Below are 72,089 nucleotides of genomic sequence, written 5' to 3'. Positions count from 1 at the left end.
TTGAACCGATATAAAATGATCGTCGACGATATTGTTAACATAATGTAGCGCTCAATATTATTAATATTGACGAGGATCTTGAGCTCAAATCTGTCATGAAATTTGGATAGATAAACGATTGGCCAAATGAAAAATACGCAATAAAAATTGACTTCACTTGAAAAAATGTGAAGTTGGGCGGATAGTCCCAACACCTGAAAGTATAAAGCCAATGGAGGTATAAATGTGTTCTTGTGCAAAAAGTTCATGTCGATAGACATAAAGACGACTTGTGATACAAGAAAATTAGTAAATATCCTCACATTGATTATATGGAGACATGTTCTCTTATGGTGGATATAATTATTTCAAGTTTTAATCTGGCAATACATGAAAACTTGATATGCGTATAATGGAAATCATTGAAGGATTAAAATTGTTCTGAAGCATATTAATGTTTCCAAGAAATCTATTAAATAAAGCTTCAAAAATCCTTATACGGATTGAAACAATCAAGGCGCATGTGGTATAATCGCCTATGTGAGTACCTATTGAATGAAGGGTACAAGAATGATTCAATTTGTCCTTGTATCTTTATAAAAAAGATCTGGATTTGAATTTGTTATAATCTTTGTGTATGTTGATTCAAATATCATTACAACTCCCAGGCAGCTTCCTAAAGCAGTAAACTGTTTAAAGAAAGAATTTGAAATGAAAGATCTTGGAAAGACAAAATTTTGTCTTGGTCTACAAATTGAGTATATGAAAGATGAAATTTTTATCAATCAATCAGCATACACTGAAAAAATTTTAAAACCGATTTTATATGGATAAAACACATCCATTTAGTACCCTGATGGTTGTGAGATCACTCGATATAAATAAAGATCCATTCCGATCTCATAAAAATAATGAAGAACTTGTTGGTCCTGAAGTACCATATTTGAGTGCAATTGATGCACTAATGTATCTTGCTAACACTAAAAGGCGTGACATAACATTTTCAGTTAATGTCTTAACAAGATATATCTCTGCTCCTACAAGGAGACATTGGAGTGAAATCAAACACATATTGTGTTATCTAAAAGGGACTATCAATGTGGGCTTATTTATGGCAATGATTGCAATCCCGATCTTGTTGGTTATGCCAATATAGAGTATTTATCTGACACACACAAGGCTTGATCTGAAACATGCTATGTGTTTACATGTGGAGGCACTGTCATATCTTGGCGATCGACTAAGTAATCAATCGTGGCTACTTCTTCTAATCATGCTGAGATAATTTCTATTCATGAAGCAAGTCGAGAATGTATTTGGTTGAGGTCTATAATATATCTTATCCGAGACAAATATGGTTTGAAGTGTGACAAACTACCCATAATTTTGTATGAAGACAATGCAGCATGCATAGTCCAATTGAAGGGATAATTCATAAAAGGAGATAAGACAAAGCATATTTTACCAAAGTTATTTTTCACACATGATCTTCAAAAGAATGGTGATATCAATGTGCAACAGATTCGTTCAAGTGATAATATGGTTGATTTGTTCACCAAATCTCTATTGACGTCAACCTTCAAGAAACTGGTGTACAAGATTGGGATGCGAAGGCTGAAGGATGTGAACTGATGCTCTCATCAGGGGGAGTTAATATGCAGTGTACTCTTTTTTCCTTATAAGATTTTGTCCCACCGGGTTTTCCTTGCAAGGTTTTTAACGAGGCAGCCAAAAGGTATATATGTGTACTCTTTTTCCTTCATTAAATTTTTTTTCCCATAGGGTTTTTTCCTAATAAGGTTTTAACGAGGCACATTATTTATGGACATCCAAGGGGGAGTGTTATGATAAATATCATATTATGGTGGATGTCTACTCTTCCTCCATGATCTTCATGTCAAATGCTTAATGACATATTCAATGACATATTTTCTATGTTCAATGACATATTCCATGACATATTTTCTTCACTTTTCATGCCTATATAAAGGCCTTGTAATAGATAGGAAAATACACACAATTGAAGAAGAAAATCTCTTCCTTCTCTCTATCTCTATTTCTTGTTCATGTTTTACTAAATTGCTTTTATTTCTTGTTCATGTTTTACTAAATTGCTTTTATTTCATATCAATAATCAAATTTATATTTTAAAAATTGTTCTTTCAACTCAAATTTTATTGACTTACAAATTTTAGATCCAGCACTGTATGCTTTCATCTGCTTAACTTGAAATTTTGGAGTTACAGGGGAAATATAATCTTATTTGGAAATCGCATGCCAAGCAGATTTATTTATTTATTTATTTATTATTATTATTATTATTATAATGAAGCCCTACTATGCCACGTAATTGCTGTATTCAAATTAGAGTACCCTTTCTTCCACTTCCGAAGGATGGAGGGGGTATACAGCGAAAAAAGCGTCGAAGGGGTCGGATCACCCTGGGTTACTGAAGAGTCGTCCGACTTCTCGGTGACCGAATAAGAGAGGTTTTTACCGCTTTCTCTTCTCTCCAGCACTCTCGGACTGATCATCTTGCTGCAACAAAGCAAGCTTAGGAATGAATCTAATGGAAATTTTTGTCTCTGTCCGCTTGGAAGATTATTCTTTCCTCCTCGGTGAAAGAGGGCAAAAAAGGTGTGTGGGAGAAAGAATTCTAAAAGGAGAGAAGATTTCGTCCACCAAGCGGGACAGAGTGCGACCCCTAAGCAATTGGGGGTGTGTTTATCCATAACGGAGTACTGAAAGGATAAGCTTATTATACCCGATATGGATAATCTTCTACCGGGGGTAATGTTTATCCATAACTGGGTACTGAAAGGATAAGCTTATTATACCCGATATGGATAATCTTCTACCGGGGGTAATGTTTATCCATAACTGGGTACTGAAAGGATAAGCTTATTATACCCGGTATGGATAATCTTCTACCGGAGGTAATGTTTATCCATAACTGGGTACTGAAAGGATAAGCTTATTATACCCGGTATGGATAATCTTCAACCGGGGGTAATATTTATCCATAACCGGGTACCGAAGTGATAAACTTCTTTAGGAAGCTTATTTCCAATAGAGTACTAAATAGATAAACATATTTACGGTAGAGTCCCATATGGATAAGCTTCTTCAAGAAGCTTATTGACAACGGAGTACTAAATGAACATCCATAATATAATATATTTATAACACTCCCCCTTAGATGTTCATTAAAAGATAATGTGCCTCATTAAAACCTTACTAGGAAAAACCACGTGGGAAAAAATCTCAGTGAAGGAAAAAGAGTACACATATTTAGTAAGACGCATTGCTAGGTGCCTCATTAAAAACCTTATAAGGAAAACCCCATGGGAAAAAACCTTAGTAAGGGAAAAAGAGTGCATCGCGTATTTTACTCCCCCTGATGAAAACCTTGTTTCAAATATTTGAGTCTCCGCATTCCAATCTTGTATACCATCTTCTCAAAAGTTGAAGTTGGCAAAGATTTAGTGAATAAATCTGCTGGATTATCACTTGAACGGATTTGTTGCACATCAATGTCACCACTTTTCTGAAGATCGTGTGTGTAGAATAATTTTGGTGAAATGTGCTTCGTTCTATCTCCTTTTATAAATCCTCCCTTCAATTGGGCTATGCATGCAACATTGTCTTCGTATAAAATTGTGGGTCTTTTCTCACATTCCAAACCATATTTTTCTCGAATAAAATGAATTATTGATCTCAACCATACGCATTCCCTACTTGCTTCATGAATAGCTATTATCTCGGCGTGATTTGAAGAAGTAGCAACAATAGATTGCTTTGTGGAGCGCTAAGATATGACAGTACCTCCATATGTAAATACGTAGCCGGTTTGAGATCGAGCTTTATGGGGATCAGATAAATAACATGCATCTGCATAACCAACAAGGTCTGCACTATCTTTATTAGCATAAAACAAACCCATATCAAGAGTTCCCTTTAAATATCGCAATATATGCTTAATCCCGTTCCAATGTCTCCGTGTAGGAGAATAACTATATCTTGCTAGTAAATTAACAGAAAATGCTATGTCAAGCCTTGTAGCATTAGCAAGATACTAGTGCACCAATTGCACTGAGATAGGGTATTTCGGGACCAAGGAGTTCCTTGTCCTCTTCTGGAGGTCGGAACAAATCCTTATTTACTTCAAGTGATCGAACAACCATTGGTGTACTCAATGGGTGCGCTTTGTCCATATAAAAGCGTTTTAAGACCCTTTCTGTATAGGCAGATTGATGGATAAAGATCCCGTCTACTAAATGTTCAATTTGCAGACCAAGACAAAGTTTTGTCTTTCCAAGATCTTTCATCTCAAATTCTTTCTTAAGATATTCAATTGCCTTTTGGAGCTCTTCTGGAGTTCCAACAAGATTTATGTCATCAACATAAACAGCAAGTATAACAAATTCTGATGTCATTTTCTTTATAAAAATACATGGACAAATAACATCATTTATGTAACCTTCTTTCAGCAAATATTCACTAAGGCGATTATACCACATGCGCCCAGATTGCTTTAAACCGTACAAAGATCTTTGTAATCTGATTGAATACATTTCCTGAGATTTTGCTTCAGGCATTTTAAATCCTTCAGGGATTTTCATATAAATTTCATTATCAAGTGAACCGTACAGATAAGCTGTAACTACATCCATTAGATGTATTTCAAGCTTTTCATGTAGTGCTAAACTGATGAGATATCGAAATGTTATGGCATCCATAACAGGTGAATATGTTTCATCAAAATCGACTCCAGGTCGTTGTGAGAATCCTTGTGCAACAAGGCGAGCTTTGTATCTTTCAACTTCATTTTTATCATTCCTTTTTCGCACAAAAACCCATTTATGACCAACTGGTTTTATACCAGCAGGTGTTTGGACTACTGGTCCAAAGACCTCTCTTTTAGCAAGTGACTTCAATTCCGATTGAATTGCCTCTTGCCATTTTGGCCAATCAGATCTTTGTCGACATTCTTCGACAGATCGAGGTTCAAGATCCTCACTATCTTGCATAATATTAAGTGCAACATTATATGCAAAAATATTATCCACCACTATTTCAAATCGATTTAAATTAATCCCATCACCGTTCGAACTTATTAAAAGTTCCTCACTCACATGAGCTTCAGGTTCATTGATTTCTTCAGGAATCTCAGAACTAATCAGATTTTGGGTCTCTTCAGGGGATCCCTTCATAGTATCGTTTTGATCATTTGTCGATTTTCTTTTTCGAGGATTTCGATCCTTAGAACCCAAAGGCCTACCACGCTTCAGGCGTGCTTTAGGTTCACTAGCTCTCATGCTAGTAGATGGTCCTACTGGGACATCAATTCGGATAGGCACATTCTCTGCTGGAATATGTGACTTAGTTATCCTTTTCAAATCAGTAAATGCGTTTGGCATTTGATTTGCTATATTCTGTAAATGGATGATCTTCTGGACCTCTTGATTACATATAGGAGTACGGGGATCAAAGTGAGATAATGATGAAATTGTCCACACAATTTCTCTTTTGATTTCCTTTTTCTTTCCCTCTAATTGTGGAAAATTTGTTTCATCAAACCGACAATCTGCAAATCGAGCAGTAAATAAATCTCCTATCAATGGTTCAAGATAGCGAATAATAGAGGGTGATTCAAACCCAACATATATTCCTATCCTTCTTTGTGGTCCCATATTACTACGTTGTGGTGATGCTACTGACACATATACAGGACATCCGAAAATTCGTAGATGGGCAATATTTGGTTCATGACCAAAAACTAATTGTGACGGAGAATATTTATTATAATGTGTCGGTCTGAGACGGATAAGTGATGTTGCATGCAAGATAGCATGGCCCCAAGCAGTAGTGGACAATTTTGTTTTCATAAGTAGTGGTCTTGCTATCAATTGCAGGCGTTTAATAAATGACTCTGCAAGACCATTTTGAGTATGAACATAAGCTACAGGATGTTCAACTTTTATCCCAACGGATAGACAATAATCATCAAAAACTTGAGATGAGAATTCTCCAGCATTATCAAGGCGAATAGCCTTTATAGGATAATCTGGGAATTGTGCCCTTAATCGAATTATTTGGGCTAATAGCTTTGCAAACGCCAGGTTGCGAGATGATAGTAGGCACACATGAGACCATCTTGAAGATGCATCTATTAGGACCATAAAATATCTAAACAACCCACTTGGTGGGTGAATAGGTCCACATATATCCCCATGTATACGCTCTAAAAAGGCAGGGGATTCAATACCAACCTTCATTGGTGATGGTCTAGTGATCATTTTTCCTTGATAACAAGCATCACAAGAAAATTCGTCATTTGTAAGAATCTTCAAGTTCTTTAATGGATGCCCACTCGAATTTTCAGTAATTCGTCTCATCATTATTGATCCGGGATGGCCCAAACGGCCATGCCAAAGCACAAAAGTATTTGAATCCGTAAACTTCTGGTTTACGATAGAGTGTGCTTCAATTGTACTAATTTTTGAATAGTATAAGCCAGAAGATAAAGTTGGTAACTTTTCTACAATGCATTTCTGGCCAGAAATATTCTTTGTAATACAAAGATATTCCCTGTTCATTTCATCTATTGTCTCAACATGATACCCATTTCGGCGGATATCTATAAAACTCAACAAGTTTCTTCGGGACTTGGAGGAGAACAATGCATTGTCTATAATAAGTTTTGTTCCCTTAGACAGAAATATTATGGCTCTTCCGGAGCCTTCAATCAAACTTATATTACCAGAAATTGTTGAAACATTTGCTTTTTCCTTATGCAAATAAGAAAAGTATTTCTGATCGTTGAATATGGCATGAGTTGTTCCACTATCAATAACACAAATATCTTCATGATTTGTCTTTGATCCAAACATAATTTGAGGGTTATCCATATTCTTCAAAATAACATAAATAAAATATATTATAGTAAACATCATTATCAAAGCATAACTTTTATTTATGTACAACAATTACATAACCATACTATCTATTACAAACAACAAAAATTAAAATATTTACATTTCTACAGATTCACTACCGATTACATGACTTGTTTCTCCTTCTGGGAGTGCAAAGTAATCAGCTACATCCAAATGCATGAAGTCTAAATTATCTTCAGAAATAAAATTTGCTTCAGCATTTTTCTCTGTCTTCTTCAGGGAGGCTTGATAAAGCTCAACCAGGTGCTTTGGCGTACGACAAGTACGTGACCAGTGCCCTTTTCCTCCACATCTATAGCATGCATTTTCTGCATTTGGCGCTTGCACCGCTTCATGCTTTTGTTCCTTCCTTTTCCACTGCTGGTGGTGAGGAGGCTTCTTTGGTGCATTATTATTACCATGATTGGGGTTTCTTCCCCGACCACGGCCATGACCACGACTGGGGCCACGACCTCTTCCACGTTTAGCTTGGTGGAAGTTCGTCTCATTCACTTCAGGGAATGGACAAGAACCAATAGGTCGGCTTTCATGATTTTTCATTAATAGCCCATTATGTTGCTCTGCTATAAGAAGATGTGAGATAAGTTCAGAATACTTTTTAAATCTCATCTCTCGATATTGCTGCTGCAGGAGCATATTCGAGGCATGAAAAGTGGTGAAAGTTTTCTCCAACATATCATGATCAGTAATATTATCACCACATAATTTTAATTGGGAAATAATTCTGAACATAGCAGAATTATACTCACTGATAGATTTAAAATCTTGTAGCCTTAGATGAGTCCAATCATAACGTGCCTGTGGAAGAACGACCATCTTCAGGTGGTCATATCTATCTTTCAAATTATTCCACAGTATGACTGGATCTTTAATAGTGAGATATTCCATTTTCAGGCCCTCATCAAGGTGATGGCGTAGGAATATCATTGCTTTGGCACGGTCTTGGTTTGATGCCTGATTTTTATCCTTGATGGTGTCTGCCAGACCCATCGCATCAAGATGAATTTCAGCATCAAGCACCCAAGACATGTAGCTTTTGCCCGATATATCCAGGGCTACAAATTCAAGTTTAGAAAGATTTGACATTATTTAGGAAAAGAAAGTTCTTACCTCTAATACTTTCAAAGTATTTGCTCGAGATGTCAGAGTCTCGTGCTGATAACGTGTTATAAAATAAAGACTGTAAAGTAAAGACAAGTATAGAGAGAAACTGTTATATTATTCGAATTCAAACTGATGTACATAATGAACTGAAATCTCTTCTATTTATAGAAGAAAGGAAGCTGTTGTGTAAGCTGCTACTATACCAGATATGGATAATCTTCTACTGAGAGCAATGTTTATCCATAACGGAGTACTGAAAGGATAAGCTTATTATACCCGATATGGATAATCTTCTACCGGGGGTAATGTTTATCCATAACTGGGTACTGAAAGGATAAGCTTATTATACCCGGTATGGATAATCTTCTACCGGGGGTAATGTTTATCCATAACTGGGTACTGAAAGGATAAGCTTATTATACCCGGTATGGATAATCTTCTACCGGGGATAATATTTATCCATAACTGGGTACTGAAAGGATAAGCTTATTATACCCGGTATGGATAATCTTCTACCGGGGGTAATGTTTATCCATAACTGGGTACTGAAAGGATAAGCTTATTATACCCGGTATGGATAATCTTCTACCGGGGATAATATTTATCCATAACTGGGTACTGAAAGGATAAGCTTATTATACCCGGTATGGATAATCTTCTACCGGGGGTAATGTTTATCCATAACTGGGTACTGAAAGGATAAGCTTATTATACCCGGTATGGATAATCTTCTACCGGGGATAATATTTATCCATAACTGGGTACTGAAAGGATAAGCTTATTATACCCGGTATGGATAATCTTCTACCGGGGGTAATGTTTATCCATAACTGGGTACTGAAAGGATAAGCTTATTATACCCGGTATGGATAATCTTCTACCGGGGATAATATTTATCCATAACTGGGTACTGAAAGGATAAGCTTATTATACCCGGTATGGATAATCTTCTACCGGGGGTAATGTTTATCCATAACTGGGTACTGAAAGGATAAGCTTATTATACCCGGTATGGATAATCTTCTACCGGGGATAATATTTATCCATAACTGGGTACTGAAAGGATAAGCTTATTATACCCGGTATGGATAATCTTCTACCGGGGGTAATGTTTATCCATAACTGGGTACTGAAAGGATAAGCTTATTATACCCGGTATGGATAATCTTCTACCGGGGATAATATTTATCCATAACGTCAATAATTTTTTTTTTCCAATTCTCAACCAAATCTCTCGAAATGCCAACCATAGACAATTTAATCCTATCCTTGTTAGACAAATTAGTGCAAGTTTTCATTTGTGAGTTGTTTTAACTCATTTTAGGACATTGTTTTTCCGCAATACAATTTAATCCTATCATTGTTTGACAAATGTCACCTTGTATATGTCATAGGAAGTTATATATAGTAGGCAGTAGGCACTAAAGAATATCCAATATCTGACCTGATTCAATATATAAATGAGTGGGTATGGCCTTTTGGCGATCCAAATCAACCACACCGCAGAGTATGCCAATTTGAAATAAGTGTATCACCTCTATTTCCAACTCTAATAAATATGGAAGTCAACTACACATAAAAGAAAAATTAATGTGTAGGCATATAAAATTTATTGAATTCAAATTCAATAAATAATTTAGATTATATTTTAAATATATTAGTCCAAATAAATATTTTGGGCTAATATAATTGGATTAATTATATAAGACCAATATTATTGGGCTAGCCCATTTAATTGGGCTATAGTGATGAGCCCACTTAATTAAGCCCAAGATGTCATCTTCTTAGAGGCCCAGTTTGGTGCCACGTGTCAAATGATGTGGCGCGCCAAGTCAAACGAAAGAGCCAATAGGATCGTGCCATGTGTCAAAATGACAAGGCATGCCCAGTCACACTAAAAGGCCAACGAAATCGCGCCACGTGTGCAAGTGACATGTTCTGGCCAATCAAATGCGGTCATGTCACACTTCAATTTGATTGGTCGGAAAGAGTTTGTTCTTATCATAACTCTTCCCTTCCACAACTATAAATAAGGGTCTTCATAACTCAGAAAGGAGACCAGAAGTTATAACAAGAAGCAAGAAAGAGCTCGTGGATCAAACGCTGCAAATTCCCCCACAAGTTTCAGGCTTTAAGTTCAAGTTCAAGAAATCAAGTGCAAGTTCAAGAACGAAGAACAAATCAAGGTCAATTTCAAGCAATCAAGCTCAAGCTCAAGCTCAAGAACAAAATCATCATTCGAAGTTACAAATACATATTCAAGATCAAGCTCAAAGGCCCTTGAATTTATTTACTATTGAAAAGTAGAATCAGAGGATTCATAGAGATTGTACACTCATATTATTTGAAATCAAATACTACGATTGTTGCGATATTTTTCGGTCTTGATTTTATTTTCTCAAACCAAATTTATTGTCTACAAATTCTGGCACGCCCAGTGGGACAATCTCTACCTCTCATCTCAACTTTTCAATCACCAAAGTTCAAGAACATTGAAATGGCTTCGAAGAAAATCAACTCCAGATCAACATCCACCAAGGCTGCTAACTCCAGGTTCTATGCTGATGTGGAAAGCATTCTCGATGTCACCTTTGGAAGCTTCGGACCAGTTACGAGGAGCAAAGCAATCTCTTTAGGACAACAAGCACCCCAAGTGTCGTCCGCATCAACCCCTATTTTCGGATCTTCATCCCCACAAGGAGCAAGATCTTCCACAAACGCATCTGAAGGAGGAAGCGATGTTGCTGAAAAGATCTAGAAAACTCTTGCTCTGCTTGACCTCTCCGGCTCCAAGCACTCTACTGTGAAGGAAGATGATGATGCTTCAAGTGATGGATCCTCCCCACTTACACCATATAGCGTGAGCTAGTCAAGGATCAATCTGTGTGAAAATCCATGCTACTCTCCGTCATCCACGACAATCATGCAAGCCATGGTGACAAACACTTCATCTATGGAGGAGCAGTTGGCAAACTTGACGGAAGCAATCGTTGGCTTGACCAAATGCACGCAAAATCAAGAGGCTAGAATTGACAAGCTAACAGATAGGGTGGGAATCTTGATGAAAGAAGAATCTACCCATACACCAGCAAGCTCCCAGAAGTTCTAGAGAGTGACTTTCCCCCAAGACAAGCAGCATCCACTAAGGCTATCCCTGTCTCATCTGAAGGGATGATTCCAATCGATCAACTGAAGGAGTTCATCGAAGGAACCATTAAGAACAAATATGAAGTTGCTGCCAAATTCTCCCTTACATATGCAAAGTCGTACACTGCAATGGTCGATATGTTGAAGATGCCTGATGGCTATCAACCTCCGAAGTTTCAATAGTTTGATGGTAAAGGTAACCTAAAGCAACATATTGCGCACTTCGTGGTGACGTGCAATAATGCTGGAACTTATGGAGATTACCTCATCAAGCAGTTTGTCCGCTCGCTAAAAGGAAATGCTTTTGACTGGTACACGGACCTCGAGGCTGGATCTATTGACAACTGGGATCAACTAGAGCAAGAGTTCCTCAATCGCTTTTATAGCACAAGACGCACGGTGAGTATGATAGAGCTTACAAATACTCGTCAACGAAAAGGGGAACCAGTTATCAACTTTATCAATCGTTAGAGGAATGCAAGCCTCAACTGCAAAGACAGGCTTAGTGAAGCTTCAGGCATAGAGATGTGCATCCAAGGCATGCATTGGGTATTGCGCTACATCTTGCAAAGTATCAAGCCTAGCACATTTGAAGAACTTGCAACTCGTGCACATGACATGGAATTGAGCATGGCCTCCGCTGGAAATGAAAGGCTACCCATCTATGAACCTCGCAAAGTGAATGACAAGCAAGAAGTCAGGAAGTGGGGAAAGTTCATACCCAAGTCTGAAAGCAAAGAAGCTATGAATGTCAATACGTCACCTATGAAGTTCACGACGAAGGTGAGCAAGAAGCAGAGTATGAAATCCACTTCTTTTCAAGACAAGCCAAGTGGAAAGTTGACTCTAAAAGAAATGCAGGAAAAAGAGTACCCATTCCTGGATTCTAATGTGCCAGCCATTTTCGAAGAACTCCTCGAGTAAAATCTCATTGAGTTTCCGGAGATGAAGCGACCAAATGAAGCTGGGAAAACAAATAACCTGAACTACTGCAAATATCACCGACTTGTAAGCCACCCTCTGGAGAAGTGCTTTGTCTTCAAGGATAAAGTCATGGATTTGGCTCGCGAAAAGAAGATCGTGCTTGAAGATGAGAAAGCAAGCGCAAACCAAGTCTCTATCACCTTTGGCTCATTCAGTCCGGATGACTTATGTGGTTTTAAAGAAAGTAAAGATGAAGAATTACTGGAGAGCAACAAAGCTGAAGTCAATCAACCTGATGACGATGAAGGTTGGACATTGGTGACTCGTCGTAGGCACCACAAAAGGATCCCACGAAAAGAATCAATAGAACAACCAACAAGGAAGATGATGGTAAAAAAACCAACGAAAAAGAATTCAGTTAGGCATTTAAAGAAAGCAAAAGTGGAGATGCACCATTCTTAAAATCCAATGACCTTGGAGGAGTTTTTACCAAGTTGGTTCCGCACGAAGATTTCCCATGAGGGCATTGATGCCTCTTGTTGCCATGCTGACAAAGGGGAAGAAAAGAGTGATGACCTACCATTGGCACCATCTTCGGAAAAGCCCATCGAGTCCACTCCTCAAGAAGTTAATGCTTGTGAGGAAAAGGTCACGTTCACAAATGACGATCTTTTGCTAGGTGACACTCCTCATAACCGCCCATTGTACATGGTTGGCTATATGCGCGATGAAAGGATAAATCGGATTTTGGTTGATGGAGGATCCTCAGTGAACATTTTGCCAATCCACGCTATGAAAGAACTTGGTATTCCCATGAAGGAACTCTCAAAAAGTCGTGTGATAATCCAAGGATTCAACCAAGGGGGGCAAAGAGCCATAGGCGCGATCAGGCTGGGAATCACTAATGAAGATATGCAATCAAGTGCATGGCTGCATGTGATCGACGCGAAGACTTCATACAATGTTTTGCTTGGGAGGCCTTGGATACATGAAAATAAAGTAGTTTCATCTACCTACCATCAATGTTTAAAATACTATGAGGGTAAAGTCGAGAAGACGGTAGTTGCTGATGATGAGCCATTCACCGAGGCTGAGTCACACTTTGCCGATCCAAAGTTCTACTTTAAGAACCGCATTGTGAAGGAGCTGAAAGTTGATGATGGTAAGAAAAGCAAGAATGACGAACCCATAACTAAAAGAGTTGATGTGACTATTGGTAAAGCCAAAACTGTTACTGAGGAGGTACCCGCCAACGTGAATAAATCTCATAAAGGGGGTATTGCATCTTATGGAAAGAAAGTAAGTCCCGCGCTCCAATATGTCCCTAAAAGGTAAAAAGACGAGGGCGGATCACATAATCTCCAAACCAAGACGCTAAGGGAGTTAACTCTTCCGGTAAAACAAATTGAGGCAGTAAAGTTGTCCTCAAAGCCGCTTGCAGGGTTTATAGCCCAAAATCGTTTGCAGAATGTGGCACTCCCTACAAAGCGAACAGGTGAAGGTTTTGATCCTAACGCTTACAAGCTATTTGCAAAAGCTGGATACAATCCCAATGAGCCGTCAAAGTTAGGGAAGCTCCCATCAGAAGCTGCAACGAGGCAACCACATGAAGGTCTGGGATACAAGCAACTGTCACCAGTGCACATCTCAATAAGAAGGGCGAGTAGCAATTATATCAGTGTAGAAGAGGAATTTGCCACTTCTAACAGGCCTTCTGTCTTTGATCAGCTTGGAAAATCAACTGTGAGAACTTCTGTATTTGAGAGATTGGGTCCATTAAATAAGGGGAATAAGTTCCAGATAAATCATCGAAATACAAGAACACCCGCTTCACCCGAAATTCAGGAGATCTCTAAGGATTTCCAAAGTTTGGTTCCTTCCAGAATGAGGTGACAAACAAAATTGGTGGTTTCATGTAAAGAAGTATTGAAGGTAAAGCCATACACTGTGGTCTACACTAAGGAATGTGACGAAGATGAAGAAAGTGTAGGTTCTTCGTATCATGTCATTGTACAAGGCGAGAATGGTGTTTCGTCTTCGATGGGAGATAATGCGGAATTGGAGGATGTTTCGTCGTGTTATCACATATCCTTCAATGACGGGGACCCTCAAGAAGATGAATATGTGAAAGATGCTCCACCTGAACTTGAAGAAGGAGTGAAGACGACAGTTGATGCCTTAAAAGAAGTTAACCTTGGCACCGATGAGGAACCAAGACCCACCTATCTAAGTGTTTTACTAGAAGCTGATAAAGAGAGCACTTATATTGAGTTACTCAAAGAATTCAGGGATGTCTTTGCTTGGAGTTACAAAGAGATGCCTGGCTTGGACCCAAAAGTAGCAGTCCATCACCTTGTAGTCAAAAATGGTGCTCGCCCTGTTAAACAAGCTCAAAGGCGTTTTAGGCCGGACTTGGTTCCCCTAATTGAAACTGAAGTTAACAAACTCATTAAAGCTGGATTTATTCGGGAAGTTAAATACCCAACATGGGTTTCAAGTATTGTCCCTGTAAGGAAGAAGAATGGCCAGATTCGAGTATGCGTTGACTTCAGGGACCTCAATAATGCATGTCCCAAAGACAAATTCCCGCTTCCTATTCCAGAGCTGATGATCGATGCTACTACTGGTTACGAGGCAATATCTTTCATGGATGGTTCGTCGGGCTATAACCAAATTTGCATGGCACCAAAAGATGAAGAGCTTACTGTGTTTCGCACCCCAAGGGTATTTATTGCTACAAGGTAATGCCTTTTGGCTTGAAGAATGCTGGTGCTACTTACCAAAGGGCTATGCAGAATATTTTCGACGATCTTCTCCACAAGAATGTCGAATGCTGTGTTGATGACTTGGTGGTGAAATCAAGAGAGAAGGGCAACCACATGAAAGACTTGAGGATGATATTTGAATTGCTCCGGAGGTACCAACTTAGGATGAATCCATTGAAATGTGCCTTTGAAGTTACTTCTGTAAAGTTCCTTGGTTTCATTGTCCGACATCGAGGGATCGAAATTGATCAAGCCAAAGTGGATGCCATTTTGAAAATGCCTGAGCCTCAAGATATCCATGAATTGAAAAGTCTACAAGGAAAGCTAGCATACCTTAGAAGATTCATATCAAACCCGGCTGGAAGGTACCAACCATTTAGTCACCTCATAAAGAAAGGCGTTCCTTTCAAGTGGAATCAAGCTTGTAGCAATGCCTTCGAAAGTATCAAAACCTACTTGATAAAGCCTCCAGTTTTAGCAGCTCCTATACTATGAAAGCCATTGATACTATACATTGCGGCGCAGGAAAGGTCTGTTGGAGCACTGTTGGCCCAAGAAAATAGTGAGGGGAAAGAAAACTCTCTTTACTACTTGAGCAGGATGATGACACCTAATGAGTTGAACTATTCGCCAATTGAAAAGTTGTGCTTGGCGCTAGTCTTCTCAATTCAAAAGTTGAAGCACTACTTTCAAGTTCATGTTGTCCGTCTTGTTTTTAAAGCAAATCCCATCAAGTTCGTGATGTCAAAACCTGTTCTTAGTGATCGACTAGCGAGATGGTACCTCCAATTTCAACAATTTGAGATTTTGTGCATCCCTCAAAAGGCTGTAAAAGGACAAGCATTGACAGACTTCTTGGCAGATCATCCAATACCTGATGACTGGGAGCTAATTGATGAACTACCTGATGAGGACGCAATGGTCGTTGAAGTTCAACCTCCATGGAAGATGTACTTTGATGGTGCTGCGCATCGTGGGGGAGCCGGGGCTGGCGTAGTATTTGTCACTCCTCAAGGTGAAGTCTTGCCCTACTCCTTCACCTTGACACAACTCTATTCCAACAATGTTGTTGAATATCAAGCATTAATACTTGGGCTTGAAATAGCCGTTGATATGAAACAATCGCAATTGCAAGTCTTTGGTGACTCTCAGTTAGTGGTCAATCAGCTTTTGGGTAGTTACGAGGTCAAGAAGCCTGAACTACGCCCATGTCATGATTACGCAAAAAAGTTGATAGGGTGGCTCAGCGATGTGACTATTTAGTATGTACCAAGGAAAGAAAATAAGAAGACTAATGCTTTAGCTTCTCTAGCTTCATCATTAGTCGTGCCTAACCAAGTGCAAGTTACCGTCTGCCAAAAATGGGTAGTACCGCCGCCAAATGAGGTCGATGGTGAAGATAACGAACTTAAGCATTTTGTTGCTGTTTCTGAAGTTGAGAAAGAAGAATGGCGAACCCATTATCGACTACTTATGCTATGGTATACTTCTAGAAAATCCGAGGCGAAGGACTGAAATCCGTCGTCGTGCACCTCGCTTCCTTTACTATAAGTATCCAGAAGGTCGTTCGAGGGAGTACTCTTGCGATGCCTAGAAGAAGAAGAAGCTCTCCAAGCTTTGCAAGAGGGACATTCTGGGGTATGTGGGTCACACCAGTCCGGACCAAAGCTCCACTTCCATATAAAAAGGATGGGATATTATTGGCCAACGATGGTAAAAGATTGCTTGGACTATGCTCGAAGATGCAAGGCTTGTCAATTCCATGCAAATTTTATTCATCAACCTCCTGAAGTGTTGCACCCGACTGTATCCTGGTCATTTGACGCTTGGGGATTGGATGTTGTTGGACCACTGCCAAAGTCCTCTTGTGGGCACCTATACATCTTGGCTGCAACTGACTACTTCTCAAAATGGGCTGAAACTATTGCTCCTAAGGAAGTAAAAAAGGAAAATGTTGCAAGTTTCATCCGAGTAAACATTATTTATCGCTTTGGCATTCCTCGTTACATAATAACGGATAATGGAAAGCCATTCGATAATAGGTTGATGAACAGGATTTGTGATCTCTTTGGCTTCAAGCAACGTAACTCTTCGATGTACAATGATGCTGCCAATGGTCTAGCTGAGGCATTCAACAAGACTCTATGCAACTTGTTAAAGAAAGTTGTCTCCAAATCCAAACGAGATTGGAATGACCGTATGGAAGAAGCTCTATGGGCATATAGAACGACTCATCGCACGCCAACACAGACGACTCCTTATTCACTCATTTATGGAGTCGAAGTCGTCTTGCCACTTGAGCGTCAAATACCTTCGTTACGACTGGCTATTCAAGAAGGGATCACTGATGAAGAAAATGCTCGACTTCGATTAGCAGAGTTGGAAGCTCTTGATGAAAAGAGATTGGAAGCTCAATAGAGTCTTGAATGTTATCAAGCTCGATAGTCTCGCGCCTTCAATAAAAGAGTTCGTCCGAGATCCTTTCAAGTAGGAGATTATGTCCTTGCCATACGAAGACCCATAATTACTTCCCATAAACCTGTAGGGAAGTTCACTTCAAAATGGGATGGGTCATATGTCATACAAGAAGCTTATTCAAGTGGGGCTTACAAGCTGGTTGATGCAGATGGTATGAGAATCGGCCCTATCAATGACAAGCTTTTGAAGAAGTATTATCCATGAAGTTGCAAGTCATAATGCTCCTCGATGTACGAGCCTAAACTGCAAGTCATGATGCTCCTCGACGTACGAGCCTAAATTGCAAATCATGATGCTCCTCGACGTACGAGCCTAAACTTCAAGTCATGATGCTCCTCGACGTACGAGCCTAAACTGCAAGTCATGATGCTCCTCGATGTACGAGCCTAAACTGCAAGTCATGATGCTCCTCGACGTACGAGCCTAAATTGCAAATCATGATGCTCCTCGACGTACGAGCCTAAACTTCAAGTCATGATGCTCCTCGACGTACGAGCCTAAACTGCAAGTCATGATGCTCCTCTATGTACGAGCCTAAACTGCAAGTCATGATGCTCCTCGACGTACGAGCCTAAACTGCAAGTCATAATGCTCCTCGACGTACGAGCCTAAACTGCAAGTCAAGATGCTCCTCGACGTACGAGCCTAAACTGGAAGTCATGAGGCTCCTCGACGTACGAGCCTAATCTGCAAGTCATGACGCTCCTCGACGTATGAGCCTAAACTGCAAGTCATGATGCTCCTTGATGCACGAGGCTAAACTGCATGTTGCTACACTCCTGGCCCGCATGAGTCTAAACTGTGTATGCTCCCCTAAAAAAATCCGCTAGGTTGAAAACCTCGAAAGAGGCGGCCTAGTCAAAAGTTAAGACGTAAAAAAAAAATCTACCCAGTCTGAACTACGATATGACTTGATCCTCTTTACCGAGGTACGTAGGCATCTTAGAGTTTCATTCTAAGTTCAGTCGCATAAGTTCAAAAGATACATATTGCCCAATTGTTGTTCGAATGAAGTATAAAGGAATGTAAGATCAAGCTGAAATGCCATCCTCCTACTGAACTTTGACCTCATTTGATTTAAAGGGGGCAACCCTCCATGGTAAATTGATATCTTTGATGGGCCGATTTTAGGAGGATGCCAAGTATTTGCATTGAAGTCCAGGGATTCTCTATGTCTTCAAGTCCACCAAATCTTCAAGGTTTTCCAAGTATTCAAGTCGATATCGTCTTCGAGTTGAAGCTTTATAACTTTCCAATCTTAAGGTGGACATATAATGTCTCTTAAATTTTGATTGATGGCAAGTAAGACATCTTCTAATTTCGATGTTCCTACACCAAAATATTAATTTTTTTTGGTGAGACTGCGCAAATCTAGAATTGATAGCGTGGTGCAATGTAAAGTTGACTTCAAAATATTATCTGGGACGATTCATAAGTTGTTTGATTGAGAATTTTGGATATATTCTAGGTCTTGAAGTCTAGTTTTCTCTAAAGCAAATGGTTTGCAATTTCGATATTTCTACACCGAGATATGAATTTTTTGGTGAGACTGCGCAAATCTGGAATTGATAGCGTGGTGCAATATAAAGTTGATTTCAAAATATTATCTGGGACGATTCTGAAGTTGTTTGATTGAGAATTTTGGATATGCTAAATCTTGAAGTCTAGTTTTCTTGAAATCAAACGGTTTGCAATTTCGATATTTCTACACCGAGATATGAATTTTTTGGTGAGACTACGCAAATCTGAAATTTTTAACATGGTGAAATCTAAAGTTGGTTTCAAGATATTATCCGGCGTGATTCTGAAGGTTTTTGATTCTGAGTATTGGATATATTTTAGATATTAAAGTCATCAAATAGTTCATTATCTGGACTCTCCCACGGCAAGACATGAATCATTTGTTACAAGCACGTAAAGCTGAAAATTATGCGACTAAGATAAAAGTCGAACAATGTAAAGCAAAAGAGAAACTGAAATATTTAAGCCCTCGAAGTCTCCAAGTTGAAGTTTTCAAGTGTATTCAAGTTGAAGTCCCCAAGTTGAAACCTTCAACCACGTCGGTCTTCAAGTTGAAGTCTTCAAATCCGCTGATCTTCAAGTTGAAATATTTAGGCCCTCCAAGTCTCAAAGTTGAAGTCTTCAACGACGTCGGTCTTCAAGTTGAAGTCTTCAAATCCGCTGATCTTCAAGTTGAAATATTTAGGCCCTCCAAGTCTCAAAGTTGAAGTCTTCGAGTTCGTCGGTTTTAAAGTTGAAATATTTAAGCCCCCAAGATGAAGTCTTCAAGTCTTTCGGTCTTCAAGTTTCAGTCTTCAAATTCGCCGATCTTAAAGTTGAATTGTTTAAGCCCTCCGAATCTTCGAGTTGAAGTCTGCAAAGTCCGCCAAATCTTCAAGGTTTTCCAAGTATTCAAGTTGATGTCGTCTTCGAGTTGAAGCTTTATAATTTTCCAATCTTAAGGTGGACATATAAGTCCCTTTGCACCTTAAGTTGGCCTCTTCGCGGGTTTGCCCTTAAAAGGAACTATAACTTTCCAATCTTAAGGTGGACATATAAGTCCCTTTGCACCCTAAGTTGGCCTTTTCGCTGGTTTGTCCTTAAAAGGAACTATAACTTTCCAATCTTAAGGTGGACATATGAGTCCCTTTGCACCTTAAGTTGGTCTCTCCAGTAGTCGAGCCACTTTGAGAGTAATCTCTCCAAGAATCGGGCCACATTGAGAGTAATCTCTCCAAGAATCGGGCCACATTGAGAGTCATCTCTCCAAGAATTGGGCCACATTGAGAGTAATCTCTCCAAGAATCGGACCATTTTGAGAGTAATCTCTCCAAGAATTAGGCCACATTGAGAGTAATCTCTCCAAGAATCGGGTCATTTTGAGAGTAATCTCTCCGGTAGTCGGGCCATGAGAGTAATCTCTCCGATATTCGGGCAAGGATGAATACTTATCCCCTCACACCCCACGATTATCTTCTTCATGTGTGGATCATCTTATTGAAGAAGAACATATCTTTCTCGCTTGACCTACAAAAAAAGACAACAAAGAAGAAAGTACAAGAAAAGAAGAAGAAATTACATTCGCGTTAATGCTTCCGAGTCCACAAAAAATAGACTCAAGTGGCTTGCAAATACTGCGAATTGATGCTAACAAATACGAGCATATGAGTTTATATAGGCATGGCAGAGACGACTTAAAAGAATAACTTCCGATGTGGGATCACTTGTTGAGGCGGCTCCAAGAAGTAGTTTCCAACTTGAACTGGAATGTATTAATTTGACTACTGCTCGAATAGTAATATGCGTATTTCATAATTCAAGTAGGGGTCTAACTAAGCATTTGAATGAAGTTGGATTCTAAATGGAGATTGCACTATTTTTGAGAAACAATTCAAGACCAACGTGACTTGGTCTTGGACTCAAGTCCATGATAAGCAAAAAGTTATGTTTACGTAAATTTTGCCTAAGGGAATCCATCTGGTATTTGGATTCAAGATTTGTTTACTTAATCTTGAAAGCTGCATATTGAGATGTAAACAAAAATATGACTTTCCTTGGAAAAAGAAAACAAAGGAGTGTTAGTTGTAATACTTCAATCCTTGTCTTTCAATATTTGACAAATATATCCGACAAGACTTGAAGCAGGAGGCATTTGTAGGCATATAAAATTTATTGAATTCAAATTCAATAAATAATTTGGATTATATTTTAAATATATTAGTCCAAATAAATATTTTGGGCTAATATAATTGGATTAATTATATAAGACCAATATTATTGGGATAATCCATTTAATTGGGCTAAAGTGATAAGCCCACTTAATTAAGCCCAAAATGTCATCTTTTTAGAGGCCCAGTTTGGTACCACGTGTCAAATGATGTGGCGCACCAAGTCAAATGAAAGAGCAAATAGGATCGTGCCATGTGTCAAAATGACAAGGCATGCTCAGTCACACTAAAAGGCCAATAAAATCGCGCCACGTGTGCAAGTGACATGTTCTGGCCAATCAAATGCGGTCATGTCATACTTTAATTTGATTGGTCGGAAAGAGTTTGTTCTTATCACAACTCTTCCCTTCCACAACTATAAATAAGGGTCTTCATAACTCAGAAAGGAGACCAGAAGTTATATCAAGAAGCAAGAAAGAGCTCGTGGATCAAACGCTGCAAATTTCCCCACAAGTTTCAGGCTTCAAGTTCAAGAAATCAAGTGCAAGTTCAAGAACGAAGAACAAATCAAGGTCAAGTTCAAGCAATCAAACTCAAGAACAAGATCATCGTTCGAGGCAACAAATACATATTCAAGATCAAGCTCAAAGACCCTTGAATTTATTTACTATTGAAAAGTAGAATCAGAGGATTCATAGAGATTGTACACTCATATTATTTGAAATCAAATATTACGATTGTTGCGATATTTTTCGATCTTGATTTTATTTTCTCAAACCAAATTTATTATCTACATAATGTAGGAAGTTAATTAACATATCTCAATTAAATTGATTCTTAAATTGAAAGTACTTGATTTAATACAGGAATTAAGTGCATGTAATTAAGTTTTCTCTCAAAAGGATAAAAGCGAATGATCTAAGGTTCAAATAACGAAGCGACTCATGTACCACTTCATTTCTTCCTCTCAATCTATAATCCTCCCTCAAAGTTAACTTTGTATTTTCTGCGATCCACTTTAATTAAATTTTTAGTTATTTTCACATATATTAAGAAATTTATCTTTTAATATTAATTAACAATAAAATTGATCATATTAACTTTAGTTTGTTCATTAAAAAATATTTATATTTTTAGGATTTTTATTCCAAAGACAACTTTAAAAAAAATTAATTCATTTTTAATATTTAAAAAATCAGATATTATGAATCACAAAAAAAGGGCCAAAAAATAAATTAAAGTGGATGAGAGAAGTACGTTCGCCAGTCTTGAAGGCTAATTTGTGCACTAATGTTATAAGTTCAAACGTGAAGTCGTCGGCATCATTATCCTTTCCTCATCCATGATGTAGATGGTGCACACAGGGACCATTAGATGATGTCCACGTATTCATTGAGGAGCTTTGTCTTTTTTTGTTGTAAAGTTCTGTTACATCAGAAATTAGGGAAAGAGACGAAAAGGAGAAAATAAAAATTGACCACATATACTATGTTAGGAACATTAACATGTATGACGTGTATAACTAGACGGTAAGTTTTAGTGATCCAATTGTAAAACTATATTTATTGTGGTGTTCAGAATCTATTATCTTAACCTTTTGAGTTATGTTAGAACAATAATACTCCTATCTTATTCACCAATTCGAATGAGATCGATAAACGTCAGAAGCCAAATCAGGTTTTAAATCTTCAAAAGTTCAAAAAATGACCCTTGGTTAGTATGAATTGCAACAAATAATTTTTTTTCTTCCAATAATCAATAATTTAAACAATAGAATCGCAGTATAGAAATTAGAATTCTACAGCTCTCTTTTTTTCTCCTTTAGTTTTCTTTTGATTTGCAAAACCTCATTTCGGCTTAGGGGAGTTGTTGTTTATTTGAGAAAAAATTGTAATCGAAGGTCATTTTATCATTTTAAAAATATATGAAATGGACCTACTTATTTTTGGCTGTTGAATTAAGACGAAAGAGGTTCACTGTCTTATTAAATGAAAGTGAAAGAGATAGTATTCTTGAATCTGATAATTATGTTTTGCATATTCGCCACGTACTAGTTATAAGACGTAAGACTATATGATTGATTAGTGTTGACTACGTAAACCGAATATTTCCCCAAGATATTCCTGTCCTTTGGTTCGGAAGTCTTTCTGGGTCTTCAAAAGATAGACAAAGGTATCATTTCTGATTCTTTTTTTTTTCCCGCAAGCTTGTGTGAATGGTTGTTACATGTTCCATCGTATCGTATTGTTACTTTAAATATTATATTTGTTTTGATTGTTACTTAAATTTTATTGTATCGCATCGTTAAATTTGTTTACGTAACGACAAAATGTATTACTTTATTTAACAACTAATTTGGTGTGGTCGTATCGTTACCTTGCCTTTTTCTCTCAATCTCACTCTTCATTATAATTAAATTGTTTTATTTTATCATTTATCCTATATTTTTATAATATCATTTTATCCCGTGTCATGATTTTTATTTATAATATTACAAATTTATTTTTTATATTGCTGGTGCGTGATATCCCGAAACGACGTCAAATTATATAATTTATCCAAACATTATATTTATCAAATAATATAATATAGTATAATACTATTATGAAATGATATATAACAACCATCCAAACAAGCTGTAAATTATTAATGATTTTAAAGAAAGACCATTTACATGCTTTACGTTTCCGCCAAAGCTGAAATTAAAAAATTAGAGATGAAAAATTAAGTGGCAGTGTTGCTCCCTATATTAATATTTAATACCGCTAGTCCAAAACCAAATAACTGAGCAATTATCCATTAACTGGTGCATATTGCGATAGATAGCTCATCATTGGATACCTTTTTGCATATTTTATTATTTAAGCATAAATCATGTGATATTTGTAATCCATTGCTATATTAATCTGAATTCGTGTCGCCTCCGTTGCATATTGACCGATTAAAGATAAAACATTTCTTACCAGAAGTTTTTTCATTTTTAAGATTCGAATTTAAAACCTCACTCTTAAAGAGTGGATGAGATCTCATTTATCGTATTATACATGTTAGTGGTCCTTTTCGAATGTTTGTTAATAATTGTGCATAAGATTGCTCCATATATCGACACTTGAATTGAAAGTGACTCAAGAATTCGTATAAACCATGGATTTGATTCACACACGAAGTTTCATAAGGACCCGTTATGGTCATAGATTTTGTCAAAATATATTTATTTTTTTGGCAAATATATGTTTGGCCATAGATTTTATTTATATTTTTGGCAAATTCCCAAAACACAAAATCCAAATACCAAAATCAGCTTTGGCCCAAAATATCACTATTACGTTTTATAAAAATTGATTCAAACTTTGTATTTTATAAAAAAAAACCACTATTTATTATTTTGTAACAATGCTGGTTCGTCTTCTCGATCACCTGATAGTGTATTATGTAATTCATTATAAAAATGATAATTTTATACCAAATTTATTTATGTTCAGGATTATGGTTTGCGATAATATAATGAATGTTATTGATAAAAATTCTAACTTTTCGTTATAAATAGACTTTTAGTACTTGTAAAACTCATGTTCAAACTGATAGAGGGACAACTTTGACGACATCAATTTTTACCGGCCCAAATCAACCACAAAAATAGAAGAATAAGAATTTGAATTTTCTTTAATCTTTGCTAACTCACTGATTTTACTTCTTATAAGTCTGAGAAAAACATACGCAGTGAATTATTAATTTAATTGCTTTGATTCTTTCTTTTTTTTTTTGGTTTGTTTTGAAATTAAGCACTCGAGCTTGGCATTTTCCTGCAACCTTATATTTTTTCGAGAAGAATATCAATCAACTAACAATATGGTTTCCACAAAAATTGGAAAATTCTTAGAATCACTTAGTAACTGTCCAGGTAACACTCAAGAAAAAAGCCAGAACATTAGTTTTTGTCGGTCCCATCCATATATATCTACTATCTAGTTCTTGAAACTTGATACGCCACAAGTTGTATCTGACATTTTAACCTCTTAATGGTATACTAAGTAGTAAGTAATAAATATTTATGTATATTCTTAGACCACAACAAGAGACAGATTCATAATTTGTACTGTACTTTATATATTCAGATTCACAATTTTATCACATTTCATATAATTCAATGAATTTAAAATTTACTATTTACATATATTTAATTATTTTTTGGGACAAAAATATAGGATATGAGCGAAAACTATGGGTTCAGATGAACCCATAGTTTATACACGGGATACGCCCCTGACAAAACCCATGAAGACTACATCATGTCTTTGTGCAAAAAATTGAAAAATAACATATTTATAGCATGAGGCCTTGCAAATTTTAAGGAAAATTGTAAAGCTACTAAATACATTCACCAAAATATTCAAGAAAGAATGAAAATAATATATATACATAATCTAGAAAAAGATAACATGTCGGGCAACGGAGTTATAACAAGTTTCATCTTTTGGAAAGAAGTTACGTTGGGACAAAAACTTGCACAAAATCTAGAAAAGGAATCACATGTAATGTTTGAGCATAGTTATTATAATCTGATAAAAACCAAATCACATTTTGCAGAAATTTGGCTGCAGGAAATGAAAAGGGAAAAGAAAGGAGAAATACCGAAATTCGGTGGTGCATTTGTTGATTTCCGACATGTGTAAAAAAAAATTCCAATAAACTTTGTTAATTTTGCGAAATTGTTTTAACCAAACACCATTTGACTCTGAGAATTGATTGGTTGGGAAAAAAATTTGAAAGTATCTTTTACAACATTTTAACTCTTGCAGAATCCGACATTAAAAAGTCACTTATTTTTAAAACAAACCTCACCAGTACTTTTAAGGGGTTGTTTGGTACGGTGTATAAGAATAATGCTGAATAAAGTATATTAATAATACAAAAATTAGTAATGCATGAATTAGTAATGCAAGTATTATGTATAAATTATTTCTTATCCACTGCTTGGCGTGGTGTATTAAAAATTAAAATACATTGCATAAATTTTAAGAAAATTAGCTATTTACAAAAATATCCTTCATATTCTTTAGCTTTAAGGAATTTCAAGGATATTTTTTTCTTTAACTATGCTAATGCATGCATTAATAACATTGATATTGCTAGTACCATGGTTTGCTATGTACTAGTTATACATAAGATAATATCAAATATGTTGTATAACTAATATTTGCATTAGCAATACATAGGTTGAAAAAAAATGCCATTGAATTAATAATGTCAAAAACTAATGCATGGCTATTTTCTCTAATGCATCCCACCAAACGACCCTATTAGTTGTTTAACAGTAAGGAATAGTTGACTAATTGAATAAAGAGGACAGACAAAAATGATGGCGAGATTTAAATAGTATTGGATTGAATATCTAAACTATGAGTTTAAGCAAACACAATATTTTTAATATGAAATATAGAGATATATATGAAAAATTACAAATATTTCAACAAATATTTTAATTTGAGTCCATAATTCAAAAGTATAATGAATTTAGTGCTAAAAATCTAAAGTATCAACTATCCAATTAAAATATTGGAGAAATTTTTACCAGATATTTAAGTGACGAACCAACAAATATTCGATTAATAGAGGAGATTTTTACCTCCTACAGCAAAAGTTAACACCTTATTTATTTTAAATAAATACCATTTTAAAAAATTATATTCTATAGATACCTTTTAATGTTTATAGCAAAATATCTAATTTTGGTTACCTCCTACACCTAAACCATTAAATAAGCTATTCAGTTACACTATTTCCTTTCCCTCTCTACTTTAATACATGTCATTCTCCTCCCCACGCTCTCTCCTCTCTCTTTATTCTCTTCTCCTCCCCGCCGGCGCAATTATGCTTACCGCCACACCACCATCTTCTGCTTCTAAAATCAGAAGAACAAACAACGTTGATGGTTCAACGACTAAACTCTTTGTAAAGTTAAGTCTTTCGAGGCTTCTACCCCTCGGGCCAAATATATTACAAGCAGGATGATCCCTATCTTCCCCTTCTGGTAGATAAGCTCTCCAGTACCAATCCCTATCTTGAACTGTTACAAAGTATTTACCATCCAATCTCTTCTCGGATTCGGTCCTCTTTTGGCCACCAAACATTGGATGAGGTAGAATATTACCCAATACCTTAATATCGGCTTCACCAAGCCTCACAACAGCATGATTAGATAATGCCTCTTAATTTCAAATATACCTTGACCAAATTGTTTCTGATTTGATCGGATTGGTTCTGAGGCGGCAATTGGTAATTTATTGGATCCGATTCAGGGACCCATTGGGGCTGAGCAGCTTGATTTTCTATTAATATATTTCAATATATTTTCAATGTATCACACTGTATTTTTATGTATTTCATTGTATTCATTGTCTATTTTTTCATTATAATTCAATGTATTCCATGTATTTTATTGTATTCACTATTTTTTTCATTGCATTTCAATGTATCCCGCTATATTCTATGTATTTATTGTATTTACTGTCTCGCTATATGCCATAACTGTATTCATATATTTTTTAATTAATATAATTTATGTATTCAAATGTATTATATAATTTCTCTGAAGATGACTATGTTTCTGGGGTATTTTTCGGTTGGGAATCTTTTTTATAACTGGAAATACAAAATTTGTGTGTTGTAATTGAGTTTATTGAGTTATATTAGGAGTCTATTATGTTAATTGATTCACTTTCCGTTTAAAAACAGTGTAATCCCCTGTTTCACGTCGTGAATACAGTCGAATACAATAATCTATCCAGTTGTAATATCATGTTTCACGCTATGAATATAGTCGAATACATTCGAATACAACATCTGATTAGCTGGACTTTCCTGATTCACGCCTATTTTTGCTATTGTATTCATGCATACAGTAGCTTAAATACATCTAATACATCTTATAACAACAGAAAACGTATCTACAATTCGTAATATAGCAAATGATATTTATAGATAGCTAATTACCACTAAAAAATAGTGCTTTATGAAAATTTCTGTTAATAGAGTAGTTAGCAACTCCCAATCTCGAACCACATGAAGTGTTTTTTGTTTGTTTTCCTTTCCTTTTCACATGCACTTTGTAATTTTGTATATATTGTTGTCCTTGGCATGAAATAAGAATTAAAAAAAATAAAACAAATTCGCGAAAACTCGTGAGGAAGAGACAAGTTACTGACCTATTTTGTCCTGACTTGGTTCTGATTGAAGCAGCGGTAAATAAGGCCTCAACGTGCGAGAGTCCATGTATCTCTGCTGAGTTGTTCCCTTCAAATTTACAGAATTACCCTCAGACGTGGCATACCGCAATTGCTCTATTGACAATGCCACACAAAAAAGAAGTGATATAAATAAAGAAAGAAAAAAAAAAGTAGACGACAACACTCCTACGGTTTCTCCAACCCCTCAATCTACCTCAAGGGTCAATTCGTGTTATATATAAGTGTGGAAGCTATCATCCATCTCTAATCTAATCTACAACAAAACAAAGCACAAGTAACTCTGCATACAAGAAAAAAAGAAGCAAAAAAAATAGATAGGACTAAGGAGGATTTGAAGTTGTATCTTTTTGTTGTTGCTTTGGTGGAGTTGCGGGAGTTGAGGACTCTCCGCATTAAGGGATACCCAGGGCTAGGAGAGGAGCCGTTTCTCCTTTGTTTGGTTATATCGTGTGACTATGGATTCGGCTGATCCTGCTCGGGCATTTGTTAAGGACGTCAAACGAATTATTATCAAGGTATATTCTTTATTTTTTTCAGTTTCTTTTTTGTTTCACTTTCTTTAGTGTATACCTTATATTTGCATGTCTAGTTTGATGGTTGATTTTCCTTTTTTTTTTTCTTCTTCCTGTTGTCCTCCTTTTGTTGGTTGATGTCCAAATGCCTCTATAAGTAATTTCTTTTTCTTTTGATTTGGTATAGCGGTGGTGTTTGAGTTATGCAATAAGGTAGTTCGGCATGAAGTATCTGATTCATTTTTTTTTTTTGGGTTGAATTTGAATGTTAGATTTCAGTAATAGTGGCCATTCTGCTTCGTTTTTGTTGATGTTTTTTTTTGCTAGATTGGAAAAGGTCCTAATTAGTTTTACTCTTTTTTCAGCTATGTTGCATGTTATCTTTTTTGTTTTGGTTGAATAATCGTGGTTTCTGGTCCAACTTGCATCGTAATTACTACTTTCCATCATCAAAGGTATCGAGTAAAGTCTTAGGCAGTATTTTTGTAATTTTTTTTTTGAACCCTGGTTTTCCACGATTTTTTCCCGTTAGAGAACGACCAACTTGCAAATAACTGGGGTTCTAGATGTAAAAGTCGTACATATTTAATGAATTTATGAAAACAAATACACTCTTGGAGCATAGACTAGTGGGTTCGAGCGAACCCACATCCAAGCTTCTAGCTCCGCCTCTGATTACACGTCTGGTGTGTGGGTGGCTCTAGCATAAAGCCGCTAAAGCTTCTGCTTTAGGCGCCCAAGAGTCAAAGGCCTCCCAAAACTTTTTCTAATGATTATAATTATTTATATTAGTAAAGTTTTTTCAAGTTAACAAAACATTAACATTTCCTTCTTTAGCCAGGGTGTATCGGAAACAATTTCAATACATTATAGTGGTTCTAGTTATTAGATATTTTATTAGTAGATATGAATATTTGAATAATTTAAGTCAAAATTTTAAAATATTTGACAATGTTATACTGTGAAATATTTAAAAGAAAACTTAAAAGTTTGTTAAGACCACGATTTTTTTCTTTGTTATCTAAATTAATCGTGTCTATTTATCTAAACGTTGTCACATTAGTAATGCTATTTCCTCACATCTAAATTTTGGCTTTAGGCCTCCGGTTTCATTGAGCCGCCCCTAGTTTGGTGTACCATCTTTTGTAGTTATCTTTTTCTTAATCTCTAGTTCTAGTACATTTGGTTTTCCTTTTAACAAATTGTTATGTCTTTTCCAAAGGTTGGAACTGCAGTCGTGACTCGAGGTGATGGAAGATTAGCACTTGGAAGAATGGGCTCACTGTGTGAGCAGGTGAATCTTATGCTTACTCAATTTCCACTATATTGATTAGATAGTTTCTTTTAATTGTATATTATTATGTTTGCTTACAAACTACTTACAGATACGGGAACTTACCACCCAAGGCTTTGAAGTTATTTTGGTGACCTCAGGTGCTGTTGGTGTTGGCCGTCAGCGGCTTCGATATAGGAAGCTCATTAATAGCAGGTTTCTGCTTTGCTCTTTCTGTATAAACGATGTTCTCTTTGTATTCTAAAATTGCAATTCAAATAGCTTAATAACCCGTTTGAGTTAAATGCAACTTTTGGTATCATTGAAAAGTAAGTGTGTGGCTTATGTTAAGTGATACAGGTGAATGAGAACCTCTTACTAAAATGTCAGTAACATGTATAGAGTAGTTTATCTCATGGATGACATCTTTGCCTATTGTATAATTTTTTGAATTGTATTCTGCTAGCCAATGTTGTCAAAGGCGCGCTTAAGCCCTGAAGCGAGGCTCAAAACATGTTGAGCGCTTCGCCTCGCTTTGGGGGCGCTTCAGTGTCATAATTTTTTTTTTTTAATGTAGATTTGTTATTCATGCTTATTATTATTGGTCTTGGACTACATATACATATTTTTACTTTTTTCCTGTTGCGCTTTTTTTCATTAAAGCCCACGCTTTATTTGCACTTTGCGCTTAAAGCCCCAACGGGCCTTAGGGCTTTTTTGCGCTTTACGCCTTTGATAACACTGCTGCTAGCTGCCTGAATTATTGATACAACGTTACAAGTGCAGACACCTGTAACCTTTACATCTGATTTCGTGTATTATTAGATATTAGAATACACTCAATCTATTATCCTCGTCGACGAGAAGCAAAAGATAATATTTTACATTTCAGCATTAACAAGATACTTTAAAATTTCAAGTATGTGTGTTTCATTATTCACATTTCAAATGCAGTTTTCAATGTACTAAATAGCTAATTGGGCCCTGTAACAGCCTAGAGACCTTTAGCGGTTGAACTCGAAAGAGATCATTGTGAAACTTGCCTTGGGTAAATTCGACATGGGAATGGGAGGGTATAGTTAGGAGCCGGCCATAAAAAGGCGAGTTTAGGATTCAACTGTTGAGGCACCTTTTGGGATAAAGCCGAAGGAGACAAAACCATGAGGCCCAAAAGCCTTGAGGAAGTCAGGCCAAAGCAGATGATATAGCTGCCAAGGCCGTGACATGCCTTACTCTTATTAGGTTAAGTATATCTAATAAACTGGAAGCCTGCTAATTTGAAAAGTCTAGTCTATTGAGGTCTAGGTTGGCTCAAAAGTATATTTACTAATCCTTGGAAAGTCTCCATATTTGCAGCTTTGCGGACCTTCAAAAGCCTCAAGGTGATCTTGATGGCAAGGCTTGTGCTGCTGTGGGTCAGAATGGCCTGATGGCTCTGTATGATACGTTATTCAGTCAGGTAAAAGCTTGTTTTTTGGAACTTCTGTGTATATTTGTATGGTGTAATACCTTATTTTGTTTGGCGGAACCATTCCTTCTTTGCTCAAAGGATTGTATAGTGACCTTCCCGCTTTGTGCCTTACCTTCATACAGTTGGACGTAACCTCAGCTCAGCTTATGGTGACTGATAATGACTTTAGAGATCCGGACTTTAGGAGACAACTCAATGAAACTGTAAACTCATTGCTCTGTCTGAAAGTTGTACCTATATTTAACGAGAATGATGCTATCAGCACGCGGAAAGCTCCTTATGAGGTACCATTTCTCTTGTTTTACTACTGTACTTGCTGTATCTGGTGCTTCTGTTACAGTCCCTTCGCTAATGATGTTTTATGAGAATAAAACTGATGACTCTAACTTGTGTCGAGAGTCAAGACCAACCAAGAGTGCAACTCTTAAAATTTTTGAAATGTTTGTTCAGCTGTTTCAAGTTTTGATCCTTTGGAACCTGCTTGATTGTTGATATGTCTGAGACCCTGAGTTACATGCATTTTCTTTATCTCTGTTGTTTTTTACTTTATTGTCACATCACATGAACCCTTTTATTAAATTGGGTTCTCTTAAATTTTGGTCCAAAATATCATCTTGATTTTGTTTGGTCTTCAGCCTTTGACATGATATGGTTTTCAATTTTTAGCTAGTATCCATTAGATAACAAGTTTCAATTTTTTCATTTTTGTTCTAGGTTCATGTTTTTGTCTTAATAGTGACAGTTTTTAGCTCTCTTTGCAGGACTCCTCTGGAATCTTTTGGGATAATGACAGTTTGGCAGCTCTACTGGCTCTGGAGCTAAAAGCTGATCTTCTTGTTTTGTTGAGCGACGTAGACGGTCTTTACACTGGCCCTCCAAGTGATCCGCAATCAGAGCTAATTCATACTTATGTTAAAGAGAAGCACGAGGGGTTGATTACTTTTGGAGACAAGTCTAGAGTGGGAAGAGGGGGCATGACTGCCAAGGTAAAAGCTGCTGTGTATGCAGCTTATGCTGGCATTCCTGTTGTGATAACCAGGTATGATGTTAATACTAACAGAATTCTGACATTTTTGAACTTTGTGTTCATAAATTGTTTGCGTGTCCTATTAAGATATTTAAGAGAGTAGAAAATGCAGCAAAAACAGTTTGTGTCAAAGTTGAACTTTTAGCTTTCAATCAAGGTAGAGAAGCTTGAGGATTTGAGTGAAAGCTGTTATGATGTTTTCCAGATATGCATTGATAGAACCTATGTTGCGCGGACTCTTCAAAATACTGCCGCACCCGTGTCGGATTCTCCAAAAATACACTGCTTTTGGAGAATCCAACACGCACCCGGCAATATTTTCGAAGAGTCCGAGCAACATAGGATAGACCCCAATATTCATGTTCCTAAAGTTGTAGTTTGATGGTCTAAAAGCTTTAAGATTTCTCTTCTGATCAAGCAGAGATGTTTAAGAAGTTCTAGAGCATTGGAAGCTTCTGCTTGATGCATTGACATCTATTCCACACACACAAAAAGAAAAAGAAAAAGTGTTGCATTAATTTCATAATAAGGTGGCTCATCCATCCTTGCATTTTTACCATGGAAAAGGTGATGCTTCCATCAAAATAGAGATGGATCCAGGATTTAAATTTTTTGGGTTCAAATTTTTGAGTTTATTGAAAACTTAGGTTAAAAACTGAATATTCATACTGCTGGTTTTCTGGATTTTTCACATATATTTCTGTTGTCTATTCCAAACATGATGAGCTCAGATGAACCCACACGCATCAAACATGACAAAGCTTAGCTAGTAAAGTTAACCATGTTGTGAAGAGCTTTATCTTGTTACATTAAGAGGCCTAATGAATCTTTAAAGGTGAGATTAGAACAGATGCTTGTAATCACATGAGTCATTCAGGTGATAAGTAGAACAATTCAGTAACTGGTGGAAGCATATTGCAATTAGCAAAGCATTGTTCTTGAGCCTATTAGATGTAATGTTTTGGTAGCTCACTACTTGTTGCTCCCAATATTTGAACTCCTGCTGATTGTGTGTGTCTCACTCTCTCTCTGTGGAACAAGTGGCTTCGCCAACAACAATATTATTAAAGCACTAGACGGAGAACGTGTTGGCACTCTGTTTCATCGTGAAGCCATTAAATGGGCGTCAACAGGGGATATCGATGCTCGCGAGATGGCAGTTTCTGCTAGAGAATGTGCCAGGCGGCTTCAGGTATTGTACATAGAGGCACACATAAATATAAATTGTAGTAGAGCTGCATGGATGCGGCTGCTGACTATTTCTTCCTTTTACTTCAGGCACTCTCTTCTCAAGAAAGGAGTAAAATTTTGCTAGATGTAGCTGATGCACTGGAAGCAAATGAAGAGGAAATCCTGGCTGAAAATGAAGCTGATGTGGCTGCTGCTCAACAAGCTGGATACGAGAAGGCTTTGATATCTCGGTTGGCTTTGAAGCCAGGAAAAGTAAGACATTGCTCACTTATGGTAGATCTAGTCTTGTGTAAATTACACTAAATGTTCATTTACTTATTTTAGTGTTTTTGCTGAATTTAATTATAGATTTCAAGTCTTGCAAACTCTGTCCGTGTGCTTGCTAACATGGATGAGCCTATTGGCCGCATTTTAAAGAGGACGGAGGTAAGTAAATCTTGTTTTTCGGGCACTACCTCGTGCCTTTGAACATTATGATTTGACTTGTAAAAAGATGAGGTGAATAAACTAGATGCCAATATTTGTACAGTAAATGCTTTTATTGAGATGCGGAACAAAGATCAGTTTGGAGAGTAATCTTGTGAAATAGCTTCTGATGAAATATCTTTCTGCAGTCCTGGGCAGTGTAGTGGATCAGACAATATAGTGAATGGTGCTAATACATGTGTCAAAGAGAGGGTTAAAAGAGTGTATCTTCCCCTAAGAGCAGAAATTCCACATCCAACAGAGACTAGCAGCATATTCATAGCAAATAGTATTTGTCCCATTACTTTCATCTATCGCATTGTCCTTATTGAACACTTCTTGAATCGAATCCAGGCAGTGGCTTTCCTGCTAGTTGAAGCTCTCTTTTGGTTGCTTAAAGGCAGCCTAGAAGAAGCTACAAATATTATTAGTGAAAAACTAAAGTTTCATTGGTCCTCTGGGTCTTCGTCACTAGTTGCATACCTGAAAATGCTAACAATGTTGCTTTATGGCAATCGAATGGTATAGACAAACCTATCTTTTACTCTGTTGTGTCTTTAACCAAGAAAAAGCTGGGCCAACTCGTTGAAGTTTTTGGGAATACTGATAAAGAACAACCATTTATGACTAGAGAACTTGATCACTGATTTGTCTTTGAATTCATTTTGGGATGTAATCTTGATTTCTGGAATGTTATCGCCTTATCCAGCTTGCTGATGGAATCATATTGGAGAAGACGTCATCTCCATTGGGCGTTCTCCTGATTATTTTTGAGTCACGACCTGATGCACTTGTACAGGTAAGCAGGGATGGAAAATATTTTAAATTCTTTTTATTTTCCAGAAGTTCTACTTCATTCCAGTTACTTGTTCGCTTAAGAGTATTTTTTAAAATTACGAAAACCTATCAGAAAGGAAAAAAAGAACAGAGTGGTTGGGTTTTCATGGTACTTGTGCAGCAGCTTGTCTTTTCTTAATTTGGCACCCCAGGAGGTGAGGGTGGTCCACTAAAAATATGTTGGAGTCGATGCATACTTGAATTGCCTATTCTTGGATTATTATTTCAAAAGCTCACAAACCCTTTTTACACTTTTTTGCTTTGTGGAGCAGATAGCTTCTCTAGCAGTCCGAAGTGGGAATGGCCTCTTGTTGAAAGGAGGAAAGGAGGCCAAAAGATCAAATGCAATTTTACACAAGGTTTAATTGAGAATTTGTCCTCTCAGACCATTTTTCCATGGTGTTTCAACTTCCACTTGGTAATGTACAGCTTTTCACCTGTTCTTCTTTCCTTTTTTTGGTTTCCTCCTTTTATTCCAGGTGATTACCTCAGCCGTTCCTCCAAGCGTTGGTGAAAAACTTATTGGGTTAGTTACTTCTAGAGAAGAGATCCCTGAGTTGCTTAAGGTACCTTTTTATAAATTGAATGCAAGTGTACATTAGATATGAGTTTGGTTCTGAGTTTTTTCCTTCCCTGCTCCAGCTTGATGATGTGATTGATCTTGTTATACCAAGAGGTAGCAATAAACTTGTTTCTCAAATTAAGGCCGCAACAAAAATTCCTGTTCTTGGTCATGCTGGTAACTATATCTTGTCTCAACTATTGATAACTTCTATGTATGCTATGTGCGCAATTTGCTTCTTTGGTAGCAAGACTGCAAAAATGGTGAAGATGCTCTATTTTCTTCCAGATGGTATTTGCCATATTTTCATTGACAAGTCTGCTGACTTGGATATGGCCAAACGTATTGTTTCGGATGCGAAAACAGATTATCCAGCAGCCTGCAATGCAATGGTAACTTGTAATTCTTTGTCCTAATACAATGCACAGTATCAGACTTGTAAGGCATCCATGTTTAACATCTTTTAATTACTTTTCTTTACAGGAAACTCTTCTCGTTCATAAGGATTTGGTGCAAACCGGAGGTCTTAATGACCTGATTCTGGAACTTCAAGAAAAAGGTGAGGCTTCTTTGGTAAACTCTTTGTACAATTAAGCTCCTAAATGAACGCCGTTAGACCACTTAGCTTTAAGCAAGTAATAAGAATCTGATGCCAAGTTTGGCAATAACATTTTTCTTGATGGTTATTCTATAATAAATTACTTCTTAGTTTTTCTTTTTTTGCTTTAAGTGGCTCTTATTATTAAAAATTCTCATCTAAATAGAGCAGTCTGCAGAACATGCATTGTCTCATCTCATTTGTTGTTCAGTATGATTTAAGAATTCTTCTAATTTCCTTGTTTAACTTGCTATTATATGGATGCAAAACAAATCCTTCCTTTGTCATGTCGGTCTTCTCAAAGCTCATTGTTAGCGGAAACGTAAAAGAAAGAACACAAGATTTAACGTGGTTCGGATCAAAATAATCCTACGTCCACCAAAGAACAGTTGCCTTTTTATTATTAACAAAGGAAGGGGAGATTTCCCAATTACACTTAAGAGAATTTCTCTCTTAACTCTCTACTCACTACAATGTATTGTACTCCCTCTGTTTCAATTTATGTGAACCTATTTCCTTTTTAGTCCGTGCCAAAAAGAATGACCCCTTTCCCTATTTGGAAACAATTTACCTTTATGCAATGATTTATAGCCACACAAAATATATGTGCCTCATTTTACACCACAAGTTCAAAAGTCTTAAATCTTTTCTTAAACTCCGTGCCCAATCAAATGGGTTCACATAAATTGAAACGGAGGGAGTATTATTTTTGGGATGGTTTCTACAAATGAAGGAGTGCATCTATTTATAGAGGTAAAGACCTCCTCTTGATGTCATTGGTGACATCAAACTACCTCATCTTGATGTCATGGGTGAAATCAAAGGAGTAAGCTTCCTCCTAGCATCCACACCAACTCTTTCCACCAACTCTTCCAATTGGCATGCCATTGTTGACTAAACATAAACCAACATTTTCAATCTCCACCTTGGTTTGCGTTTCGAGCGTGTGAACAACTCTGGCCAAAACTTCTAAGCTTACTGGGCAACCCCGTTGTAAGAAACAAGAAGAATCAAACCATTGTTGAACATACCACCTCCACCTAGCAACTGTTCTCTTCGGAGTTGCATCAGTTGATGCACACCCCCGCCAAGTCCTTGCAGTGTGCAAACTTAGCGAGCGGGACTATCTTGGTCAACATGTCTGCAGCATTATCGTCTGTGATAACCTTCACGACCTTGATAGTTCCCTCATCAATAACATCTCGAATAAAATGAAATCTGACATCAATGTGTTTAGTGCGCTCATGAAATCTCTGATTTTTCATTAGATGAATAGCACTCTGACTATCACATCTAAGAGTTGATTCCAGCTGAACCAAACTCAATTCCGCTACTAAACCTTTCAACCAGATAGCTTCCTTCACTGCCTCCGCTGCTGCCATGTATTATGCTTCTGTCGTAGACAAAGCGACAATCGACTGCAGAGTCGACTTCCAACTAACGGCACTGCCAACGAGGGTAAAGATGTATCCAGTTGTGAACCTTCTTTTGTCAAGATATCCTGCATAGTCAAAATCCACATAACCGAGAATTGAAATACCTCCACCACTTTTTCGAAAAGTCAAACCAACACCAGAAGCTCCTTTGAGATATCTCAATATCCACTTGACAACTTCCCAATGCCTCTTTCACTGCAATGGCATAAGGAATCTTTGACATATGCTTCACTTCATCCTCGGACTGAGGCATTTGTGACTCTGAAAGTTTAAAATGAGGAGCTAATGGTGTACTTACAGGCTTGCACGTTTGCATATTGAATCTCTCGAGAACCCTTTCAATATACCTCTTCTGAGAAAGATGTACAACATCGTCTTCTCTTGAAATCTCCATACCAAGGATTTTCTTTGCAGCTCCTAAATCCTTCATGTCAAATTCCTTACTCAATAGTTTCTTCAAAGCATTTATCTCTGTAATGTTGTTAGCAGCAATAAGCATATCATCAACATACAACAGTAAATAAATCATTGAGTTACCAGACATCTTCTTGTGATACACACAACTATCAAATGCACTCCTTGAGAATTCATGTGTAGTCATGAATGCATCAAACCTCTTGTACCACTGTCTAGGGGATTGCTTCAAACCATACAAAGACTTCTTTAGTTGGCATACGTGATCTTCTTTTCCCTCAGCTAGGAAACCTTCAGGCTGATCCATATAGATTGTCTCTTCTAGATCACCGTGTAAGAAAGCAGTTTTGACATCAAGCTGTTGAAGCTCCAAGTCAAATTGGGCAACCAATGCTAGTAGCACGCGAATTGAGCTATGCTTCACGACTGGAGAGAAAATCTCATTGTAGTCAATTCCCTCCTTCTGACTGAATCCTTTTGCAACCAATCTCGCCTTGAACCTAGCATCTTCCACTTCAGGAATTCCCTCTTTCTTTCGGTAGACCCACTTGCATCCAACTGTCCTCTTCCCCTTTTGTCTTTTCACTAAGACCCATGTCTGATTCTTGTGAAGAGACTCCATCTCTTCAGTCATGGCTAACCGCCATTGTACAACATCCTTGCAAGAAGTTGCTTCAATATACGAGGAGGGCTCCAGATCCTTAATCTCTTCTTGTGCAGCTACGAACGCATATGCAATCAAGTTTGCTTGATCTATAAGGCGTTCCGGTTCTCGTGTCTGCCTCCTCTTCCTCCCCTTCGCAGTTGTGTATGGTTCATTGACAACAAGTTCTTCAAGGTCTACATCTTCTGACTCATCTTTAACCTGAGTCTCTTGATCCTTTTCCTTGGCAAGCTCCACCGGAAGCTCCACCTGCTCGTCGTTCTTGTTTCCTGAAAACTCCACGGAAACTTTACGGGGATCAAGTATAGAGGATTCATCAAAGGTGACATCTCTACTAACTATAAATTTGAGTAAAGACAAACACCAAAGTTTGTACCCTTTTACTCCATCCACATACCCTACGAATATGGCCTTCTTAGCCCTTGGTTCAAGCTTTCCTTCATTAACGTGATAATAAGCTGGACACCCAAATACTCGTAAGTATGAATAGTTAGAGGGTTCACCTGACCATACCTCATTCGGAGTCTTAAAGTCAATTGCCGATGCTGGAGATCGATTGACAATATGAGCAGCAGTGTGAACTGCTTCAGCCCAAAATACTTTGGACATTTTGGCTTGTAGGAGCATACAACGAGCCTTTTCAAGAAGAGTTCTGTTCATTCTCTCGGCAACTCCATTCTGCTGTGGGGTATGCCTGACAGTCCTATGTCTTGAGATCCCATGAACCTTGCAGAATTCATTAAACTCTTCATTGCAAAACTCCAAGCCATTGTCTGTGCGAAGATACTTGATTTTCCGCTCCATTTGATTTTCAACCAAAATCTTCCACTCTTTAAATGCTTCAAAAGCATCACTTTTTGCCTTCAAAAAATGCACCCAAACCTTTCGTGAGAAATCATCAAAGTGAGAACATACCTCTTTCTGCCCTTCGATGGAAGTTTAGAGGGACCCCATAAATCTGAATGGATGTAGTCTAGCACTCCTCTTGTCTTGTGTTTGCCAGTGCTGAAGCTGACCTTCTTCTGCTTCCCTAGAACGCAGTGCTCATAGAAGTCAAGTATGCTGATCTTCTCACCTTCCAAAAGGTTACGATATCTCAACATCTCCAGTCCACGTGCGCTCATATGACCCAGTCTCATGTGCCATAGTCTTGCCTTGTCATCATTAGATAACTGCACTGTAGATGTATTTGCAGAGCCAACAATGGTGCTTCCGGCCAATGTGTAAAGGCTGTTCTCCAGCTTGCCTTTCAGCATGACTAAAGAACCTTTAGTCACCTTCATAGTTCCTGCTTCGCTCATGTACCTGTAGCCTTGTTCATCCAGAGTACCCAAGGAGATCAAATTCTTCTTCAGATCAGGAACATGACGGACTTGTGTAATAGTCCTCACGATTCCATCATGGCAGCGAACCCGAACTGAGCCAATGCCAACTATTGCACAAGTTGCATTATTGCCCATTACTACGGTTCCTCCACTTTTCTCGTAGCTGCTAAACCAGTCTTTTCGGAACGTCATATGCAGAGTACAAGCAGAGTCTAACACCCATTTGTTTTCATAACTACTATTATTATTACACGATGTTGTTAGTACATAATCATTATCAAAATTATGTACCTGTTCAACTGTAGATGCACTCGCCTTTTCCTTGGACTTTGACATTGGGCAATCTCGTTCAAAGTGCCCCTTCTTGCCACAACCCCAACACTCTGTATTCTTCTTGTTCACACGAGACTTTGATCTGTGCTTTGATTTGGTCTTTCCCTGTTGGCTAGTCCGGCCTCTTACAAAGAGGCCACTTGCCTGGTCATCTCTATCTCCTTCAATGTGCCTCCGCACATCACTAGAGTTAAGTGCCTGCCGCACTTGCTCAAGCTTGATAGGCTCCTTGCTATACATCATTGAATTCTCAATATCACGATATCCTGAAGTCAATGAAAATAGCAAAGCACATGCAAGCGTCTCCTCCTCCCTTTTAATTCCTGCAATCTGTAAGTCCATGACAAGTTTATTAAACGCATCTAAATGATCTTGTAACGAAGTACCTGACCCCATCTTAAATGTGTGAAGACGCCGTTGTAACAACATTCTTGTTGTCACTGATCGGTCTTGGTATAGCCCTTCTAGCTTTTCCCACAACTGTTTGGCCGTCTCTTCGGTACCCGTACTCACTTCACAAAGCACGTTAGGTGCAAGGGATAGTTGGATTGCACTCAATGCATCCCCTTCAATCTTCTCCTTGTCGGGAGCTGATATATCCTTAGGATACTTTCCGTCAATAGCATGGATTGAACCTTCCCTCCGCAGTAACGCCATCATCTGGATCTTCCAGATATTGAAGTTGTTGCGTCCAGTAAATCTATCAATTTCAAACTTCATGGAACTCATCTTTGCTTGTTCTTCCTCCTTGGATCGTTAAAGAATCATGTCGCTCTGATACCAATTGTTAGCGGATACGTAAAAGAAAGAACACAAGATTTAACGTGGTTCGGATCAAAATAATCCTACGTCCACCAGAGAACAGTTGCCTTTTTAATATTAACAAAGGAAGGGGAGAGTTCCCAATTACACTTAAGAGAATTTCTCTCTTAACTCTCTACTCACTACAATGTGTTGTATTATTTTTGGGATGGTTTCTACAAATGAAGGAGTGCATCTATTTATAGAGGTAAAGACCTCCTCTTGATGTCATTGGTGACATCAAACTACCTCCTCTTGATGTCATGGGTGACATCAAAGGAGGAAGCTTCCTCCTAGCATCCACACCAACTCTTTCCACCAACTCTTCCAATTGGCATGCCATTGTTGACTAAACATTAACCAACATTTTCACCCATTGTTACTCTACTTGTAACTTTACTTATTTGTAGTCTGAGTTCAAGGCACATCTTTCTCCATCCATTTTATGTTTCAAAGTGTTTCTCACTGTTTGTAATTCTCTATGTAGTTTTATGTCATCTTTGCTTTTATAGTTTAGGATGTTTTGACCTCCTCTGTTGTCCCACAGTCCAAAAATTCAACTCGTCCCATCCCAAATTAGTTGGTGACATTCATTCATGAAGTGTCTGCTATTTGAATCCTCTGTATCTATTCCACTCTATATAGGTAAATTTCATTCCAATACTAGCAAATGCTGCTGGCATTTTGTCCAATTGTTTGGCCTGAAATGATTTGCAGGTGTTTCTTTATTTGGTGGACCTAAAGCAAGCTCCCTACTTAGTATTCCCGAAGCAAATTCCTTCCATCATGAATATGGTGCACTGGCTTGCACTGTCGAAGTTGTTGAAGATGTGAATGCTGCAATAGATCATATACATCGTCACGGAAGGCAAGTTACATTTTCTTAACTATTCAATTTTTATGGTTGTTCTCTTTGCCATTTTCCATGTACTTAATCGATTTTTTTTTTTTAAAATTCCAATTGCAAAATGCTTATGTGGTACCTCACTTTTTGACAGTGCTCACACTGATAGCATCATTACTGAAGACAAAGAAGTTGCTGAACTCTTTTTACGTCAAGTTGACAGGTATACTCGTCACTGCCTACTCTATTTCGACATTGCTCTGTATGTTTTCCATTCATCCTCTTGCACGAGTAGTTTCTTCAAACATGATCAACTAAGACCTCAAAGGATTTCACAAGTTACCAAGACGATACACATTGTTGCTACTTACCTCAGCTGTTAATGTGAGTAACACTAATACTACCTTCTTAAACGGTATTGATATTCTATATGGAATGTTTACTTTTCAGTGCTGCTGTACTTCATAATGCAAGCACAAGATTTAGTGACGGCTTTCGTTTTGGACTTGGTGCTGAGGTATTTAATTGATCAGTAGATCCAGATTGTATGTTGCTATCATTGTTTGGCAGTACAACATAACTTGATTGTTTTTTGGCTGAATAGGTGGGGATTAGTACAAGTCGCATTCATGCTCGTGGTCCAGTTGGAGTAGAGGGATTGCTGACAACTAGATGGTATCATGCTAATAACTCTCTGAATTTGAGTCAAATGACTTCTATATCTTTCTGGCAATTATGCCATTAGATACAAGTATTATCTGGGAAACTCCTCTTGAGACATTGCCTTGAGGAGAAAAAATTGTGTGCCTATTATGTCTCTTTGCATTTCATGTGTCTATCTATAGAAGAGAGAGTAAAGTAACAACGGCGACATGTCACTTATTCTTAGTTGAACAAGGAATTTGTTTAACAAGACATTTTAATGTTATTGAGCATGACTTTTGAGGTGTCAGGTCCAAAGCAATCAATAGGCCTGATTACATAGTATATAGTTATTGATACCAGGAAAGGAGGCCTGATTTGAGTTAATAGATAGCTGTATTTTACTGAGGAGTTTGTTTTCTGGTTCCCATGCTTGAAAATCCTGCTAAGCTCATTAATATAGTTCCCTTGAGCACAAGATAATGTAACTTCCATTTTGCACTTCATAACTGAAATGTTATTTGGAACACTGACGTAAAATTTTGTTTGTAGGCTTGCAAGGGGATCTGGACAAGTCGTCGATGGTGATAAAGCAATTGTCTACACTCACAAAGACCTTAATCTGGAGGCTTGAGTGTAAATGTGTACAAGTATTATTATTATTGCTATTATTATTATCCTACTCTGGATCTTGGAAGATGTGTTGTGCACTTGGATTTTGGTAAAGCGCCATTTGATGCTTATCCTGGAATTTCTAGTGTTTCAGCTGTGGATAGTGAATTATGATGGCAAGAAAGGAGGAGGACCAGGGCAGGACAGCTAGGATTTGCCTTACTGCTGGGCAAAATAATTTTTGTAATTAGCAGAGGTTAATGAAGTTCGTGTGGTAGATTATTACATACATGGTTGCTGTAGTAAACTAGCTGCCAAATTTGTCTCCTCAAGAGCTTTCGATTAGTTATTAAAACTTCAAATCTGTATGCAAGAAAAAATAAAGTTGAGTTTCATTATATATTGTTAATGAAATTTAATAAGTACTTCTTTTCATATTTTTCCTCAACCTTTTCATATTTTGATTTTGTAAACTCAGTTCGAGTTTAACTTATCTATTACTGTAAAATCTTTTTATACTATTAGGTTACTTGAAAGTTGAAAGGTAATTAACCATAACAAATGGAATTAGTAACCAGAAAATTAAAGCAAATAATCTTTTACAATTTTCTGTTAGTCTGCATGGTGTACTACTGGAGTTTACCACTACAGCTCTGCCCCGCTCCTCCTCCCACCAACCCCTCCCAAAAAGGAAAAAAAAAACTTAGCACTAGGGATGGGCGTTCAGGCCGTTCAGATGGGATATATGAAAATTTCTGTTAGATTTTTTGATTTCTGGATTGAAAAAATTACAATCCAAATTCGATCCAAATAAGATAGGATTGAATTAGATTTTTTAAGTTCGGTTTCAGATTAATTGGATTGGATAATTTGAATTTTTGATTTTAAGCCGATAAGTTGAGTCATAGGGGGTGTACATGAACCGGGTTGGTTCGGTTTTTATCAAAACCGAACCAAACCAACTATATCGATTTGGATTGGTTCGGTTTTATCGAGGTTTTTGGGTTTCTCGAATTTTTTATTGCATGAATATATTTCAATCTTACTTTGTTAAATTTTGTATAAGTAAATATATATTTAGTAAAAATTAAAAAATTTGACAAACATATGATCTACTAATGGGAGAATTTTCTTAGTAACACATGATAGTTATTTTTTTAGTTGTTTGACAATACTTTTTCGTCGATGTACACTCAAGGTTCACCATATTTAATAATTAAACATAAAAATCAATATGTTACCTATATAATGATATATTCTATTTAATTTTAGATTATCGAAATACCACTTCAAATTCGAAAAATATATAAGAATTTAATAGATCTTGACATATGAATATGGAAGAACAAAGGGATTGACTCATTTTACTAACAATTGATAAGAAAGTGATCATACAACCCATTATTTAAAGTTAAAAAAATAGAGCACTTTATATTTAACTAAATATTACATCCCATAAGAGAATCGCAAAATTTCTAGATATTTTTTTAAAGAAAATTCTATAAAAAGTCTTAAAAGTATATATAAAAATTATATATTTATATGTCGGTTTGGTTCGGTTTTTTTTTTACTCAATACCAAACCATATCAAACCAAACATAGTCGAGTTTTTTAATCGGTTTGATTTGACATTTCGAGTTGGTGCGATTTTCCGGTTCGGTTTGTACACCCCTAAGTTGAGATTCTTCGTTCTTCGCATGGAAAAGGAACATCCAAGTAAAATATTCATGTCAAATTGTCTTAATAATTCCTCATTCTTACCACACTCATCCAAATAAAGTATTGATGCAAGCAATAAAACCATTATTAAAGAAATATAGTTGACACAGTAATTAGGCCTTGTAAGACATGCCAAATTAGATTGCAATGCAACTTCAACTTTCAGTGTTCACAAATGCAAAAATAGAAACTGGCATGGGTAAGAATGAAAAGAACCCTATATTCGAATTAGTAGTGTATCAATATAGAACTTAGGAATTAGTATTGGATATATGAGCTAATGTTTAATGGTCGAGGACTGAGGTATTGAACTTATTAGTATTCGGCACAAGAAAAATGGGCATTTAATGGATCGGGTTAAATATGAAGTATAAAAATTTTAAATTTTCGGATATCTGAAGTCCCATATTAGAAATCCAATCCAAAATCCAAAGTTTATAAAAATTAAATCCAATATTCAATCCATAATTCGAAACTCCAAACCAAAAATCTAAGAAGCTCTAATTTCAATTTAGATTTCAGGTTTGTCCAAATTATGTAGGGATACTAGTTGTGTAATAGCGCTAGTGGGACTGGGAGAAACGTTTTAGATGCAATTCAAGGTGATCACCTAATTGATCTCTCTAATTAGCAATAGATTTTTATTTTACGAAGAAGACATGAAGAATTACAATGCTGACTTTAGTAGTGCCCAAAGTATCTTACACTAAAATATTAAAATCTACTACACTGATGGGTACTTTAACAGACATTAAAAGGTCAAATATTATTTCAATAAGAAGTTAATGTGACTTCTTAGGGTCTTCCAATGACGAAACATATCCATTACCTCCTTTGGTCAATAACGCACCTGGTAAGACACATGTGCTATAGTGTTCTCACCTTATATTAGTACGTGTGTTTTATTTTATAAATGCCAAAATCATATGCGGCCCCCTAAATTTGTCCCGATTTTCCTCCGAGACACCTTATACCTTATCTTAGGTATATTTCAATTGAACACTTCACCTACTCAAAAAAGTATCTATTAGATACTTTTTTGACACCCAGCAAAAATAAAGACGGTGTGCAATGCACTCGCGGATGACATGGCTTTTTGACTAATTAAAACAAGACATGTGGCATTGGGACTAAAACAAATTTTAAAAAGATAAATTATTGAGTAAAAAAACTATATTCAAACATAATCCTAAATTTGCTGCTGCTGTCACCTTCTTTCCATGCCGTCATCCCCCACTATTCCGGTCAAAATGTAACGATTCTCTCTCTGCCAGTAGTGGTTCTTGGTGTGCCTTCCTTTTTCTCTGTTCTTCAAGCCCTCTCTAATCTCTATTAGAGAGAATACTTTGAATTTTAAAAAATAAAGTCCTAGAATGGGTTTTTTTACCAGTGGAACAACCATGATTCCCGTCAACTCAAACAGGACCGTCAACTTCTCTTTTGGCCTCAGCTTCATTTTTTTCGTTTTATTTTCTTTTTTGCTGGTTTTATGGTGGTAGATGGAAAGTGTATCATGTGATTTTGGTGAAGTTCATAGCTGACTAAAATGGAGATTTGGACCAGGGATGTCCATATGTATTCTTGACTGGTTTTATTGTAGAAAAATGGGTGAAGTTGAAGAAGGTGGTGGCAGATCTGAAAAGCCGAGGAAGAAATAAGGCGGCAACGGCGCTGTACTAGTAAATCTGAAGGAAAACGAGGGCAGTAAAGGAGATGAGATGGCTGGAAAAAAGAAGTAGAAGAAGAAAGATGGATAGTGGTGAAGTCGACGGTGGTTGTAAGGTGGTGGATGGGAGGAAGTGGCAGCAAGAAGATAGAAGGAAGAAAGAATAGATAAAATAAAAATTTGACTAAATAATGCCTCTCACGCGCTAGTTGAACGTGCATTTCACATATCATGCCATGTCAGCGAGAAATGTATAATTGGTATACTTTTTGAGTTGGTGAAGTGTTCAATTGGAACAAACCTAAGATAAAGTATTTTAGAGGAAAATCGAGACAAGTTTAGTGGTCCGCATATGATTTTGTCACGACCCGGATTTTCCGCCATCGGGAGTCGTGATTGCACCTACTAGTAAAAGCTAGGAAAGCCAACCAACTGAACTATCTACCTTATTTCCGTTTTTAATCCGCTTACAGTTAAGAGCCAACAATTAGATAACAACAAAATTGAATAAGCGAAAGGCTGCATTGTAAAGTTTTAATAATACTGCTAATACCATTCCATAAAAAATCTACCCAAGACTGGTGTCACAACTTCACAAACTGTCTGGGAGTACTACAAATAAAAGTCTGAAAGAATAAATAAAACACTGTCTCTGGAAATACATGAAAGAAACAGGAATAGTAGATAGAAGGAGACGCCAAGGCCTGCGGGCGCCTGCAGGACTACCTCGGGTCACCTGATGAACAAGAAACATCAATTTCACTGCGGTCCGAAGTCTACAGCACTGGGATGCACAAAAGAGTGCAGAGTGTAGTATCAGTACAACCGACCCCATGTGCTGGTAAATGCCTAGCGTAACTTCGATGAAGTAGTGACGAGGCTAGGACCAGACTACCAAATAAACCTGTGCAATATAGTGTACAAAAATAATAGGAAGCAGATAACAATGATGGCAACAATGATCAACCAGTGATATAACAAGCAAGCAACAAGAAGACCATAATTGTTTCTCAACAAATAATAAATACAAGTGCAATCAATTAATGAAGTCCTTCAAATATAAATCTTTCGCCTATAAATTCTTCAAGTAATAATCTCTAAGATAATATGTTTTTCAATAAATATATTTCCTTCAAATAAATATCTTTCAAATAAGCATCTTTTAAATATAATTCTTTCGAGTAAAGGCCACCTTGTGACGCCTCATTTCATAATCATAAATAATATAGGTCTCAGCCCACTTTCATATTTTCACGGCATCTCGTGCCCATATTTCTATCACAATCGCACGGGCAACTAATGTGCCATTAAATAAAATCATCATATTTTTTTTCCCGACACCTGGTGCCCACATGTTTCCTCTCACATTGCGCAACAACGTTCTCATGTTACTCAGTTCATAGATTCCATAACCCAATACAATTAAGAATGTTCAAGGTGCCTCATTTACTTAATATAAAGTAGAGTACAACTTCCAACCCATTTAGGAAATCAACAAGAAAAGATGAAGTTATTTTTAGAAATCATTTAAATAGAGAAAGTACCATTTTCAATTAAGGTACAACATCAAATGAAATATTACTATTAACGAGGAATTTAACAAATTATCTTAGTAGAAATTCCATTTTTAAGTAAAAATACTACCTCAGATGTTCTAAGGAGATTTAATTGAGAAGCCAATTTTAGAGGTATAACAATTGTTGAAAATTTAAGTATTGAAAGCTTTATATAAATGCGACGAGGTATTGAAAATAATACGGGTTCCAACACAAAGGATCACAGCAGTAAGAAAATTCTGAACCGTTAAAAACACTTGAATTGATAACAACAAATAAACATAGCAGCAGAAAGTGCATGGCATCACCCTTCGTGCTTTTACTCTCGTGCTCACAATAAGAATCAATATTCACTTTTATTCTATATTGTTGTGGCGTGCAACCCAATCCATATAATATTGCTGCGGCGTGCAACCCGATCAATATAATATTGTTGCGGTGTGTAACCCAATCCATATAATATTGTTGCGGCATGCAACCCGATCCATAAATATTGTTGCGGCGTGCAACCCGATCCATATAATATTGTTGCGGCGTGCAACCCGATCCATAAAATATTATTGCGGCGTGCAACCCGATTCATATAATATTGTTGCGGCGTGCAACCCGATCCAAATCATATACAAATCAACACCAATCACGAAAGAATCCCGGCAAGGGAAACAATATCTTAAGCAGTCAAATCTCGGCAAGGGAAACAACATCAAAATAATAACATCCCGGCAAGGGAGACGATATCATGATTCTCTCTCTCCTTTCTTCTTTCACGTTTACTCCACAACTCAATTCACAACTTGAGACAATGCTCTACAATGTTCAACAATTCAATTCTCAACTTGAGCCAATGCTCTATAATGTTCAACAATTCTATTCTTAACTAGAGCCAATGCTCTACAATGTTCAATAATTCAATTCTCAACTTGAGCCAATGCTCTACCATGTTCAATTAACAATAATACTTCCACAAGTCATATTCCTCAATAGAAATTATCATATATAGCATATACAATATGAAACAGAGTCACATTAATCAAAGTATAAGACTCACGGGCATGCTTGATACCAACGTATATATACTCGTCACCATGCCTATATGTCGTACTCAATAAATAACACATAACAAATGGGACACAACTCCTAATCCCTCAAACTAAGGATAGACCAAACACTTACCTCGCTTTGCAACCAATTCAAAATTCCAACAAGCCTTTGCCTCGCAAATTCGTCCGAAGCTTCAAATCTAGTCATAATAATTCAATATACTCAATATAAATCGTACAAATTAATTTCATATGAAATTACTAATATTCCGGATTAAAATTCGAAATTTATTTTAAAATTCAACAACGGGACCCATGTTCCGAATCCAAGAAAAACTAACAAAATCCGAACACGCGTTCCGATACGAGTTCAACTATACAAAAATTATCGAATTTCGACATCGGATTGTCTTTCAAATCTTCAATTAAAGTTTTGAAGATTTCTACCATTTTCAACCCAATCTTTACCTATTTGAACTCAACAATCTTCCCACAAACTTATTGTTACAAGCATGAATAACTAATACTCTCACATCCAAGAACATCTTACTAATTACTGTAAGCACGTGAAATTTGACCCTCCCCGAGAATTTTCACATTTTTAGTGTGAATATGTGAAATTGGGTCTAGTATAGCTATTTTAACTATTTTTACTTTATTTCATTGCAAAAAGAAAAATTACAAAAAAGGTATATATATAAATTTTAGTTTATGTATCCCTCATAAATTTGAAAAAAATCAAAAATTGCACTTTATTTTGGTACTTTATATAAATTCGAAAATTAACAAAAAATATATATATAATTCTATTAATGTTTTGAAGTCATTTTAATACAAAAAATATTATTTCATATTTTTGTCTTTATTAAAAAAACGAAAATTACAAAAAATGGTTTTATTAATATTTTATAGTCGTTTTAACTTTGAAAAAATACAAAAATAGTACTTCATATTTTATCTTAATATTTACGAAAATTACAAAAAAATAGTTTTATTAATATTTTTGTAGCTATTTTAAAATCTTGAAAAATATTTAAAAATATATAGTTTTGTTTAAATACTAGTCTTATTTTTGGTAGTTATTTTGCTTACATAGGACTAGTTAAGCAACGTGTTCCTATTTCTCGGGTCCTGACAAAAGAATAATATTCGGGTTTAAACTACCCGGTTTTAGGCCTAATTTTCGGACCGAGCCCATAATTAACCGTGTCCAGGACACGTGGGGAACCCCACCACGCGTGGGGGACATATGCCTCGAACCCCACCACGCGTGGGGCTCATTTTCATGGGCATTGTATTACAAAAATACGGACAAAACACATTTTTAAAAGAGGACTTTTGGGGATTTTTGAGGGGGGTACTGTATATCTTCTTCTCAAAAGAGAAGAAGAAAGGAGGGCTACTGGACGACCACTGTAGAGGCTTCTTCTTCAAGAAGAAGAAGAAGCAAATACCCAGCGAAAACCCGACGGAAAAACCAGTCCAAACCCTCTGGCTCACCACCGTCCAAAGACCATCGTCGACCCTCCATCAACGGACCACCCTCCTCCTCCCAAACACCACCCCGACGCCATAACCACCTCCCCCATCACCGTCGACCAAACACCATCACTCAAACCACCCCATCTTCTTCCTCCTCAAGAAAACCTAGGAAAAACCCTAGCAAAAACCATGAAACTACCTGCACCCCGACCCCCCAACGCTTGAACCCACCAGCCTCACGTTCCAAAACCACCAACTAACCACCTGCGTCCGACTTCCTCACGCCCATACTATGTTGATCCTCCATTAAACCCACTTCTCGATCCTCCATTAAACCCCGTCGAGCAACAGCTGCTGATGCTGCTGCTGCGTTTCGTTCTTCTCCTCCAAGCCAGTTAAACCCAAGAAACCAGTCGCAAACCACCCCCCAACGCAGCAGCCCCGTCATCGCTGCCCTTCGACTGCCGTTGCCCGAAAAAAACAGTAGCTTCATCGTCTCCTTTCGAGCAGCAGTTGTGGCTACGTTTGCTGCGTCGCAAAAATCCAGCAGTAGTAACAGTTTTGGTCCAAGCTTTCTATTTCCATCGAGGTCGTCTTTGGTTCGTCGAAGTCCGGTACGTTGAGCTTGACGTCGAAGTTCCGTCGTTCCGTCATTGGAGAGGTTTCCGATAATTGTCGGGACAGTTTGGTTGTTGTTCTTGCTTCAAACAGGTACATATAAAATTCCAAACTTGTTATATTTGCTTAACTGGAATGAAATGATATGGATTTCCTATGCACTGTTTGTGTATCGGATTTGTTGAATGTCTCTTCCCTTGTTTCATTATTTTAAGTAGCTATTCCGCATTCTGTTTATTCATGTTAAGATTATTGTTATCTACATGCTTGTCTTAAGAGTTGTTTGTACGTATAGTAGTAATGATTAAAATCATAGGAATAATTTTAATCCCACGGAAAAATATTCGCTTCATCAAATGAGTTCAATTTACAACCCATGACCTAGCGAAGTAGCAAAAAAAAATGTAGTTATTTTTAGCCTTATCCTTTTCCTTTTTTTGTAAGAAAAAATAAATAAAAGAAAATTAAAAAAAAAACGATACGAGCTTCGTCAAATAAAAAATGTACAGATTGCGAAGCCCTCACAGAATATATGTATTAAATACTCAGATTCCGGGACGGACCGTTTAGCAAATTTCACGGCCCTACCCAAAATAATAATGCGCTAGTTGCTTTAGACGCGCCTTTAATAATGTTATCTCCCTAAGCTCGGGTGCACATTTATGTGACCCAAATCCAAATCTCAACGGAGTCGAAATATGTCTCTAGTCACGGGCACATTGATTGTGACGTGGCCCGAGACGCATTTCCACGTCGTTGCAAATTCCTTCAAAAAATAAGAATGAGATGAGCCTCGCCGAATAAAAATACAAATTGTGGGGCCCTCAGTAAATACTTGTTTTAAATTACTTAGAAGTCAGGAGGGCCGTTTAGCGAATTTCACGGCCTTCCCAAAATAATAACACGATAGTCTCTTTAGGCGCGTGTTTAATAATCTATTTTTCTTAAACTTGGGTGTGCATTTCATGTGACCTAAATCCAAATCCTAAAACATCAAATAAAATATGTTTCGGATTGTGGGTGCATTTCATGTGACACAGTCCAAAGATATGTTTTAAGCGATGTTCACTTTTCTTAATAATAATAATTAACAAAGCGGTTAAAAGACAAAATTTGCACATGGTTCATAATTGTATTAAAAATCAGATAAATAAGCCAAATATAACAGTTGAGCGACCGTGCTAGAACCACGGAACTCGGGAATGCCTAACACCTTCTCCCGGGTTAACAGAATTCCTTATCTAGATTTCTGGTACGCGGACTGTAATATAGAGTCATTATTTTCCTCGATTCGGGATTAAAATTGGTGACTTGGGACACCCTAAATCTCCCAAGTGGCGACTCTGAAATAAATAAACGAATCCCGTTTCGATTGTCCTTTAATTGGAAAAAACTCCCCCTGCGCCCCCCGGGTGCGGAAAAAGGAGGTGTGACAGCTCTGGCGACTCTGCTGGGGATAAAGAAACCCAGAACCACTGGTTCAGGGTTAAGAATTCGAGCTTAGAATAATTGTTATTATTTGGCTTTATTTATTATCTGATTATTACATGTTTTGAGCCTAATGTGCTAAATGCTGCTTTTACCGCTTTGATATTATTTGAACTGTATATAAACTGTGCCGAAACCCTTCTCTTCTTACCTCCGGGGATGTGCTTACTGGTTGAGACTCCCTATTCTGTTAGTGTCATACCCTGAATAAAAGAGGCTCGGAAAGTTTCTAAGCCGGCTGGCCTTTTGGTTCCCGGAAAGGAGCTCCTTCCTCAGCTCGAGTTGTCCGCTCGGGTACACTGTCTAGAACACCGACCCAGGTTTTTGAACCTAGTATAACAAAGCCACATGCCGGATCCCTAGTAGGAACGTTTATTTGCATCATGTGCATTTGACTTAGGGGACTCAACATAGGGGTTGGGTCCGTCTAGGACAAGCAACCTGAAAATAATAGACAATCTTTCGGCATCCTATGTGCTACATGTTGTATTTAGTCAAGGGCGTATGGGTCATTTGGTCATTTCCAGCATGATGTTATTTTAATCAAAGCATGGGGAACATTTGTGGAATCCAAGAAGCCTTGGAATTCCCTATGTCCCCCACGCTTGCTTTTTGGGAAAGCACATGGGGAACATTTGTGGAATCCAAGAAGTCTTGGAATTCCCATATGTCCCCCACGCTTCATATGTTGGGAAAAGCGCATGGGGAGCATTTGCGGAATCCAAGAAGTCTTGGAAATCATTATGTCTCCCATGCCATATTTTTGAAAGAAATAATAAATATAAAAAATAAAAATACAAATAAAAAACAAAGCATGAAAATTCAAAAAGATTTTGTATGTTGTCATCATTTTCCGCATATAAGAAAATCGTGAAAAAGGAGAAAATAACAGCATAGAAGTCCGAGTAGAGTCGAAACTCTGCCGAAATTTTGAAAATGAAAAAATGTCTTGTTAGTTTGTTATATTTAAAGAAAAGGAAAAAAAATCATCATTGTTCTGTCTTGTTTTTAAAAAAAATATAGAAAAGAAAATATTTGTTTTGCCATAAAAATGAAAAAAAAGGGTTTTGTTTTAAAATGGGTTTTTATTTATTTATTTGTTTATGAAAATGTCAAAATAAAAATAATAAAATAAAAAGAGTTGGGCGTTGAAAGTAGTTTTATTATTTGTTGCAAATATATATATATATATATATATATATATATATATATATATATATATATATATATATATATATATATATATATATATATAAATACAAAAAGTTTTTCTTTATTTCCAAAAAATGTATATATATCTTTATTTGTTGCAAAAAGTCTAGAAAAGTTTTTAGGCTCCCAATTTCCAAAACAAATAATCCAAAATATTTTCCATTATTGACTTCTTTAGAAAGTCTTTCTAGTTGTTTCTTTAAAAAAAAAGAATAAAAAAAATAAATATATAATATAAAAAAAAACAAATCCGAAAATATTTTGATTCTTCTTTCAGAAATTGAAAAGAAAATTCAAAATTCAAAAAAAAAATATTTTTAGGAGCATTTCTTATATTAAAGGTAAAATTCCGAAAAAATATTTTCTTCTTTTCTTTAGAATAAAAAAAAAAAAACGAAAATTCAAAAATATTAGTCTTTCTTTTAAAAAGAAAATCAATCAAAAAATAATATTTTCCTCGCTTCTTTTAAAGTAGTTCTTTTAAACGAAAATTCAAAAAAAAAGTTAGTTCATCTGCTTATTATTATTTGCCTACTTATTCTTATTTGACCGAACTACGCGGGTTTGATTCTCACCGGGTGTGAGATACGTAGGCAACCCTCATCGGGTCCAACCCCACCTTCTCAAAAAAGAAGGAATGTTTTATGTTTTTCGTTAATTCGTTTATTTGTTATAAATGAAAAATAATAGAATAATAGTCTATTTGATTGTTGTGAAAATAATAATAAAAAAAATATATATATATAGAAAATGGAAAAGGGTCTTCTCAATAATAGTTTATTTGCCCGAACTACGCGGGTTTGATTCTCACCGGATGTGAGATACGTAGGCAACCCTCATCGGGTCCAACCCCCTTTTTTGCTAAAAAGCCAAAAACAAATAATAATGAAAAACAAAAAAAATACATGTCAAATTTTAATTTTGTCATAAAGAAGTCGGGTGACGCTGTTTTATCAAGACGTAGCCGAATGTTCCCGAAAGGGACGCCGGAAGGCTGACTTTGCATAAACAGCCACTTTTGGGTCACTTTTAAGGCTTGGTCCAGTTGACCCCCACAGCCTAAAAATCTTCGTCCCCGAGACGTTGAAAGGCCGTGTTCGCAATATTGACTTTTCTAATTTTGAAAAACGGTAAAAAGAGTTATAAATAAGTCAGGTGATGCTGTTTTGTCATAACTAGCCGAATGTTCCCGAAAGGGACGCCGGAAGGCTGACTTTGCATAAACAGCCACCTTTGGGTCATGTTTAGGATTTTGGTCCAGTTGACCCACACAGCCTTAAATATCTTCGTCCCCGAGGCGCTGAAGGGCCGTGTTTGCAACACCAGGTTTTTTTTGTAATTTTGAAAAGAGAAAAAACAAAGAGTCAGCGGTTATGTGAATACCGTTTGAATTTTGTCATAATAAGCGGAGCCAGCTTAGGCCGCGTCTTAAACCGTTCTTGCCAAAATAGCCTTAGAGTATCTTTCAGTTGTCGAAAGGTTATTTTCGTAAAAGAATGGACAAGTTTTAAAGTGTCAAAATAATCCTCCCCGGCCTCAAAATTCATGTGAAAATTGGAAGGGGCCACATTTGCCAAAAAATAACCATTTGGTTGCATTTGTCGAACAGAGAAAGAGAGCTGGAATTTTGTTTTTAAGTCTACCAATCTTTTGATTAGAACATGCGGGTTGTTTAATTTTCAAGCTGGTGAGTAATCTTTAAATCCTTGAAACCCAGTTTGTTTTAAATTAAAAAAAAAATGTGTGTGTTTAGTGTTGTTTATCTTTTATTAGTCCCGAACTACGCAAGGTCTGATTCATGCGGGGTCATGATACGTAGGCAATCTCCATAAGATTCGACCATAACAAAAAAAAAAGAAAAATGAAAAAGAGCAAAATGAAAAAAAAAAAGAAAAGAGAAAGAAAAGAAAAAAAAAAGGAAAAAACAATGAAAAAAAAAGAAAAGAGAAAGAAAAGAAAAAAGAAAAACATCAAAAAAGAAAAGAAAAAAGATGTTGTCAATAATGAGGACCGACTTTACTGAGTCCATTCTAACCTGTTTGTTTTGCGAATAAGTTAAGGTGGTTGGTTTGTGGTAAGCCGGACAATGACACCCGGAATCCTTTACTTGCACCTCATGATGCACACTCTGCGGGGATCAGGCCTGATGATAGAAGCATTCCAGTCCTATTGGGAACTTGTTGACTAAGGGTAATGATATTGAAGTTGGCAATGGTCTTGACAATACTAATGCAAAGCTCAGTGGCTAAGATGCCAAGTTTGATAAAGTGGGAGGACGCTCCGTTCCTTGGTTAGCAAGAGAGAAGCTTGTAGTGGCTTATTTTGTTGTCATTTCTGTTGTCCGGATTATTAAGGTTGTAATTTGGATTTTGTCCTGTGTCAAACCTTCCTATCTTTCCATCTTGACATATAAGTTTGTTTAAGTTTTGGCGAGGCTGGGTTAGAATTTTATTCTGGTTGTTTTGTTTGTCTGGTCATTCAAACCATTTCACCGGTAATCTAATGCAAAATCCGGTCCTTTTTATTTCAAGTTTGGTTTAGTCCTTTTATCATTTTTTATTCAATGCCGATTCTAGGGACATGACATGCGCACCCAATTTGGGCCTAGTCTTTAAAGTTAATCATAAAACCCCAGAAAGGCGATCAATCCATTTAAAGAAAATAAGGACGGTTTGAGATTATTCAGAGCTCGAGTCATGTGGAACTGGGGCAAGTTAAGCACAAAGAAAACCGTTAAAAGCAAGATTCGCCAAACTGGCATGAGGGTTGTTCAAGATAATGAGAGTTAGAGTGTCGCCCAACGGTGTTTTAGAAGTGACAAATGAACAAACAGATGTTGAATATAATTGTCAAGTCCGGCACCATCGGAAGAGACTATAAATCTATTGTTTAATTGTGTTGTTTGCACTTGGCATGTTTTGAGGACTGGAATGACGAAGGCATTTTGTTCTGCTACCCAAACACTTTTATCCTTCGTTACCCCTTTGAGCCTTATTTATTTTCTTTCATACCCCTCGTTCGGAATTAGTAGCAACGAATAAAATACGCGAGCATGGCGGGTAAGAGAAAAGAAAGAAAAGAAAACAACAAAATGGAAAAAGAAGAATAAAAGAAAAAGAGAGAAAGAAAAAAAACGACAAAAGAAAATGAGAAAAGAAAAAGAGAAAAGAAAAATGATAACAAAAAGCAAAAAAGGAAAGTCAAATGAAAAAGAGGAATTGGGAACTACGTTTGACCTGATTCCTCAAAGAGGATACGTAGGCGCTTCACGGCTCGGTCATAGTTTTGAAAAATGAAAAAAAAACAATTAAGATATCCCCAAGCAAGAAACTGGGGCAAAAGTTGCGTTTGTTGTAAATAAATCTAATTCCGAAGGTTGTAATTAATAACCCAAAATTAATGCATTTTTGAGCCTTTTATACCCTTTCTTTCTAGCCCTATCCAAAACCCACATTACGGTCCAAAGAAAGACCTTCTGACCAGTCTTCAAAAGATGCCAAGTCAGACAAATGAAGAGTCTTACCGGCGAACATAACATTCTGTTCCACAGCAGAAAGGACTCTAATCTCCAGCAGAAAGAGTCATACCGGCGACACTCCAAATCCCCAGCTGGAAAGTGATACAAAACGAGAGAGTCTTATCGGTGAAAACCTTCACAGGCACCATAAGGCGATAAAAGCTGAGAGAAGAACCCAAAAATGAGAGAGACTTGATAGTGAAAACCCTTCGGGCACTACAAGTCGAATAAGATTGAGAATCAGAGGGGGAATCGCCAATTGAAGATCTTGAAAGATGATTGACGGTAAAGGATAGGCCTCATATGCGTGTCATGGCCATTAGAGTCGGTATCTGCGTTTGGTAGGTTTTTATTTATAGTTTCTTTTGTAAAAGAGTCATCGTTTCCTTTGTCTTTTGTTTTGTATCTTTTATCTTTCTCCTTTCATAAAAAAAAAAAAAAATTCCCCAATATAGTCTGTCCGGTCAGAACAAGTATGAAATGATTTCAGAATATGCCATCAGCTTTCCAATATGAGATCTGACTAGTATATCCAAATGGTATAGTCAGCGAGGAACAAGCGCGAGGCCAGTGTCACAAAGATATCCCCAGCAAAGGGAATTGACAAAAGGATTGACAAGCGTCAAGAGAGATATCCTTGCCAAAACAAAAGTTATAAACCTCAAGGCCAAGGCCCATGAACAAAGCAAGGAAAGCGGTGAGCGTGGTTTAGCGAGATCCATACTAGACTAAAAGGTCGGGGAAATGCCAGTTTCCAAGCTATGCCACAAAAGAAGAGGGATATCCCCTAGCAGGAAGGGATTATCCCCAGCACATAAGATCACCCCCAACAAGTTGTTGAACGCAGTGCAAGGAAGGAGAAAGGGAAAAGCCATCCCAGTAGGAGTATCACAACCAACCACCATGTTTTAAACTAACAATTTTGTTTGATTTGAAACAGGTAAAGGAAGGGCATTGATGCCAGAACTGCGTGCCACAAGGGATACTATCAAACTGGGGCAGAAAATTTTCCTTCCATTTAGAAAATTTTCTGGAAGTCAGGTACCCCGAGCTGATAACATTTTACCCCCCAACAGGTAAGTAAATCAAGGGAGATAGTCTTTGAAGGAAGAGGCTATGCAAAAACATATATAAAAAAAATAATAATAAAAAGAAAAACAAAAAGAATAAAAAGATATAAAAAAAAAGAATAATAATAAAAATGGGGAAGGTAGAAAAGGAAAATTCATCCCAACCCCCAGCAAGTATTCGAGGTAAGACATTTTCAAGTCTTAAAGATATTTTGGGTTAATCCGCCCTCAAATAGGATCTGTCGGGTTCATCCGCCCTCAAATAGGATATGTTGGGTTCATCCGCCCTCAAATAGGATCTGTTGGGTTAATCCGCCCTCAAATAGGATCTGTCGGGTTCATCCGCCCTCAAATAGGATATGTCGGGTTCATCCGCCCTCAAATAGGATCTGTCGGGTTCATCCGCCCTCAAATAGGATCTGTTGGGTTCATCCGCCCTCAAATAGGATATGTCGGGTTCATCCGCCCTCAAATAGGATATGTCGGGTTCATCCGCCCTCAAATAGGATCTGTCGGGTTCATCCGCCCTCAAATAGGATATGTTGGGTTCATCCGCCCTCAAATAGGATCTGTCGGGTTCATCCGCCCTCAAATAGGATCTGTTGGGTTCATCCGCCCTCAAATAGGATATGTTGGTTTCAGTCTTTTTATTTCAAGTTTTAAAACCAGGCGCCCACCTGTATAACGAGAGGAATACTTTTATGTCTTAGTTTAGACAGGCGCCCACCTGAATAACGAGAGGAATACATTTCTGTCTTTTTATTTTTTGTTCTAGGTCACCCACCAGTATAATGCGGGAATACTTTTCTGTCTTTTCATTTCTGTTCTAGGTCACCCACCAGTATAATGCGGGAATACGCTTGTGTCTGTTCATTTCATATTCTAGGTCACCCACCAGTATAATGCGGGCATATCATTTTTCATATCTTTACAGCCAGGCGCCCACCTGTATAATGAGAGGAATACATTCAGTCTTTACTTTTAAGTGTTGAAGCCAGGCGCCCACCTGTATAATGAGAGGCATAAATTCAGTCTTTACTTTTCAAGTGTTGAAATTGGGAGCCCGCCCAGATAATAGAGGCATACATTCAGTCTTTACTTTCAAGTGTTGAAATTGGGAGCCCGCCCAGATAACAGAGGCATACATTCAGTCTTTTTAATTTTTTAGTGTTGAAATTGGGAGCCCACCCAGATAACAGAGGCATACATTCCACGTCTTTACCAGTAGGAGACGCACTTCCTAAGCAAGTTTCACCAGTAGGAGACGCACTTCCTAAGCAAGTTTTATCATTAGGAGACGCACTTCCTAAGATCAGTTTCACCATAGGAGACGCACTTCCTAAGTTTCAGTTTCACCAATAGGAGACGCACTTCCTAAGCAAGTTTCACCATAGGAGACGCACTTCCTAAAGTTCAGTTTCACCATAGGAGACGCACTTCCTAAGTTCAGTTTCACCATAGGAGACGCACTTCCTAAGTTCATTTCACCCATAGGAGACGCACTTCCTAAGTTTAGTTCTACCAATAGGAGACGCACTTCCTAAGTTCAGTTTTACCATTAGGAGACGCACTTCCTAAGAATAGGTTCACCAATAGGAGACGCACTTCCTAAGCAAGTTTCACCAGTAGGAGACGCACTTCCTAAGCAAGTTTCACCAGTAGGAGACGCACTTCCTAAGCAAGTTTCACCAGTAGGAGACGCACTTCCTAAGCAAGTTTTATTAGTAGGAGACGCACTTCCTAAGATAAGTTTCACCAGTAGGAGACGCACTTCCTAAGCAAGTTTCACCAGTAGGAGACGCACTTCCTAAGCAAGTTTCACCAGTAGGAGACGCACTTCCTAAGCAAGTTTTATCAGTAGGAGACGCACTTCCTAAGATAAGTTTCACCAGTAGGAGACGCACTTCCTAAGCAAGTTTTATCAGTAGGAGACGCACTTCCTAAGATAAGTTTCACCGTAGGAGACGCACTTCCTAAGCAAGTTTCACCAGTAGGAGACGCACTTCCTAAGCAAGTTTTATCATTAGGAGACGCACTTCCTAAGTCAGTTTCACCCATAGGAGACGCACTTCCTAAGTCAGTTTCACCATAGGAGACGCACTTCCTAAAGTTCAGTTTCACCATAGGAGACGCACTTCCTAAGTTCATTTCACCCATAGGAGACGCACTTCCTAAGTCAGTTTCACCATAGGAGACGCACTTCCTAAAGTTCAGTTTCACCATAGGAGACGCACTTCCTAAGTTCATTTCACCCATAGGAGACGCACTTCCTAAGTCAGTTTCACCATAGGAGACGCACTTCCTAAAGTTCAGTTTCACCATAGGAGACGCACTTCCTAAGTTCAGTTTCACCGATAGGAGACGCACTTCCTAAAAAGATTTCACCCCTAGGAGATGCACTTCCTAGTTTGATTCATTTTAAGTTCGACCATAGGAGACACAATTCCTAGTCCAGTTTTTTGAAGTTTACCCGTAGGAGACGCACTTCCTAATCGAGATTTTATTCATAGGAGACGCACTTCCTAGTTCTAGTCACTGAAGTTTTCACCCTTAGGAGACGCACTTCCTAGTTTAGCTCATTCCGATTCAACCATAGAAGACACACTTTCTAGTTTGAGTCATTGAGGTTTTTATTTTAGCAGACACATTTGCTAGCAAGAGTTTTGGTTTTACTCATAGGAGATGCACATCCTAGCCTAGTCTTTAGTTTACTCTCATCATTGCATCAGTAGTGTAAGTGAGTTACAATTTTGCTAACGACTCACAAATCTTCCCAGTACAAACTGGGTTAGAAAATTTTGTTTGTTTTGTTTGTTTTGATTGTCAGGGACCCGCCTGTAGAACGGAGTTTGTTGCGTGTCGAAGATAGAAGAAGTCAGGGGTCCTCCTGTAGAACGGAGAAACATGTTTCAAGATCAAGCAGTGGCCCACCGGAAAGCAGAAGGTTACAACAAAAATCCCCAGCACTCAATCCAAGATAGAAGCAACAAGAAGCTCGCTCCAAGAATGCAAGTCCACAGTCTGGGATGATCAACAGAAGCTGGTCACAAGAAGAAAAAGAAAAAAAGAAAAAGAACCCAAATTACGGAAGTGGAAAACAAATGTGGTCTGCTCAAGAACTAGCACCTACAACTAGCAAGTATCAAGGTTCAGATCCAAAGTCTGCATGAAGCACCATTCAAGACTCAAGACCAAGTTTCAGAAGACTTAAGAGATAGGAATCCTTGTAACTAGTAGCTGATAGGCTTAGTTAGTCTTTTTCAGTTTTCATTTTGTTGTAATGACATGACCACGGACCGGAACCTCGACGGAACGGCACCTCGATCGGCTCTCCACCTCGGTACATTTCACTACCTCTCCCATTCCCGAACTACACGTGGCCTGATTCCTGTATAACCAAGGATATGTAGGCAGCTCAGATACCAGGGCTCGGTCACATTCCCTCCCTTTCCTTAAGTGTAGTCCGTCCAAGTAATGGTCGGGTCAAAAACACGGCTAGTCGTTCTTTGTCGGAAAACTCTTCGTGTTTCCAGTCAAAGAGGGGCAGCTGTAAGCACGTGATTTTTGACCCTCCCCGAGAATTTTCACATTTTTAGTGTGAATATGTGAAATTGGGTCTAGTATAGCTAATTTAACTATTTTTACTTTATTTCATTGCAAAAAGAAAAATTACAAAAAAGGTATATATATAAATTTTAGTTTATGTATCCCTCATAAATTTGAAAAAAATCAAAAATTGCACTTTATTTTGGTACTTTATATAAATTCGAAAATTAACAAAAAATATATATATAATTCTATTAATGTTTTGAAGTCATTTTAATACAAAAAATATTATTTCATATTTTTGTCTTTATTAAAAAAAACGAAAATTACAAAAAATAGTTTTATTAATATGTTATAGTCGTTTTAACTTTGAAAAAATACAAAAATAGTACTTCATATTTTATCTTAATATTTACGAAAATTACAAAAAAATAGTTTTATTAATATTTTTGTAGCTATTTTAAAATCTTGAAAAATATTTAAAAATATATAGTTTTGTTTAAATACTAGTCTTATTTTTGGTAGTTATTTTGCTTACATAGGACTAGTTAAGCAACGTGTTCCTATTTCTCGGGTCCTGACAAAAGAATAATATTCGGGTTTAAACTACCCGGTTTTAGGCCTAATTTTCGGACCGAGCCCATAATTAACCGTGTCCAGGACACGTGGGGAACCCCACCACGCGTGAGGGACATATGCCTCGAACCCCACCACGCGTGGGGCTCATTTTCATGGGCATTGTATTACAAAAATACGGACAAAACACATTTTTAAAAGAGGACTTTTGGGGATTTTTGAGGGGGGTACTGTATATCTTCTTCTCAAAAGAGAAGAAGAAAGGAGGGCAACTGGACGACCACTGTAGAGGCTTCTTCTTCAAGAAGAAGAAGAAGCAAATACCCAGCGAAAACCCGACGGAAAAACCAGTCCAAACCCTCTGGCTCACCACCGTCCAAAGACCATCGTCGACCCTCCATCAACGGACCACCCTCCTCCTCCCAAACACCACCCCGACGCCATAACCACCTCCCCCATCACCGTCGACCAAACACCATCACTCAAACCACCCCATCTCCTTCCTCCTCAAGAAAACCTAGGAAAAACCCTAGCAAAAACCATGAAACTACCTGCACCCCGACCCCCCAACGCTTGAACCCACCAGCCTCACGTTCCAAAACCACCAACTAACCACCTGCGTCCGACTTCCTCACGCCCATACTCTGTTGATCCTCCATTAAACCCACTTCTCGATCCTCCATTAAACCCCGTCAAGCAACAGCTGCTGATGCTGCTGCTGCATTTCGTTCTTCTCCTCCAAGCCAGTTAAACCCAAGAAACCAGTCGCAAACCACCCCCCAACGCAGCAGCCCCGTCATCGCTGCCCTTCGACTGCCGTTGCCCGAAAAAACAGTAGCTTCATCGTCTCCTTTCGAGCAGCAGTTGTGGCTGCGTTTGCTGCGTCGCAAAAATCCAGCAGTAGTAACAGTTTTGGTCCAAGCTTTCTATTTCCATCGAGGTCGTCTTTGGTTCGTCGAAGTCCGGTACGTTGAGCTTGACGTCGAAGTTCCGTCGTTCCGTCATTGGAGAGGTTTCCGATAATTGTCGGGACAGTTTGGTTGTTGTTCTTGCTTCAAACAGGTGCATATACATTTCCAAACTTGTTATATTTGCTTAACTGGAATGAAATGATATGGATTTCCTATGCACTGTTTGTGTATCGGATTTGTTGAATGTCTCTTCCCTTGTTTCATTATTTTAAGTAGCTATTCCGCATTCTGTTTATTCATGTTAAGATTATTGTTATCTACATGCTTGTCTTAAGAGTTGTTTGTACGTATAGTAGTAATGATTAAAATCATAGGAATAATTTTAATCCCACGGAAAAATATTCGCTTCATCAAATGAGTTCAATTTACAACCCATGACCTAGCGAAGTAGCAAAAAAAAATGTAGTTATTTTTAGCCTTATCCTTTTCCTTTTTTTGTAAGAAAAAATAAATAAAAGAAAATTAAAAAAAAAAACGATACGAGCTTCGTCAAATAAAAAATGTACAGATTGCGAAGCCCTCACAGAATATATGTATTAAATACTCAGATTCCGGGACGGACCGTTTAGCAAATTTCACGGCCCTACCCAAAATAATAATGCGCTAGTTGCTTTAGACGCGCCTTTAATAATGTTATCTCCCTAAGCTCGGGTGCACATTTATGTGACCCAAATCCAAATCTCAACGGAGTCGAAATATGTCTCTAGTCACGGGCACATTGATTGTGACGTGGCCCGAGACGCATTTCCACGTCGTTGCAAATTCCTTCAAAAAATAAGAATGAGATGAGCCTCGCCGAATAAAAATACAAATTGTGGGGCCCTCAGTAAATACTTGTTTTAAATTACTTAGAAGTCAGGAGGGCCGTTTAGCGAATTTCACGGCCTTCCCAAAATAATAACACGATAGTCTCTTTAGGCGCGTGTTTAATAATCTATTTTTCTTAAACTTGGGTGTGCATTTCATGTGACCTAAATCCAAATCCTAAAACATCAAATAAAATATGTTTCGGATTGTGGGTGCATTTCATGTGACACAGTCCAAAGATATGTTTTAAGCGATGTTCACTTTTCTTAATAATAATAATTAACAAAGCGGTTAAAAGACAAAATTTGCACATGGTTCATAATTGTATTAAAAATCAGATAAATAAGCCAAATATAACAGTTGAGCGACCGTGCTAGAACCACGGAACTCGGGAATGCCTAACACCTTCTCCCGGGTTAACAGAATTCCTTATCTAGATTTCTGGTACGCGGACTGTAATATAGAGTCATTATTTTCCTCGATTCGGGATTAAAATTGGTGACTTGGGACACCCTAAATCTCCCAAGTGGCGACTCTGAAATAAATAAACGAATCCCGTTTCGATTGTCCTTTAATTGGAAAAAACTCCCCCTGCGCCCCCCCGGGTGCGGAAAAAGGAGGTGTGACAATTACCCATTTCTAGTTAGATTTTGAAATTGAAGAATTGGGGAAAGAAATTCTTACCTCTTGATGTCCTAGCAACCCCTTTGATGCGATTTCAAGGTTTGATTCAAGGTAGAGTGGTGCAAATCCTTAGCCCTTCCTTTCCTCTCTCTAGAATCGCTCTCCCCTCTCTCTAGGACACCAGAAAATACCCAAAAATATGAGCCCTAAACGAGTTAAATGAAATGGGGCTCGGGTCGTAAAACTGAGTATTTGTACAGGTGCTGGGCGGTTGTGTAAAAAGTGTTTAGAAATGACATTTCAGAACATTCTGGAATTTCCTACAGACGCGGCGCGCCGGGCGGCGCGGTAGAACAACTTCTGCTAGTGTTTGGTAATTTGGCCATAACCTCTTGTAGGAGTGTCCAAATGATAAACGGTTTGAAGCATTAGAAACTAGACTCAAAGATCATTCATTTGATAGGTTATCCATCACATAACTCCTTATATATATATATATATATATATATATATGTATATATGATTGTCCAAAGTTAGGTCTTGTGCGTACTCATTTGCAACTTTAGTCTATTATGAAATTTTCCAACTTGGCTTAGACTTAGGACTTTCCTTAGATCCCATATATCTTATAGTATGTCTCGTACACTTGCTATCATATCCAATTGGTATCCATCATGGTAATAGACCTCTTCCACATATAAAATAATATAATTACAACACGTCAACTTTCTTACTTCGCCAAAATGCGTCGAATTGTCTTATGGACTTCCGAATCCAAATTCGGACACACGTCTAAGTCCGAAATCACCATATGAAGCTATTGACATCATTAAAATTCAATTTTGGGGTCGTTTACTCAAAAGTTAACTCTACGGTCAACTCTTTCCATTTGACTTCAAAAATAAGATTTTGTTTTTCTTTAAATTTAACTCCGAATCTTATGAAACCAAAATCGACCACACACAAAAGTCATAATACACATTATGAAGCTTCTTGAGGTCTTAAGCCGCTGAACGAGGCGCTAATTCTTAAAATGACAAGTCGGGTCGTTACAGATTTTGGCCTTTTATAAATATACAAAACCATACAAATCTTGATCTAGACACCACTAGATTTCTAACTCGAGTTTCTTACTTTGATGATCCTTAAATCAAAATTCTCGGAAAAACTCGCATCTAACTTACAAAATAAGCTATACTAGAACATTTGTCAAGATCGACCTTCACAAATAAACGTGGCCTCATACTATCAAACTTGTATTAGGTCTCATCCCTCCACGTTCCTCAACGTAAAATGTAATTGCTTATGTGAGAAAGCCAATCTCAAATTATTCGACAGATTTATCACAAAAAATATCATCACATGCAAATATTAACATAAATTCAACAACAATTTATTAATGAGGACGTTATAACAATCAAGACATTTCACATTACTTAAATTATGGCCATATCCATTGAAAAAAGAAAGTAGCAATAACATGTTTCTCAAACCAGTCTCCAAGTATCGGCTTTGTAGAGGATCCATTATCAATTTTTGCATAAGTATCTATTGTAAAGTAATTCCACAACTTGCTATATTGTTTCTCATGAAGTTATACTTGATATTAATGTGTTTGGACTTGCTGTGATACTTAGGACCCTTTGTATATACGATAGCCGCTTGATTATAACAATATAAAATCACGGAACCCTGAGAATTCTTTGTAATATCTAAATACTCAAAGAATCTTCTTAGCCAAACAACTTCTTGTACCATAGATGCACGAGCTAGAACCTAGGTACCATAGTCGAAAGAGTCGTGCAAGTTTGTTTTTTTACCTTTTCATGAAATAGTACCATCATTAAGTAAGAAAGCATAGTTGGAGGTCGACTTTTTAATTATTTTCGTCACCATCCCAATATACATTCAAGAGAAAATCATTTACACTATAGCATCGTGAATAATCTACAATTTCCTTCAGGTATCGAAAAATTTTCTATACTATTTTTCAATGATCTCGTCCAAGATTGGATTGATAGATTACTAGACCTATGGACTAACAACTGTCCGGACGAGTACACCTCAAAGCGTACCTCAAGTTCCCAACAACACTTGAATGTGAAATTTGAGATATATTTTTCTTTTCTTTTTGAGTCTTTGGACACATTTCAAGGCTTAAAATTTCACTCTCGCTACAGGAGTATTATGAATTTGCAAATATTCATTTATAAGCATTATAATTTTTTTCTATATACATTTGAGATAGACTCAAAAACCTCTTGAAACGGTTTCTTTGGACCTAAACTCCAACTTATAGTTTGCTTCACCCGTTAGGTTAAATGACTTTAAAAACTATGATTTGAGATTTTTCAATATTCTAACTTAATTCTGGTTAACAAAATATTATCAACGTAAAAAAAATTACAAACAATTCATTGGACTTCCTGTAGCAACCCCGATTTTTCCCGCAAACTATTAAGTCCTTAAAGAATGCTAATTTGTGCTAAATGTATTCGGACATAAAAAGAAAACTGAAGTAGTTTGGAAAATACTAGGAATATTTAAAAGTTGAGAGAAGTGGTATGAAATTAGTTGGAAATGTTAATAAAACAATATATCCAACGTGAAATTAATAAGCATAACTTCAAATATATATCTCATGATATATGACACATTTCAACGTGAATTATCTGTCCTTTGAGTCTAATTTCCAACAATTCAAACCGATTGTTATTTGGATATTTTTATCAAAAGTTATGGCCTTTTCATCGAAGGCTGGCAATGAAGTCCCGCCATAGCATCTAAGACTGCTTCCAAAGAAAACTTTCGCCCATATTCAGAGGCCATGGTTGATATGAAGCATCCACGGCAGCCTCTGATGCCTGAAGCCAAAAATTGTATAAATACAACAACGGGAAGGAAGAAAAATATATGACTTTTCAAGTTGACTTTTGGGAGAAACTCACGCATACAAGCCTAGGCTTACAACACTTATTAAAGGTGAGATTTTAAAGCTTATTTGGGTTGATTCAAGTGACAATTAACAATTCCTAACACACAAATTCCATGAAAATTGTTTACCCTAAAAACGGATAACAATTGAATTTATACTGTAGTTTTAAGGACAAGTGATTTACTTAGCACAAACTAAGATAAAACGTAAATTGACACTGAAATTAGTTGCAAATATAAATAAAGAAAACCCAATGAAATGTATAGCTTTGATCCTTGATCTAGGTTGCCCTCGAATCAAGTAAATATTTCACCGGAAAGTATGAACATAGTAACAAAAATATTGAGAGCTTAAAAGAAAGAGAATATATTACTTTATGTGACGTGAATATGATGATCTTTACAAATGGTCAGACCCCCTTTATATAGTAGGGAGTCCTATTCTTGGTACAATTCTAAATATAGTAAGAAATCCCATGATTGGCTAATTAATCGGCCTCTTCTTGATACGTGCCGAGATTTGCGCCGTGATCTTTGCCCAATTGCGCATTTCGTCTTTCCGTTATTCGACCCAGTAAGCTTCCCTCGATCTCTATCTTGTTCGGTCCCGATCTTGATCGATCTTGATCTCATTCTGTATCGGTTTTGGTCGGTCTCGATCTCAGTCGGTTTCGTGGTCTCGAGCTTGACAACCTAACCCTGCACTACAGTTTGATATAAATCGAAGCCGATTCTTGACTTATCATGCTCCTCCCTCGATCAACTGCACAAAAAAGGCAAGCTCGATTTTGACCGTATACAAAAATTAAAATTTAAGATATTCTCAAGAACACTAATCTAAGAAGAAAGCTAGGTTTTTCTCCCAATATCAAATTTGAAATCTTTTTTTTTAGTAAATTTGCTAGGCAGTTTGCCTAGGGCTAATTTTTGTAATATATCTCAAAACCAAACTTAATCTTCATATTACGAATAAAATAAGAACCGGAGGAAACAAAAGACTTTATTAACAACTTAGGCCTTATAGATTTACCTAATAAGTTGCTCATACAAAATGAAAGACTAACATGAATCAAATATGTTTCAAAGTCGACTGGATATAGCTTCAAAACTAGACCGCAAATATGCATATTTGTAAGTCCATCTTGTTGAGTAAGAATCAACTTCTAGACTCTAGCTAGTTATATTATTATTCTGAAACAAGGCATGTTATAGGTGTGTGACTTCATCCTTTGGTAGCCTTCACTCACAAACAAGGACATTGCAACTTATCCGAATTCAGGTCCTTTTTCTTTGTACATCTAATTCTGCAAATGAATTGATTATCACTTCATGCTCTTCAAGTGCGGAGTTAGCTAAGTGATCTGTAAGTTCATTTCCTTCGTATGCATGATGTGCATCACCAAGACCTTACATCTTTATAGAAGGTCCTTTGCTTCCTTGATCAAAACTGCTATATTGGTTTTCAGCTTCCATGTTGGCCTGAGTAAGTTTGTTTTGATGATGGACAAAGAAACACACACATAAACCAGGTCCATACACAGTGTACACAGACACGGGCAGATTCGACCACAAGGCATGCACATGAAGGAGATAAGCATAAATGGTTATACTGAATGTCTCCGGAATGAAAAGGTTGCATATTTAATAAGTAGTAGGACTCCTTACTCGAAGAGAACTCTATCCTAGATAAGGGAGGAGTTAGAAGTTAAAGATAGCTAGAACTCTTCCACCAAGGAAGAGTATAACATTAGAACTCTAGTTAATCCTATTTGCCTAACCCAATGAATATCAGTTTGTTCTCTTCTACAGGTAACACACAAAAGCAAAAGTTAAGCAAGAGTTGAGAGCAAAATAGCAAGGCATTTTGCAAGCAATTCTTGTGTGATTCAAGTGTGCGAACCTGAAGCTACATGAACCAGATAGAAGAACCAGTTCTAAGTGTCTGTCTTTTATTCTAGTTTCATTATATTAGGGCTTTTGAGTTGTACCTTTTAGCTTTATCTAGAAGCAATTGTACTAGGTACTCTGAGTATAGTATTCAAGTTAGAGTTAACTTGAAGTTGTCGCAACAACTTGAGGCTGGTTGCCACAAAGGGTTAGAGGTAATCCTTAGGTTTACAAGAGTTTTGTAAACGTTGTTTTGGCTTAGTAATTTAGTGAAGTGTTGGAAAAACCTATTGGGTAGTAGGTCGTAGTTTTTTTACCTTTTGAGCCGGGTGATTTTCACGTAAAAATACTTGTGTTCTTTACTTTCAGCATTTATTATTCCGCAAATGTAGTGTAAGGAACACATAGAAGAACCATGTCCTTCTATAATCGGTGCACGCGAAAAATCATCCCCTCTCCTCTGTGGTATTGAAGTATAAAATAACAATTGATATCAGAGCAAGTTATCCTCGAAGACGCTACCACCTTAGGAGAAGATCAAAATGAGTGCACCACCTGAAAATTGGGAAGGGCAATCCACTGCTAGGCCACTACTCTTTAATGGCCAGTACTACTCTATGGGGAAGAACATAATGAAAGATCACATTCAAGAAGAGGACTATGAGCTGTTGGACATTGTCACTGATGGTCCACTAGCAACCTTGAAGAAAAATGCTGAAGGAGTACATATGTCAAAGACAAGAGCGGATTGCAATGCTGAGGACTTGAAGAAGTGGGAGGAGAATGCTAAAGCCAAGAAATGACTTGTTTGTGGGCTTGGTCCAGATGAGTACATCAAAATATAAGGATGTTCCGTTGCTAAGAAAATTTGGGACACACTGCAAGTGGCCCATGAAGGAACAACTCAGGTAAAGAGATCTAGAGGAACTCTACTGTACTCTTCATATGAGAACTTGTTTATGAAGGATGGAGAAACGATTCAAGGGATGCACAATGTTCACCACATTAGCAAATGAACTAAATCTCTTGGAAGGATTATCCCTGAAGAAGAAAGAATCGAGAAGATAGGTACTAGGGTCTTGCCAATCTCTTGGGAGAGCAAAATCACTGCCATCCAGGAATCAAAGAATATTTTCACTCTCCCACTAGATGAATTGATTGGGAATCTCACTACTTATGACCTTAGGAGACAAACCATGACAATGGATGTACCTAAGAAGGAAAGGAGCTTGGCACTTAGAATCACTGAAGGGTCTGATCTGGAAGATGATGAAATGGCAATGATCTCCAAAGACTTCAAGAAGTACCTAAGGAGAGGAAAGGGTTCTTCAAGAAGTAGAAGCTACAACAAAGCAAGAGCTCCGAAGAATCAACCCAATGATGGCTGCTACAAGTGTGAAAAGACTAATCACATGATAAAAAACTGTCCTTGTGGGAGATTGAATGGAAGAAAGATAGAGCTGAACGAAGGAACAAGAAGAAGGAACATGTTCAAACCAAGAAAGGAAAAAACAAATGATCAACCACGGCTATGGTCGCTGCCTGGGGAGAAAGCTCAGATGATTATGATGATGATGAACGAACACTAATGGCCATTGGAGAGTCTGATAAAGACACTGAGGTAAGTGTCTTTTATCTCAAAGACAAGATTAAATTTTTGTCTAAAGAAAGATTATCTGAGTTATTACTGGAATAACTAATGAATCTGAGGATGTGAATAATGAAAAGGAACAACTATCAAAAGAATATGAGATTTTTAAAGCCAAGTGCAAAACTGCAACTTAGGGCTTGTGAAACTGAAAGTGAAAATACTGTGTTGAAGAACCAGGTTAATACACTTGATGCAACTGTCCTAGAACTTAGATATGAAAATCTAAAATTGAAATTAGGAACATGAAAAAACAACAACTGATCACACATAACTCACTTTAGAAAAAAATGTAGAAAAAATGAAAGATAAGTTGTATAAGAGGGATGAATTGGTAAGAGTCTTAAAGGAGGATTTGAACAAGGTCAAGCATGATCTAGACAAAACTTGCAAATAGAACAGGTCCTCTGATGCACTTTCATGGCTACAAGAACATCATAGTAGAAACAA

The 72,089-nt window shown here is 37.3% G+C and overlaps 1 protein-coding gene across 3 annotated transcripts; it reads left to right on the top strand.

Annotated features, from left to right (window-relative positions):
• Positions 1 to 28,514: 28,514 nt before the first annotated feature.
• On the top strand, positions 28,515 to 43,713 carry LOC104212556 (delta-1-pyrroline-5-carboxylate synthase). Of its 3 annotated transcripts, none has more exons than XM_070170742.1 (21): positions 28,515 to 28,786; positions 30,006 to 30,077; positions 30,169 to 30,272; positions 31,413 to 31,515; positions 31,650 to 31,811; positions 32,289 to 32,566; positions 33,596 to 33,746; positions 33,833 to 33,997; positions 34,094 to 34,171; positions 34,920 to 35,009; positions 35,320 to 35,406; positions 35,527 to 35,613; positions 35,690 to 35,786; positions 35,898 to 36,001; positions 36,093 to 36,168; positions 41,898 to 42,048; positions 42,179 to 42,247; positions 42,475 to 42,541; positions 42,629 to 42,699; positions 43,219 to 43,316; positions 43,425 to 43,713. In XM_070170742.1, exons 1-20 carry the CDS (start codon positions 28,727 to 28,729, stop codon positions 43,298 to 43,300), a joined length of 2,154 nt encoding a protein of 717 aa, XP_070026843.1. In that variant the 5' UTR covers positions 28,515 to 28,726; the 3' UTR covers positions 43,301 to 43,316; positions 43,425 to 43,713. The 3 variants fall into 3 exon arrangements, with proteins under 3 accessions (XP_070026843.1, XP_070026842.1, XP_070026841.1); XM_070170741.1 differs by having other exon boundaries at positions 32,277 to 32,566; XM_070170740.1 differs by having other exon boundaries at positions 32,277 to 32,566; positions 43,219 to 43,713.
• The last annotated feature ends 28,376 nt before the right edge of the window (positions 43,714 to 72,089 follow it).

This window comes from Nicotiana sylvestris, chromosome 3, assembly GCF_000393655.2.
Source record: "Nicotiana sylvestris chromosome 3, ASM39365v2, whole genome shotgun sequence".
NCBI classification, from domain to species: Eukaryota; Viridiplantae; Streptophyta; class Magnoliopsida; order Solanales; family Solanaceae; genus Nicotiana; species Nicotiana sylvestris.
The sequence above is the reverse complement of the archived record's forward strand: the minus strand, read 5'-3'. Positions and strand labels throughout refer to the sequence as shown.

Bases quoted from the DNA above. Each gene is read 5' to 3' on its own strand.
- LOC104212556 (XM_070170741.1), top strand. From the start codon at position 28,727: ATGGATTCGGCTGATCCTGCTCGGGCATTTGTTAAGGACGTCAAACGA. The intron at 34,172-34,919 runs GTAAGTAAATCT...CGCCTTATCCAG, and splicing joins GCATTTTAAAGAGGACGGAG to CTTGCTGATGGAATCATATT. The intron at 35,614-35,689 runs GTACCTTTTTAT...TCCCTGCTCCAG, and splicing joins AGATCCCTGAGTTGCTTAAG to CTTGATGATGTGATTGATCT.